The sequence below is a fragment of the Lynx canadensis genome, chromosome B2, assembly GCF_007474595.2.
Source record: "Lynx canadensis isolate LIC74 chromosome B2, mLynCan4.pri.v2, whole genome shotgun sequence".
Lineage (NCBI taxonomy): Eukaryota > Metazoa > Chordata > Mammalia > Carnivora > Felidae > Lynx > Lynx canadensis.
In genome coordinates, this window is record NC_044307.1 from 97,092,663 (window position 1) to 97,161,982 (window position 69,320).

Genomic DNA, 69,320 nt, shown 5'->3' on the forward strand with positions numbered 1-69,320 from the left:
GCTTTGGACATGTTAGGCTTCTGCACACCTCAGCACCTGCCAGTTGACATGACAGTGAGACCACGTCAGACCCTTTGGGATCACAGATATTTCTTTGCAAAATCATAAACTTCCTCAAGTTTCTTAGACATGCATTGATTTTCCATTTTGAATGTAATTTGAGGAGACGCTGAAAAGCAAACCATAATGGGGACTTCATTGTTTCAAAATGTGCCGCCCTACCAAAATTAGACAAAAAGCATTCTCTCTATCCTTATGGAAGGAATCCAAAAAGAATGAAGCTAACCCCAAATGAGGTTTTATGAGAAATGAAAAACACATACTTTTCAGCTACCTAAATGTTTGAGTCCTGTTTTAAGGACAGTGGTGGCACTGGCTGTGTGTGTTTAGAATGCTTAGTTCTTAGTGGCATGGAGCTTCAGCCATCTGCTCGTCTCTAAACTGTTTGCTTTTATCCACTAAGGCTATTAAAGCTAAACGTAGCTCAAGAGACACCTGATTTTTAAAATTTTATCTATTTTTGTATTTATTTATTTAAGTCATCTCTACACCCAAAGTGGGGCTCGAATTTACAACCCTGAGATCAAGAGTTGGGGCACCTGGGTGGCTCAGTCGGTTAAGTGTCCAACTTCAGCTCAGGTCATGATCTCACAGTTTGTGGGTTTGAGCCCCATGTTGGGCTTTGTGCTGATGGCTCAGAGCCTGGAGTCTGCTTCAGATTCTGTGTTTCCCTTGCTCTCTGCCCCTCCCCCACCTGCTCTCTCTCTCTCTCTCTCTCTCTCTCTCTCAAAAAGTATATAAACATTTAAAAAAAGGGGGGACGCGCCTGGGTGGCTCAGTCGGTTAAGTGTCCGACTTCACCTCAGGTCATGATCTCGCGGTCTGTGATTTCGAGCCCCGCGTCAGGCTCTGTGCTGACAGTTCAGAGCCTGGAGCCTGTTTCAGATTCCATGTCTCCCTCTATTTCTGACCCTCCCCGTTCATGCTCTGTCTCTCTCTGTCTCAAAAATAAATAAAGGTTAAAAAAAAAATTTTTTTTTAAAGTCACATGCTCTACCAACTGAGTCAGCCAGGCGCCCTCCCCACCCCAGTTCAAGAGACATCCATACATGAATATTCATTACACAACTTAACCATAAATTATATGACTAATATTTAAGTGTGAATATTTAAGCTATAATACCCAGGAGCCCTTGGGTGGCTCAGTTGCTGAAGCATCAGACTCTTGATTTTGGCTCAGGTCCTGATCTCACAGTGGTGAGATCAGGCTCCATGCGGAGCATCACACTGGGCTCCTCGCTGGGCTTGGAGCCTACTTAGGGTTCTCTCTCTCCCTCTCTCTGCCCCTCACTCCCTGAAAACATAAAATAAAATATGTTAAATTAAGGAATAACCTCCAAATACAATCTTTTAAATTTTTTAATGTTTATTTTATTTATTTTGAGAGAGAGAGAGAGAGAGAGCACATGAGCAGAGATGGGGCAGAGAGAGAGAGAGGGAGAGAGAGAAAGAATCCCAAGCAGGCTCTGTGCTACTAGCACAGAGCCCGACGTGGGGCTCAAACTGACGAACCGCGAGATCATGACCTGAGCCGAAGTCAGAGGCTTAACCGACTGAGCCACCCAGGCGCCCCTTGGGTTGCTTTTCTATAAACTTATATTTGATCAAGGGTTGGTGTGATGGTCACTTTTAGGATTTTAGAGCAAAGTCCTGCCATCCTCTGGAGACAGGAACTCTTCCTTAAGAAACAAGCTTTGACTTCCTACTGGGCTTTAGTAAAAACTAAATGCTGGGGCACTTGGGTGACTCGGTTAAGGGTCCAACTCTTGATTTCGGCTCAGGTCATGGTCTCGCATTTCGTGGGTTCAAGCCCCGCATCAGGTTCTGTGCTGACAGTGTAGAGCCTGCTTCAGATTCTCTCTCTCTCCCTCTCTCTGCTCCTCCCCCACTTGCTCTCTCTGTCTCTATTGAAATGAATAAATGAACTTAAAACAAAACAACAAAAAAAACCCTAAATGTTTAACTGCAGACTGCCACACACACTGAGCTGCCTGTTACGAACCGGGTATGATCTGACTCACCAAGCCATAAAGTTGGGTATACACAGCAGCACGTCATTGTCAAATGAAAGTGGTATATGTAACATTGGGCTTGAGCAGGCCCTAAAGACACAAATTACATGAGGAAGTGGTCCAAATGCCCATGGCCCCTATTCCTGTGACATCACCTTCTCTCTCCCGACCTGCACCTGTGGCTTCATGGGGAGTTCCCTCTGAGCAGTTGACTGGGGAAAACTTAACTCTGATTACAGGTTCTGCACAACATGTAGGCACCACGCCAAAGTAGACTGCTACAGCTCTACAACTCCCTCCTGGGGCATCCCTGAAGGACATCCCAGTGGGCAAAATTACAAGCACTGCCCCTATTTGTTCATTTTGCTTGGAAAGAGAAACGGCCTTTCAGAGCTATGAGTGTATACCAGTTTATGGGTTGTGGCCAACGGTTTGGCCAGATGCACTTGGAAACAATGTGGTTGGAAAATTGGTAAGAAGGAAGGCTGGGAAAGAGGCATACAAGGAGACATCTCTGAATGGGAAGAGAGTGTTCAATATTTGTGTCCCAGGGGTGCCAGGGTAGCTCAGTCAGGTAAGCATCCGACTCTTGGTTTCAGCTCAGGTCATGATCTCATGGTTTCGTAGGTTCAAGCCCCATGTCAGGCTCCTCCACGTTGATGGTGCAAAGCCCGCTTGGGATTCTCTGCCTCTTTCTCTCTCTGCCCCTCCCCCGCTCGCACTACCTCTGTCTCTCTCAAATTAAATAAATAAACTTAAAAAACAAAGAAGATATTTTTGTCCCAAGTGAATATTCACCAAAAGGCGACCTCAGCAGAGGAGGGTTTTTAAATATCAAGTGGGTGAGATGGCCCATTCTGTGTATACCATTCAGCTTCTTTCCCTGTCCATCCCTGTCATCACCCAATGGGTTCATGAACAAAGTGGCTGGGTGGCAAGGATGGAGGTTATGCATAGGCCCAGCAACATGGACTTGCCCTGAGGTTGACATGGCTACAGGCACTGCTGAGTACCCAAACTGCTGCAGCACTGACCAACACTGAGTTTCCTATATGGCACCATTCCTTGGTGTGATCAGCCAGGTGGAATGTTGATTACATTGGACCACTACCCTCATGGAAGAAGCACATTTTGTTCTTACTGAATAGACACTTATTCTGGATAAGGATTTGCCTTCCCTGCAGATGTTCTTGCCAAAATTACCATCTGTGGATTTACAGAATACCTTATCCACCCTCATGGTGATCCACATATTGTTTCTGATCAAGGAACTTGGCCAATGGTGTGTGGCAATGAGCCTATGTCCATGCAATTCACTGGTCTTACCATTTTCTCTGCCATCCTGAACCAATTGGATTTAGAATGATGGCCTTTTGAAAACTCCAGTTGCAGCTCCAGCTAAGTGGCAATATCTTCAGGGCTAGGACTTTGAATTCCAGGAGGCTTTATAGGCTGTAACTATGGTGCTATTTCTCCCATAGCCACGATTCACAGATCCAGGAATCAAGAAGTGAAGATAGGAGTGGCACTGCTCACTATCATCTCTAATATATGATCCACTAACAAAATATAGGCTTCCTATCCCTGAGCCCTTATGCCCTGCTGGCCTAGAGATCTTAGTTTCAAAGGGAGGCGTGCTTCCGCCAGAAGACAGAGCAAGAATTCCATTGAACCAGAAGTTGAGATTGCCACCCAACTACTTTGAGCTCCACAAGCCTCTGAATCAACAGAGTAGGGAGTTATTGTACTGGTTGGAGTGGTTGATTCTGACTACCAAGGGAAAATTCAGCTGCTACCACACCATGAAGGTTAAGAGGATGTCTAGAATACAGATCTGTTGGGACATCTCTTAGTACTATCAAGTCCTGTGATTGAACCAAATTCAAGCAAAGGTTTGGGTCACCTCTCCAGGTTGAAATACTTGCTGAGGGCAAAGGAAATATGGAATGGATGATGGAAGGCAGCTATAAATAACAGCTATAGCCATATGACAAGTTGCTGAAATGGGGACTGTTAAGTTATAGTTCCTTATGTTTGTATACACACACACACCTACACACACACATACACATTCACACAAATAGCAAATTTGTCTTCCCTCTTGTTCCATTATCATCTAACATATGTACTAACAGTTTACTTTATATCACAGAATTTATGTGAGTTATCGAGAGTGAGCATGACCAGTTTGCATCCTCTTATAAAGGGTTATTTTGGGTCGTAGGCAGGATAGGCTTATCACGTTAGACTTAGGACGTAGCTATTGCCCTATTTGGGGATTAAGTATAGTTCAGAGCGCAGTATGAGCGCAAGGTTGACCAGGTGGACTGTATAATGGTCAGTTCATGGGTCAAGTTGGGTAGTCCCATTACTCAACCAAACACCATTAACCTAGCTGCTATAAAGTATTTTGTAAATGTTTTTAATATCTTTTATCACTTGAGTTTAGACTATCCCACTTTGGTGGACCTGATTCCATCAGCCGAACTGCCTTGATTCCTTGAAGAAATTGCACCTGTGGACTAGCTCCCACTTATTCCCAAATCCCATCCTGTCTTTTCTGGTGGTTCCTGACAGCAATAAAGATGCTAGAGCTAGTAGTCCAAGAATACACTTGAAGGGTCAAAGAATCCTAGAGTATGAAATGAGCAGATAGAAGTGACAACTTGGGAAAACAAAGTGACCTGTGGACCTCAGCACACGTATGAAAACAGTGGCAGTAGTTAAACAGATTCAGGGACTTAGCACATATTCCCTCCATCAGAAATGGTCCTCCAGATCCTCCAGATCTCAAGTGCTCAAGACCATCCATAACCATTCAGCACATGGACCATGACTCACCACCCTGGCTGGTTTTCACAGCACTACGTGATCATATACTGCCTGTCTGTCATTACATACATACTCTTTCCCAACCGAAGTGAAATAACCTGCCCAGCAAGTTCAGTATTCAATCTTCAAGCAAGTTCAGCATTCAGTCTTCAGTACCCTCGAAGACAGCTGGCGCTCAATAGTTGTTGAATAACTAGGAGTGCTCCCTTCCTTAAAAGCTTTAAAGATGTCAACATTTAGATGAATTCTTTGGTCAAAACCTTCTACTAGTTAATAATGCCAAATAGTTTACCTATAATGTTCTGGTTAATAGGAAAATATTGACCTATCCTTAGTGGCTTACGTAGACTCCTACAACCATGATAACCCACAAAATATTCCCTGTATCAGAAAAACTTAAAATTCAACAGATTGCTTTTTCAGCCATTTCTTTTTATTTACAGTTTGTGTTCAATGCAAATCAATTCCATAACATGAGAAGTTACTATGAATCAAAGCATAAATACACAAACACAATATACAATCCAAAATAGATGTACAGCATTCAGGTATGAAACAAAACGGAATGTTCATTCACACACACAGTAGCTTGAGATCTGCTGGATACAGTTTTTCTGGTGTGGGTTCCTAAAGATGGGAAAAAAGGACCTTGGTTATCAAGACTACTGTGGCCATATTAGATAGCGGAACATCTAAGCATCGGTGTGTGACCATGCGAACAAAAGACCTTAGAGTGTCTATTTTTAAAAAGCTTTCTGTGCATCGAGGCAGTTGTGAAAAGATTTACTTTCCAGAATCAAGCCCACTTTAGGCTTAGGACCAGGTTCTACCTATCTAAAAATATTGACTAACAGAAAGCGTTCCAAATGTGGCTATTCTGATTCAGAGTTAAAAAAAAAAAAAAAAGTATTTACAGAAAGAGTATAAAAGTTTTTCCGAATTTAATGTAAGCAAGCTTCCAATCTTCACTTCCCAAATACTTGATTTACAATTTTGGCTCCGGCACATATTTTGCCTTTTTAATTTCAAGATTTGTCGATTTTACCTTCAAAACAGATCATTTTTTAAATCGTAAAAAGTATTCAGCATATGCAGAAATACAAAGCATTCTTAAATTAGTTGAGGTCAATGTACTTCTTCTACTCTTTGGAATCAGTTTAGCTAAATGAATCTGGCACTCTTGTTGAACAGGACTAAGTGATAGTATGTAAGCAAAATTTACTCATTATGCTTCAATCCGGGGTAGATTCCAATCCATCACTGCCCTGGCACATGTCAATTACTATATAAAAAAATCAAATGCAATGTCAAATCCAAAGCCTCAGAGGAAAGAGTTCAGTTCCCAAGAAACAGTGATAGCTTAACAATGTAAAACTTTATCTAGAGTACATAGGCATTAAATTAGTACTGCTGAGATAATGCATTGAGGATTTACAGTGACACCTGGAAGTTCCTTCTAATGTACATATAAATAGAATCATGGAAGCTTTTTGTATTACCTAACTGTTTTATGGCCATAAAGATTTAATGAGCCAAATGAAAACGGATTCTGTTTACATCCCATCCTTTGTATCTAGGTAAGATAAAATCTATTCTCATTTTCAAGGTGGAATTTTAGGTGTCCATACTTCTTAAGCCACATTTAAAGAAATCATCTCTTAACTAATCTTGGATGTTGTCTCTTCATCTTGTACGTGAAACTCCAGTAGATTTAACAGACATTCATCATCTAGTCAAACCCTTCACATGTTCTTCAAACCAATCAAATTTGGGATCCTCAACATTTTCTGTGTCAATAAAATAAGGTGTGGAATTAGCAGATTCACTGAAGACCTGTTTTTTTCCTTGTCACACCAGATGTCTAGACGCCATTTGGATTAGGTTTAGAAGATGGGGAAGTATAGATGTTTCTTGGCCTGAGTCTCTTAACAGTAGAGATGTAGAAGGGAGAGTGAGATCACGAAGAGACTGGCTGTTGACTGGAGAGCACCGCCAGTTGCCGTGGTGGTGGTGGCATTAGCTGTATTTGGGGCAGTCGAGGTATTCTGGGAGGGGTTACTTGAAAGCGTTACAACAGTTGTTTGATTTGAATAAATCTAAAATACATAAAAAGTTACATTGATAAATTTCCACACGTCACAGCTGCCTCCACGTACACGTAATATACAATTCAGATAGAGGATACATTCTTAGATTGCTCTTTCCCCATTATTTCCTTACTCCATCACTTAATTCTGAATTCTTGCTTAGTCTAAGATCATTCTTTCAGCTTCCAAGCACACTACCTACAGATGCCTAAATGACTGCAAATAGTAACGACCAAAAACAAACAAAAATGTTCCTCAGTAACTATAACTCCCAAGAGTGGGACTTTATTTTTAATTCTTTTTAAAGTAATAAAGGACCAAGTCTAGTTTTTGTGACTATACTGACTTACTGGCGTTGCAAAAAGATTTCCTCTATTTTCCTAGGAAGGGGAAGATTTTCGAGTTGCATGAATAACTTGGATTCTACAATATTGGAAAATGTGACTTAAAACATTAGAATTGAGTCACTGTATACCCTAGATTTGCTAGGTAACTTCCACATACCCATTTAACACAGCTTTGGATTTAACGTAAGGGGTCAAGGGACATCTTCTCAGCTCCCTTACAATCTCAAAAGGGCCCTTCTCAAAAACAGCCACAACATTTGTTTTAAATTGAAAAATAGGAGTCCTTTGTTTGAAGCAAAATTATTTCTCCCCCAAACACCATGAAGTCAGAATGACTTCACAAAAGATGCCGAGGGTTTGGTGTTAAATTTTCACCAGCAGCAGCCTCCCTGCCTGGTCATTAAGCCCATTGCTGTGGCCGACAACCAAGGTTCCTCCAGTGTCCCAGGGCCTGAGTGGCATCATTCGCCACGCTGATTTTTTCAAGTCACCAAATGCACAGTCCATCGGAGCACGTGATAATCTCTCCTTTGTCACAGAACAAAGGCAGATGGGAGATTTCAGCTCTCACTGCGAGGGAGGGTTTACAAGGGCTTCTGATTACAGGCAGGACGGAGGATGTGGCACCAAGCAGGTCTGGGCCACATGTACATTTAGTTGCCTGTGATCCAAAGATAAATCCACTCGATATCAGCATCAGCGCCCTTTGTTGTCAAACCCGTCGCTAAGCAAATGTAGACTTTAAAATGCATAAATCCTATACAAAATAAACTAAAGAAAAATCTCGATCAAGTCCAACACATTTATTGGGCACCTACTGTGTGCAAGAATCTGCTTGTCCTACCAGGAAACAGCACTCTTACCAAAAGAAAGGCATTAATGTGGTAAATTATTTAAAGCAGGCTGCTGTTTGGGGACAAGACCTGGTTTCGGATGCCTGACGGGTTATCTGCTCTCATTCATACAAAGAGCTTTAGTGTAGCAGGTGACCTTTGTCAGAGCCTAGTGCAGCAATGGAGAATCTAAGGGTCCTCTACACCAACAAAAGAAACTAATGTTACTATATTAAATTGACGTTAAACAAAGATTTTCCCTACCAAATTAAATCTGCGTAACTAAACCCCCCTCTTGAAATTTCTGGGGGATAAAGCTGGTTAGAAAGGGGTGTGGGTAGGGGGGATCGTTTCGTTTCCTGCGGCCGCGCCCCTCCCCCACCGACGAATTGTAAAAACCTCCGGAGCGCAGCCGACCCGCAAGACAATAGAGTACAGTTACGCGGCCCGCGGAGGGGAAGCCGAGGAGCGCTCCTCTCTCCGGCTGCGCTCCCAGGTGAGCACGGCGGCTGGGTGTCTGGGGACCAAAGACCCGTCACACCCAACTTCTCGGAGGAAAAACTCAGGAGACACTCCTCAAAAAGCTCCAGCTGAAAGCGGTGGGGAGACCCCCGTTCCCACCCGTGCCCTCCGAGCTCGAGCTGCTGGAGAGAAATGGCCCTTCTCGCCCCCCAGCGCCCTCCCGCTCGGGTCTCCCAGGCTCAGCCCCTAGCCTCCCTCGAGGCCGCCGCGCACCCACCTGCGGGGCAGCGCAGTCCTCGTAACCGCGCTGACACGAGGCGGTTCCCTGGATAGAGGCTCTGGGGAGGGGGCGGCGGAGACAGAGACAAAGCCTGGCGCGGACTTGGGACGCAAACGTCCCACCCGTCGCCTGCCCAGAGGTAGCCGATGGGAGCTACTATGGGATAACGAGGTGACAAGAGGTGGACGTGTCATGTAAGGTCATACCCGGGAGAGCGCAGGGTCCGGAGCCGGTCCCCGCCCAGGCTTCAGCCAGACCCACGCGGGACTGGGGTGGGTTAACAGGGCCAGAAAGCCGGGGCTTCCTCGGCATCCCCGAACCAGGGGAGTGGAGGATGGGAGTGAGAGCGGCGTCCCCGAAAGGGATCGTCCCCCCTTTGTGTGTGCGCAAGGGGCGCGAAGACACTCCTAGAGGGACGCGGGACGCCCTCCCGGAACGGCCTGGGGTCTGCGGGCGCTCCAGAGGTGGGAAGGGTTCATTCTCTCCGCTAGTGCCTCGGACCTCTGGGCAAAAGCGGGTGGCAGGCGCCAGTCGGCCTCGGAAGGCGCTGCCTGGGACTTAGGGCAGGGCAGGGTAGGGGCCTCCCGGCCCACGCGCGGAGGTGCATTGTTCCCCGGGCCGTGAGAGGGTGGGGGCAGCCCGCCAGGGAGCGGAAAGCGGGCTCCACGCTGTCCTCCCCCAGGCCAGATTATGCGGGATTCTCTCTCTGCGCCCCAGTCCGCGGCCCGCGGTGGGGGCGCAGCCGGTCCCCTGGGGGCGGCTCCCCCCCCCCGTCAGGCGCGGCCCCCGAGCCCCGCGGGCGCCAGCGCCTCACCTGCGTGGGTAGGAGCAGCGCCAGAAGCAGCAGCCCCAGTCCGAGCCTGGCCACCATCGCTCTGCCCATGTCCGCTCCGTCGGCGTCGGTGCGCGGCGCGTCTCACTGGATGCGGGGTGAGTGGAGAACCGCTGGCTTGGGGCGGGCGCAGGCAAGGTGGGGAGGGCGGCCGACCGGCGGGACCTTATATACCGGGACAGCCACAATAGCCGTGACGTGGCGCCGCCCACCCACCCGCGCTCCCCTCCTCCGCCGCCACCGCCCCCCGCGCGCGTCGGCCGCCTCCCCGCCCCCTCCCCCGTCGCGCTCCCTGTCGCCCCCTCCCTCCGCCGCCGCCAGGGCCCTCGGCGGCCGGGAGACCCCAGGGCTGCCGGGCCACGGCAGGTGGGCGGCCGGGAGCCCCCGGCTGCTGGCGTGCTGCTTTGTGTTTCCCCGCGCCGACTGCGTGCAGGCTGGCACAGGCGCCCGGCGACTCCCACACAGGACCCGGGGCGAACTCGCGAACCACACACGCCGCGCCGGGGCCGGGTCCAAGTTTCCTTTGTTTCCCGGACCTGCCATCTTCCCCCCCCCCCCCCCCCCCCCCCCCCGCCCAGAAGGAAAAGTCTGAGGCTCCTGCGCGGCGGGCAGCCTTTACTCCCGGCTCGGACCGCGGTGGGGGGGGGGGGCCGGGGGCTTCTCTCCCCTTAGGGTTTCTCAAATCCCCACCCCAGAGGAAAGGGGGCTGCGGGGGCTTTGTGGGTACCCGGGCTGGCTGGCGGCGCCTGGGCTCGGAGCGACGCGTGCGCTCGGCCCCGCGCCCACCGCGCCGGCCCCTTCCCCCAGCCACTCGCTTTGTGGTTTGTTTTTTTTTTTTTTGAGCTCCTGCATAGGCCAGGCTGTGTGCGCTCTGGGGCGCATCTGGGACGTATCCGGGGTCCGCATCCTCCAGAGGGTGGAGGAGCCGCCCGCGGGCTCGCTGCCCAGACGCTGCGAACGACTGGGTTTCGATCCCGGGGCTCCCCTCGGCCGCGGCCGGCGGACCGGAGCGGGGAGGCGACAGCCCCACTCTGAGGGGCGACCCATCCCCTCCATCCCCAAAAGCCCCGCTGGCCTTTCCCCACCCGCCTTTGCTCCCGAGCCCTACACCGGGAACAGGAACCCATTAGAAAGGGGTCCCATTAGAATTCGTTGCCCCTCTGCAATTCCTGGCGACAGGCTTCCTTGGTCTCTGTTGGAAAGCACTTGCTTGTCGTTCGTTTAAAGCAAAAGCTTTGGGGACAAGGTATTTACTTTTCCGTAGTTGCCATTAGCAATTTAATGAACAGGCGCAAATAGATTAGTCATCATTCTGCAGATTTTAGTGGAAAATATTTTCCAGCTATTCCACTGCGAAAACTTTAAAGCATACAGCAAAAGTAGAAATAATTTTACTAGTGGAATATTTTCAGCTTCACTTTTTATTGCAGGACTTAATACTTTTATTTAAAGTTTGCTTGAGTGTTTTTGCGGTCTTTAAAGCAAACAACAGAGACCAAAACCCAGTAGGGTTGTGAATTTGTTTAAATTTCACTTTTCCAGAACAGTCTTGTAAAAACAAGATTAGTTTTATAGAAGCAGAGTGACAATGGACTCCACAATAGTTGGTCTTTGACTGAATCAGTCTGTGCCTTAATGGTCAGCCACTTTAACTCAGTAACTTTCCACGTTTGGTATGTGCTTGGGAACACAGGAATCTCTGTCGCGCACCAGTGGACTTTCCTGTTCAACAGTGTTACCACATTGTATAGAAAAAAACCTGTTCAGCTTCTCCACACCTCTTGCAGAGTGTGAAGGGGCTGTGGCTCAGGAGTGCCTAGTTCCAAGGCAGGGCTCCTGTCAGGTTCTTCAGAAGCTGCTTATTGAACTAAGTGGTGGTATTCATAGGGTCCATTTATTGTCTGTCCTTTTTTTTTTTTTTTCTCCTATTCCTCCTCCCGCTGTGCCTGTTCCTTATTAATTTAAGAAGATGGAATAATGGAATGTTAAGAATACAGTCTCTAGAACCAGACTGCCTGGGTTCAAATCCTGGTTGTGCCATTTCTACTTGAGACAAAAAGCTTCAATTTCTTCATCTGTAAAATGGATATAATAGAACCATTATTCATTAGTTATTAAAGGGGCGCCTGGGGGGGCTCAGTCAGTTGGGCGCCCAACTTTGGCTCAGGTCATGATCTCACAGCTTGTGGGTTTGAGCCCCGTGTCGGGCTCTGTGCTGACAGCTCGGAGCCTGGAGCCTGTTTCAGATTCTGTGTCTCCCTCTCTCTGACCCTCCCCCGTTCATGCTCTGTCTCTCTCTGTCTCAAAAATAAATAAACGTTAAGAAAATCAAAAATAGGGGCGCCTGGGTGGCTCAGTCGGTTAAGTGTCCGACTTCAGCCAGGTCACGATCTCACGGTCCGTGAGTTCGAGCCCCGCGTCGGAGCCTGCTTGGGATTCTCTCTCTTTCTCTCTGTCTGTCTCTCTCTGCTCCTTCCCCATTCCTGCGTGCACGCTTTCTCTCTCTTAAACATTTTTTTAGGGGCACCTGGGTGGCGCAGTCGGTTAAGCGTCCGACTTCAGCCAGGTCACAATCTCGCGGTCCGTGAGTTCGAGCCCCCGCGTCAGGCTCTGGGCTGATGGCTCGGAGCCTGGAGCCTGTTTCCAATTCTGTGTCTCCCTCTCTCTCTGCCCCTCCCCCGTTCATGCTCTGTCTCTCTCTGTCCCAAAAATAAATAAACGTTGAAAAAAAATTTTTTTTTAAAAAAACAAAAACATTTTTTTAATTAGTTATTAAAGGGCTATTGTATATGAAGTATTAGAACAGTGCCTGTCTAATACTGGGAGCTGCCAGATGATAGATAATTGCTCTTGCACTGAAGGTCCCAGGAACCGAAAAGCACTTACCTTCTTTGTGGCTGTGTGACTTGTGAAAAAAATAACAAGCACCAAATAGTACCAAACTTGGAAAGGCACTTGGGATCTATGCTTTGTGAGCCACTTCATCACCAGCTAATGAGACTGCATAATTCACAAAGCAAGACCCTTCACATCTGCTAGCAGTTCCCCTGGGCATCCTGTACGGGGTGTGGCCCAGGGCTTTGGCAGTTCTATGCCCAGGAGGCTTAGCCTTCCTGGGAAGTCCTCTTTATAAATCCCCACCACACCCGATTTCCTATAGGGCAGGAAACTCAAGAAACCTGCCTGGACCTTTCCTCTAGGATTCTTTTTGTTGATTCCTTCTTTGTGCTTTTTCTCCTCCTGGTTTCCTGTAGTTATTTCTCTGCTTTTCCCTTAGCCAATAAGAGCTCCTGCTACTAAATTGTGACTCTCATCAGTTATCCTACAATTTTTCCTAAGACACAAGTCCAATTTCCATTTTTCTTTTTTTTTCAGTAGGCTCCACACCCAGTGTGGGACTTGAACTCCCAAACCGCAAGATCAAGAATGGCATACTGTACTGACTGAGCTAGCCAGGTGCCCCATTTTCACAGAGAAATTATTTCATGGAATAGTCTTGAAACCAACTGATTCCGTAAATTGAGGTGTGGAAAATCATAACTTTACATTTTAGTATTTTTTCATGAGATGGCACGTGACCTAACTGCTGGTTCTCTTATGAGTAAATTTAAGGGAGCAAGACCTACAATGTCTAAGTGCAGAACTGTGAGGAATGATAAAGAACCAGACTGGCACACCTCATTGTGGACTCTGGAGGCCGACCTGGATTTGAATCCTGCTCCACCACAGTCTGACTTTGAGGGAGCTTCCCAACGTCCCCACGCCTTGAATTCCTCACCTGGAAAATGATCCCCACCTCACAAGGGCATGATCTCAACTGAGATCACGTGTCTGTGGAGCACGGTGCCCAACACATAGTCAGGACTCACTACATTGCCACTTCTGTTGCCACAGGGCATATTCATTATCGTGTGGGTTTTAAAATACTTTGTTTGTAGAGCACTGGCTCTTTTTTTCAGGCATCTTTGCATGTGGCATTTCCTATGTGTACCTATGAGGTCAATGAGGTAGGTGGCATTAGTTTCACTTACATTTCTGGGACAAAGAGAAGTTAAGTAACTTGCCTAAGGCCACAACCCCAGTTATGGTGCCTCACCTAAAGCTGGAACCTCAGCTTCCTGACCCGGGTCCCAAGTGTTTTCTGCTTTGCCAGCAAGAGCAGAGGCCCATGTCTTCTCTACCCCATACCCTCTGCACCTGGCTTTCAATCAGTATTTGCTGGTTGAATAGCCTCATATTAAGGGAGCAGATTAATTTGCTTTTTAAGGTGAAATAACTCCTGCATCTAGGGGATAGAAGATATTATTTGACTTTTTTTCGGTCTTCTCAGAAAGTACCAAATTTCATTGATGTCTGAAATGTATTAATCCAATAAAGGATATTCTTTCTGTGCTTTATACCAGAAATGGTGGCTGGAATAATCAAATATTTAAATTCTATTCTGCCAATATGGTGCTATTCTTATTTATGCTCACAATATTCTTCCCCCTTATTCCATGCCACCCTGGATTTGGCTGGCATTTAACATTGTAATTTATCCTGGTTTTTTCGCGAAGCCTTGTTCTGTACTCAGGAACTCCAGTCTGTTTCCAACCATGGGATGACAGTGAAGGTAACAAAGTGAATTAGAGCTTAAGACTGAACAGGTTCTAAGTCCCGGGCCTGGAGCTGTTCAGTTGGCTAATGGAGGCTCAGCCTTGACTCTCTATGGGGACATGCTGCCCCCTGCTGGCCATAAGGACCCCCGTCAGCTAAAACTGTCAGACAATAAAAACTCCTTTGTGCTGATTTTAAAAGCCCTGAAATTTTGAAGCCTTATAAAGCTAATAAACCACAATGAACTTCTTTAACTTTTAGTTTCTTTTTTCCCCTCTAGAGTCTCTCAAAGAAACTCTCTCAGATCTTAAATTTCATCCAAATAAGAAAACAAATGTAAAGTGAAAGAATTGTGTGCACAGAATTGCATCCCTGCATTTTCAGATGTAAATTGGGAGTAGAAAGCCTACCTCTTAGCATCCGGGGATTTTTTTTCTTAAGGAAATGGTGGGGGGGGGGGGTGGAGAAAAAAGCAACTCTTAATCTCCAGGGCCAGAATTTAAATTCAGTGTCTCCATTGTGTTGGCAAGGATGTGAGAAATCAGGCCCTCTCATCAATGATGGGATTATGGAAAATAATTTTACATCTGTTAGTATTAAAAATAAACGTCCCCTTAGACCTAGCAATTCTAATTTTAGGAATTTACCCTACACATACACTTGCAGAGATGCAAAAGAATACATGTTCAAGGATTTGTTGCAGCACTGTTTATAACCACAAAGGATTGGAAATCAACTGATTAATCCAAAGACTGAGGCCCAGCTATAGAAATGATAGCATATCCATATCATGAAATATTATAAATCATTTAAAAGAGAAAAAGATCGGGCGCCTGGGTGGCTCAGTTGATTAAGCGTCCAACTCTTGATCTCTGCTCGTGACATCGCAGAGCCTGCTTGGGATTATCTCTCCCTTTCTCTGCCCCTCCCCTAATTGTACACTCTCTCTTTCAAAATAAATAAACTTTAAAAATGTTTAAAAAGAGAGAGAAAGATCATTATATGTACTACAAAGAAAACTCTTCAAGATAAATTCTCAAGTGAATAAAAGGTACAGAACAGTATGTACACTATGATATCTGTGTTAAAAAAAAAAAAACTGGACAGGAAAAGAATATTTCCAAAGGGATACATAAGAAATCGGTGGCAAGCAAGCAGGGAACGGGCTGGACAGGGCAGAAAAGTAAGACCCATTTTTCATTGCATATTGGTTTTTTACTTTTTCAATTTTGCATCACTATTCATTCACAAATAGATAAAATCACTTAAATAAATTAAATAAATAATTTTAAATAAATTAATATTACATTAAATAATTATAAATAATAATTATAGATAATAATTATAAATAATAAAGAAATTAAATAAATAAATTTAAATAAATTAAACACCCAGTACATTCCATGGCCTTCCCTCCCTGACTCTCACAAAGCAAGTGAGTGGAAAGCCAACCTTCTCTGGGTCCAGGGGCCTCAGAATTACCTCCCCCCTCCTCAGGAGCCCCCCTTTCATCATCCACAGGCTAACAGAAATTACAGTATAGCTTCAGTTCATCCACCCTATGACAACTGTGAGACCGGTTCTCTTGGGTCCAGATGGCATACGCGAAAAAAGCTCCCAGGAAAGATGAAGAAAAATGAAGAACTGAGCTGTAGAAAAAACGAGAAATCCCCTGGCAAAGCTTCGATTTCCTCATTTTGTTCTCCCTGCTAAGCATCCAGTTAGGGAGTCAGAAGGGGAAGAAAAGCATGGGGTTAGGCCTCACTTGTCACAGAGACAGGCCTGTGCTGTGTGGGCTCATTCCCTTTAAGGGATCTTTTTAAGATTCCCCTTCCACTCCTGGGCAGGAGGCGGGGTCAAGGCCTAATAAGGTCATTAAATTCTAGCGTAAATAATTGAAATCCCACTGCCTCTTCACAGAAAAGAATCTCCAGGCCACAAAAGTGCTACATCGTTTGCCATTTACTTGTGGACCCTAAATGATCCTTTGCTTGGAAATAATGCAGTTGGAAGAATGGGAAAGTATGTGTATGTTTCATACCCCTATGACTTCCAGTCTTATTTCCGTGTCTCTTGGTTTTTCCAGGTCTTTCACTTTATGTCAGGTTTAAAGCAAGAGGGTCCCTTATGCTGCAAGAGATCACTAAAATTTTAAATGGCCAAGAAAATTGGATTAAATATTTTTATTAACCAAAAGAATGTTGTAACATTTAATAAAATGGTACATTTATAAAATGTTACACTAAGCTTGAAACAGGGACCATATTTTCAGACCTTGTGAAATCCTTTCCAAAAATGTGAACGCGGTTGTTCAAGATTCCACTCGACAGTATCTAAAGCAGATGCTGCTTACATCTTTATATCCAATAGAGTTTTAAGATGTTATGCTAAGGAAGAAGCATTCTGTAATAGTCAGCCATTAAAATAAGGCCGGATAAATTTAATTACCTAAATTGAAAATCGATTTCTCTATGAAGAGCCATATATTTACAAACAGATCTTTGGGTTAGAAAAAAAAAAGTTTCCCTCAGTAAGATTTTATTTTTAAGTAACCTCTACACTCAGCATGGGGCTCCAACTTATAACCCCGAGATCAAATTCACATGCTCTATACCAACTGAGCCAGCCAGGCACCTCTCCTCTCAATATATAGATAGAGAGAGAGAGAGAGGATATATATATATATATATATATATATATATATACATGTACATATATATGTATATATATATATATGTAATACATGTCCAATATAGAAAAATTCGGAAAATACAGGGCGCCTGGGTAACTCAGTCGACTGAGAGTCCGACTCTTGATTTTGGCTCAGGTCAGCATCTCACAGTTTCCGATTCCTCAGTTTGAGCCCCGTGTTGTGTGGGCTTTGCACTGACAGTGTGGGAGCCTGCTTGGGATCCTCCCTCTCTCTTTGCCCCTCTCCTGCTTGTGCACTCAGTCGCTCTCAAAATAAACTTCAAAAAAATTTTGGAAAATATAGGAAAGTATAATATAGAGTACCATTATATTGTACACCTGAAACTAATATAACACTATATGTTAATGATACTTGAATTTAAAAAAAAAAGGGTATTAAAATGACCCATAGCTCACTAATCAGAAGTAACCACTAATAATTTTTTTAATATTTTATTTTTGTGTATATCTGTATATTTAGAGTTTACTTATTTGTTTTGCTGAATTAGGAGCAAAGGTGCATAAAGTTTTCTATGTTGCTTTTTCCACTCAATGGAAAACAGTAAAGAATTTAGCCACAAAATCTGAGGTCACATTACTATAAGGTTAATGAAATAATTGGGATGACCTGTGCAGGTGGCCAGTCAAATCTAAACCCACCCAAGTCCTGGCTTCAGTTTGGTGCACCTGGTGGCATTTATCTGCTCCAAATATCGATGGGGAGGATTCTGGGTTCAGGGGTTGACAGGACTTCCAGGACAGTGATGGTAATTTCTGGAGTCTTTTGGAGGTACAAGAACACCGGAGCAAAACTCTCCACTTCCCTGCTTTCCAAGAAGGGATGCCTGTTGTTTCCCTACCCAGCCTTATCCCCCCTCTACATCCCCCACACCCCAGAAGATAAGGACTTTAGTGTATCCCAGTAGAGAAGGGGAGCTGATGGGGGGAGGTGCAGTTACTTTGAATCTGTGTTATCTCAGAACATATTTTTGGCAGGTTTTACTAAACTTTTGTCATTACATATTCTTCAAAACATTATTCATGACTGTACAATAGTCTTCCTAATTGGACATTTGTTTCTGTTATAGATAACCTTACAAACATCCTTATACATGTGTTTTATTTTCATTTCTGGTTATTTTCTTATGATATATTCCTAAAAGTAGTTTAGGTCTTGAAATAGACTGCCAAATTGTCCTCTGGAAAATTACACTTACAGCAGTAGTGTGTGACATTGCCTAATTCACAAACCTAAGCTAAATGTGAGAATTATAATGTAAAATACATTTTTTCATTTCATCAGAGAAAAGGATGTCTTTTTAAGTTTATTTATGTATTTAGACTTTTTTTTTTTTTTTAATTTAAATCCAAGTTGGTTAACATGTAATGTAGTATTGGTTTCAGGAGTAGAATTTAGTGATTCATCACTCACATATAATACCCAGTGCTCACCCCAAGAAGTGCCCTCCTTAATGCCCATCACCCCCTTAGCCCATCCCCTTACCTAGGTCTCCTCCCATAGCCCTCAGTTTGTTCTCTGTATTTGAGTCTCTTAGGTTTTGCCTCCCTCTTTGTTTTTATCTTATTTTTCCCTCCCTTCCCCGTGTTCATGTTTTGTTTCTTAAATTCCACATCTAAGTGAAATCATATGATATTTGTCTTTCTCTGATTTATTTCATTTAGCATAATCACTCTAGTTCCATCCATGTTGTTGCAAATGGCATGATTTCATTCCTTTTGATCGCCAAGTAATATTCCATTGTGTATATATACCACATCTTCTTTAATTCATTCATTGGTCGATGGACATTTGGGCTCCTTCCATAATTTGACTATTGTTAAATTTTTTCTTAAGTTTTACTTATTTAATTTTTAAGAAAGAGAGAGAGCATGAGCAAGGGAGGGGCACAGAGAGGGAGAGAGAGAATCTCAAGCAGGCTCCATACTGTCAGCACAGAGCCCGACTCAGGGCTTGAACTCAGGAACAGTGAGATCATGACCTGAGCTGACACCAAGAATTGGATGCTTAACTGACGGAGCCACTCAGGTGCCCCTGGCTATTGTTGATAGTGTTGCTATAAACAGGGATGTCATTTTTATTTGCATTTTTATTGTCCCTGAGATTAAACTTTTTCTTTTAGCCATTTATTAACCATTTGGAATTCTCCTTTTATGAATTGTTCTTTATACATTCTTCCTGTCCACAGAAGTGACATGTCAAGAGTGTGCTCAGGGTGAGGAGACACTAAACTAAGATGTCACTCGGTTAGATCAAATAGAGGCCATTATTGAAAGGATACAGAAGCATGTCAGTGCAGTCAGGCTTCAAAGCAGAGAATTACAGTATTTTCCGGGATAGTCAGAACATGTTTCTAGATCCTGAAATCCTCCTTGGGGGTGCACAATTACAGATGAAAAAACCTGGGTGAATGTGGGTGAAATCACACCTTCAAGAAGCTTAATGGTCTCTCTGAACACCCAGTCATATACATAAGGCTAAAACAGTTTGGCACATTAACTCCTCTGAACATGTACTAGAGGCCACCTCCACTGATCCTGGAGTACTTCTTCAATCTTGGAGTTATACTACACACAGTATTATTACAAGATATGATGCCCTGAGGTGTGAACTTGGTCCCCTAGTCACCTTCAGCCTCAACAGGGCAACACATCCTGGTTCAAGTACATTTTTGAAATTAGAATATTTATGATAGGTGTTAGTTTTCCACATATCTTTGGGTATCAAGCTAATAAGTCCTTGAATCAGCTGAGAGGCTCATCCTGTTTTGTTCTCACTTTATTGTTAGCACTTTTCATATATTAAAAAAGCATCTGCTCACTAGAGATTCATTTGAGTGAGGTTCATTCATATATGCTTATGACTGACCAGAGTCAAATTAAGGGTGAGGACTGCCAAACAGTGCCATGTGCACCAATCTATGAGGGACTCTACTGCATCACCAATAGAATAATGAGAAAGAAAATATTTTATTTAAAACCCTCCTCTCCAGAGAATTCTGTATGTGGTTTGAAGAAGTATTTGATAGATACTTGGGGAACTACTTGAATGAATTAATATCAAAACTGTTAACCTGTTTTGATGTTTGTTTTGTTTTGCTGGTTAATTTGCTTAAGATAACTGAGGACATGTTGAATGGTGCTGCTACAGGAAGCTCCTCACTCTTCCCTGAATTTCTCAAACTCTCCTCTAAAAGATACAAATATCTTAATATATTTATATAATTACATACAATTATATTATATATATTATATTAATATAATATATTAAGTTTAAAGTTACAACAATTAGTTACTCTACGCAATGTCTTGGTTACCTCCTAGCTATTCTCAGCAACCTACATATTTTATCTTCCAACACACTGGAGGGTTATAAAAACCTACATTCACATCAATAGCTCTGGACAGCAGCAATTTCCTGGGGAGTGGGCACATAGGCCTGGAGGAAATCAGACCCTCCAGAGGGGGTATATCAGACTCACTAGTCATAGCATTTTAGCTGCTTTTTCTTTTTTTTTTTTTTTAATGTTTATTTTTGAGTGAGAGAGAAACACTGAATGTGAGCTGGGGAGGGGCAGAGAAAGAGGGAGACACAGAATCCAAAGCAGGCTCTAGGCTCTGAGCTGTCAGCACATCATGACCTAAGCCAAAGTCGGAAGCCTAACCGACTGAGCCACCGAGGCGCCCCTGTTGTTTGTTTGTTTGTTTGTTTAAAGTAGGCTCCATGTCCAAGGTAGGGCTTGAACTCATGATCCTGAGATCAAGAGTCACATGATCTACTGACTGAGCCAGCTAGGGACCCCACATTTTAGCTTTATTAATTAGCAATAAAGGATGTGGCATAAGTAGTAAAGCATTAATCAGTAAATGGCACACATATGACACAATGAGTAAACAAATAATTCAAAATAATTAGCATTTATTCCCTGAATGTGTTGCTGCCATTGCAAATAAGTTTTAAAAATCGTGCTTAATTTGCAATTGTTTTCTTCCCTTTAATTGCATCTGCCACCTGCTCTTAATTTGAAACAAATTAAACCCTGAAGGCAGCATCCAAAAGTAAGAAGACTAAGCAGATTTCACCTCTGGGCAAAAATTATACAACAGCTTCCCCCATCTTCAAAAAGGGTGAATCAATCTTTTCCAGAAGTGACAGACTATTTTCTGTTTCAGTAGCATGCCCCAGGAAGTGACAGGGTGATGCTAAGGATGTAACAACCAACTCCCTCCAGGATGCTGGGCTGCATAAACTACAGGAAGTTCTTGTCTCCTTGGAGTTCTATGCCAGTGCTGTCCAATGTAAATATAATGCAAGCCACGTATTTAGATTTTCTAGTACCCACATTAAAAAAGTAAAAAAGAAAAAAAAAAGGTAAAATTTTGGTAAAATATTCTATTTGGCCCAATATATTCCAAAACGCTCTCATTTCAACCTGTAATCAATATTAAACAATTAACAATGAGATAGTTGATATTCTTCTTTTTGGTTCTGTATTAGTTATCTACTATAGTACAATAAATTACTACAAATTTAGCAGTTTACCAGAACACATTATCTCATAATTTCTGTAGGTCAGAAAATCTGTGCCCAACTTAGTGGGTCCTCTGCTTTAAGATCTCTTTGACACTGCAATCCAGATGTCAGCCAGGACTGGGGTCTCATGTGAGGCTTGAATGGGGATGTATCCACTTCCGGGCTCACACAATTATTGGCAGGATTTAGTTCCTTGTGGGCTACCAGACTCAGGGGCTCATCTTGCTGCTGGCTGCCAGCTGGAGGTTTTCCTGAGTTCCTCGCCAGACAGGTCTCTCCAAAGGGGGGGTTACTTCACCAGAGCCAGCAAAGGAGAGTTAACAGAAATAGTCTGCTAGCAAGATGGAAATTACAATCTATGTAACATAACTGTGGAAGTGACATCCCATCACTTTTGCCATATTCTGTTAAAAGGAAGATACAGGCCCTTCCCACATTCAAAGAAGAGGGGATTCCATACAGGTGCGAAGCAAAGGTTATTGAGAGCTATCTTAGAATCTACCACACGTACTACATTTTTGAGATGCACTGTGTATTTTACACTTAGAATAATACATCTCAAGTCAGATCAGTCACATTTCAAGTTCTCAGTAGCCACTTACTAGTGGCCACCATATTGGACATCGCTTTTCTTTCTTTTTTGGGGGGGGAGGGGTGTGGGGGTGGACATCACTTTTCTGTAACAACTACACCCAGAGATATAAGAATTACAGGGTACTCAGACACTGGTGTAAGCAATCATGAGTTTGTATAGAGAATTCAAACTCAAAAGGATTGGAAGCACAAAGATAGAGAAGGTTAAAAATATTTTGTTATTGTTTTCAATAGGTAAGGAATTTATTACTATCATTTAAATCTGGATCGTCTGGGGCAAAGCTACCATCTGTGGGACTGTGATTCCATGCCTCTAAGTCAGAATCCGGCCCAAGCAGAATTGATAACCCGCAGCACTGGGGGACTTGTGTTGGCCAGGGATAGCGGGTGCCCAGCCGTCCCTCCCGGCTGTGCCCCATCGCGATCAATGCAGAGAGCCCCTCCACCCAGGAAAGGGGAGCAGCTGGAAGGGGGCCACCCCCTCACCTGCCAGGCAACAGGGGGTTTGTGGGGAGCCTGGTGCTAAACCATGCATAGAAGACCTGCTTCTGGGCAGAAGGGGTTTCCTACATAGCAGAGCAGCTCCCTCGCTGTGATCTATTGAAAGTCAGCCCTGGACACAGGGTTTGTAAGAAAGAATAATAAGGAAAATTAAAAACAAAAGAAAAAAATAAAAGAAAAAGTAAATCTGGATCCTCAAAGCAAGTAGAGGCTAGAAAATAGGTTTTGCATTTGTTTTTACAACTTTATCCTTCATACTTGCCCTGGCTTATTGGGAAAGTCCTATTGGCAGAGAGAATTAAAGGCAATTTACAGAAGGGTTAGGTGATCATAATACCAGAGGGCTCCCAGGAAGATATCTTGGTAAGTAATCTTATATTCTTGCCCTCAGCTCCTAGCAGGAGACCACTTTAGCCAGTCAAAACAAAGACCCTGTCCTTTCCTTGCATGACATTTTACCAGAGCAGGAGGCTCAAAGGAAGGTGGAAGATGGGAGTATTTTCCAAGAAACTCTCCAGTTTCTCACTTGACCGCTGCATGAAGAGGATCCGTTCCCTGTTAAATTAATTAAAGGAGTCCATTAAACTGAGGTGGCTTTAATGCCTTGGCAGCCTACCACAAGCAAACCAAAACCTAAGCCTATTAAATGCCTCAAGGTTATGAAATTGAAATCTAAAGGCAACCAATCACAAACAGCCAACTAATCTTTCCCAAATGAGGCAACTGCTTAAGCTATAATAGCCAATCAAATAATTTCCTTGCTTCTGCACCTGTTCTGTAAGTCCTGCCCCTAGCTCCTATCAGTGGAGCTCTCATCACTTCCGGTTTAGTGTTGCTCATTTGGAATGGATGTTTGCTCAACTAAATGCTTCATAATTTTAATGTGCCTTCGTTTATTTTGTAACACCCCTGAGTGTGAGCTGCAGTCCAAAGAGTAGTCTGCAGATGGACAGTTTCTTCACTAAAGCCCGGGCTTTCCACATTCAGGCCAATGGGCTCACTCAGCTCCTCCCCACTCTCTCTGTCCTACATAGCACTCAGTTCAAACATAAATTATATATGCAAACATGCATGTGCTTCAGTCGTTCACATGATATGTTCATGCATCTGTTCTCGTGCCTTCCCCTTTGTCACCTAAGGGCAGCCCCAAACCTGTCCCGGCGTTTTGCTAAAATTTCCAGTCCCATCTGCCTCCTCGAAGTTTCTCTCTGAATAATACCCTTTCATTTTCAACTCAACCTATCAAATAGCAAATGTTAAATGTTAGGTGCTGGGTCATGGGCTAGTCAGCCCCACCAGGGACTGGAGGCACTCTGCAGAACAGAAGCCCAGGACATCAAAGGCAAGCAATACATGGACCCTGTGAATTTCAAACATGTGGTTTAATCTTCTCAATGTACATAATCATATATATAGGCATGAATTAATCGGCTATTTTCCCCTTTCAGATCCAAAAAAAAAATACCTTGACTCTGGGATGGGAGGTACTTTTCTGTCAGTGTGCCTCAGGCAGTCCAAGGTACCCCCTCAAACCGCCCCCCCCCCATCTCACAGCAAGACTATAGAGACATCCCCACTCCTGCTGAAATGGAACCAAGAAGCTTCCAAGTCATGGTTCCCCCGGTGACCATAACTGGTAGTACAAAAATCATGCCCTAAATCTGTATTAGTGACTCATGCTCAGATGAAATATAAGATTCATAAAATATATATTGGAACCAGGGTGGAGAAATGATAGTGCCTAATTTGATTTTATGTGTCAGGTAGGTAGTGGGAAGGGCAGTGTACTTACAAAAACGTCCTCGTTCATTAAATTCTTGTAGTAGAAAGAGTAACATCATTTTAAAATATGTGTAATACAGAGTATCATGATGTTGTGACACCATCATTCTCCCCTACACACTCATCCATTACAAACAATTCTAAGAGGCCAAGGTCTCATTTATCACCTAAATCTGAGGTAATAGGTTTGTAATAAATAAAATTCCAGACCCAGAGGGTTATAGGCTGTGTCTCCTCCAAAATTCCTATTGTAGAAGAGGGAAAATATCTTTTTCCTCTATTGTTGTAAATTCTTGGCTAGGGCCCTTGGAACAAAATACAGATTAACAAGAGAAAAACAAAAAAAAGTTTTTTTAAACATGTATACTTCATGTACACATGGGAGACACCCAGAGAAAAATCAGTAACACTCAAGGAGGTGGCTTAGAATTCAGGTTTAAATGGTATCTTCGACTAAGGATTTAAAAAAAAAAAAAAAGGGTGTCAGGGAGACCAATTATGGGTAGGCACCTTCTCCACTGGCAAGAGTCTTGTGATTTAGAGACAACCTTCTCTTCCTCGTACAGAGAGGGAGACACCCTTACAACTGGGATTTCCTGTATAAATGTCCATTTCCCTTACAAAAGCCTAATTTCTACTCCATTTTCAGAGCTTCTCCTGTATCTGCTGTTTCTTAAAATAATCACCTCAAAATAATCTTTATGCCCAAGAGGCCTATGTTGGAGTGGAATATTCTGTCATTCTTCCATAGACTGAAACGTAATCTCTAATTTGATGGTATTTGGAGATAGGGCCTTTGGGAGGTGATCAGATGGGGGATTAGTTTCCTCATGAAAGAGACTCCACAGAGCTCCCTCACCCCTTCTACCACGTGAGGACGCAGCAGGAGGGCTATCTATATATTAGGAAGCGTCCTCATTAGACACTACATGTCTAGTGTCTGCAGTTGCTTTGACTCTGAACTTCCCAGCCTCCAAAACTACGAAAAACAAATTTGTTTATAAACCGCAGTCTATGATATTGTCGTAACAACCCAAATGGACCAAGACACAGAGTGTAGACATATCCAGGCCTGCCCTTAGACCCAGGTCAGCGGGGTTCCTGGCCTGGGCGTTACTTAGCACCTGCGTACCTACTCTGATCAGGCCCCAGGGAAATGCTTCTCCAACCTCTCTTGTCCTTTGCTCTTGAGACAAAGGCACCTGCGTACAAATGCCAGGATGGCTAGTGGGTTGTGCCACTGCCAAAGTCAAAGACAGACGTTGCTTTGGGTTGTGGGAAGGCCATGAATGGCGCAAACAGGTGGGAGAGAAACAAAACGAATTAACTTGTCAATCTTTCCTGAGATACTGTGAGTGCACTAGGTTCTTGCATGGCAGATCGTAATCTCCCAGGAGGCTGAAGGTCCATTTTCTTGTTTCATCTTCATGTTCTACTTTGTGGTTCTGGAGGTTCTCATGACTTAGGGTGGTATTCAACACAATTGCCCATAACTGCTAAGGAACATCTTGCGATATTAAATATAAATTTGCATACTCGTGAATTTGCTCTAACAGGCATGGAGCATTTCCTTACACTGGACACCAAACACAAGAGTTTAAAGTGCTTTGTTTTTACTAAACTATTCAATAGCATTTAAATTTTCAAAAAAATAAATTTAAAATATCATCTTTATTTAAAGATTTTTCATTAAAATGTTGGTATTTGTTAATAATTTGCTGTTTACTTTTTAGTAGATAAAAGTCACTTAATTTTTCTATTGTTTATATCTATTTTAATAAACACTTGAATGTAAGCATATTCAAATGGTATTTGAACACAATTATTGGGGCGCCTGGGTGGCGCAGTCGGTTAAGCGTCCGACTTCAGCCAGGTCACGATCTTGCGGTCCGTGAGTTCGAGCCCCGCGTCGGGCTCTGGGCTGATGGCTCAGAGCCTGGAGCCTGTTTCCCATTCTGTGTCTCCCTCTCTCTCTGCCCCTCCCCCGTTCATGCTCTGTCTCCTCTGTCCCAAAAATAAATAAATGTTGAAAAAAAAAATTTTTGAACACAATTATATTTCCTTTTTTTAAACATTTATTTACTAATTTTGAGTGAGAGGCAGGGGCACCTGGGTGGCTCAGTTGGTTAGGTGTCCGACTTCAGCTCATGTCATGATCTCACAGTTCGTGAGTTTGAGCCCCGTGTCAGGCTCTGTGCTGACAGATTAGAGCTTGGAGCCTGCTTGGGATTCTGTGTCTACCTCTCTCTCTGCCCCTCCCCTGCTCACACTGTCTCTCTCTCCCTGTCTTAAAAATAAATAAACATTAAAAAAATTATTTTTAATTATTTTGAAAGAGAGAGAGCATGAGCAGGGGAGGGGCAGAGGGAGAGGGACAGAGAGAATCCCCAGCAGGCTCCACTCTGTCAGCGCAGAGCCCCATGTGGGGCTTGAACTCACGAACTGTGCTGTTCGTGACCTGAGCTGAAATCAAGAGTGGGATGTTTAAACAACTGAGCCACCCAGGCACCCCTCATTTTCTTAATCCCTTAGATCATTGCCAAAAATCTTGATAACATAGTGATTTTGCTGAAGTAAAAGAAAAAGATCTACAGAAACATTTATGAATTATGTATGTCTCTTTTGGTCTTACCACAAAAATCAGTAGCTCATCAAAAGGACATTCAGATATGTGCAATCATCATTAGATTTAATTGTATTTCACCAACTTTCTGTCACATAAAAGCTATTGCTTGAAACATGTTTTATTTTTTTTTTTGTCATTATGAGGGTTTATTTATCAATGTGGAAAGATAAAGCAAATTTTACTTACCAGTTGTTAGCTTGATTTATAGTTTTTAAATACTTAGACGCTTGGAATGTGCCTCCATTTGTATGCTTGCCCTGCATGCCAGTGACCTAGGATGAATTAGGTGCCTGTTATTAATACATCAAAATTAAGAGCAGTATCTGCCTGGCACATTTACTCGCAATGAAACCCCTGCAGTCATTCAAATATAAGAGACGCCCTTTTAAAAATGAAGCTCTTCCTGAAAGTTCTCCATTTATAACACTGTCTTATGATAGGATGTCAGGGGCAGTAATAGATAGACCAAAGACATTTTTTGTAAAGTTATATGCAGAAAGGTCATATATCACAATGGAAAGAGAAAAATTTAGCAGGAGAAAGAAAGCAGATAAATTGAAGCAGACATTTTAACTGTTGTTGAAAGGACCATATCAATGAGCCCATAATAGATAGGAGGATGAGATTTTGTTAGACTTAACATCCAGGGAAATGAGAAATCATTCACTTCCAGGGACTTAGAAGCACTGTGGAAGGGCAGGTAAGAAGCAGCTGCTTGTTAAGAGAAAACAGGTGCAAACGTGCATGGGAAGGGGCAGGAGTGAAGACGTGTTGAGTACTCACCATGTGCTAAGCCCAGTGTGAAGCACATAATGTACCTTGATACCTTCAACTACATGAGCTGTCAGCCCTTTTCAAAAAATGTTTATTTATTTAGAGAGAGAGGGAGAAAGACAGAATGAGTAGGGAGTTGGCAGAGAGAGAAAGAGAGAATCCCAAGCAGGCTCCACACTCAGTGCAGAGCCTGACACAGGGCTCGATCTCATGACCACAAAATCATGACCTGAGCCGAAATCAAGAGTCAGTGGCTTAACTGACTGAGCCACCCAGGCACCTAGGCTTTTTTTTTTTTTTAAGTAAACTCTACATCCAATGTGGGGCTCAAGCTCACAACCCTGAGATCAAGAATCTTCATGCTCTACTGGCTGAGCCAGCCAGGTGCCCCCACCCACCAGCCTCTTTATTAGGATTTACTACATTAAAGCTGGACGAAGGGGGCTACTTAAAATAAGTGCTCATGCCTAGAGGACAAAGTTCCATCTTGTTAGAAAGGCAGGTACCACCTGTGCCCACCTGGCCCTAATTACCCCCCCCCCCCACCACCCACCCCACCCCAGCATATTGCATTTCTCACTGTCCCCAGCACAGCAGCCATTTCATGCCTCTGTGCCTTTGCATATGCTTTCCTGTAGCTGGGCGCCTCAGTCCACTGGCAAACTCCTACCCATGCTTCAAGCCTCAGCTCAAATATCACCCACTCTGAGAAGTCTTATCTAATTCTGCCAGGCCCAACGAGTTTATTTCCTCTTTTTGCTTCTTTAAAGCGCTTCATATCATTATACATATTAAAACATACCATGTTGTATTACAATGATCTGTTCTTTCGTCTGTCTCTTCTGGACAGCAGCTTCTTACGGGCAAGGCAATATGCTAGTACCTATGCTATGTCCAAAATATGGTAGTGATGTAATAAAGGCACACCAACTGAAAGAATAACTGAGTGGACAAATATACACAGGTATATATATACCAAACAATGACATGTAAACGACAGACAGGTAAGCAACTAACTGAAATACCTCAGTGTATCTTACTTTTGTGTTAGTTCAGTCTGCTGGAGGTCGGAGCGTTACCCTCTTTTTCTTGGCAATATCTTTTGAGACAAAGGAAACAAGCGAATGATTCAAACGACTTATGTAGGACATATATCAATTTACAACAACAATCACTTTAGACCAGTGCGTCCAATGGAACATTCTGCAGTCAGGGAAATATTCTGTATGGCACTTTCTGATAGGGTAGCTACTAGCCACATGCAGCTACTGAGCCCTTAAAAAGTGGCTAAGTGCAAATAAAAAACTGAATTTTGTTTTATTTATCTTGTGAGAGAGCACAAGCAAGGGAAGGGCAGAGAGAGCGGGGGACAGAGGATCCAAAGAGGGCTCTGCTCGGACTGTGTGACAGCAGTGAGCCCGACATGGGGCTCAAACTCACAAACCTCGAGATCATGACCTGAGCTGAAGTCAACCAGGTGAGCCCCCCCATCTCCAAACTGAATTTTTAAATTTTAATTAATTTAAGATAACTACATGTGGCTGGTAGCTACTATGTTGGACATCATTAACCCACAAGATAGTAGGAAAGTTCTACCTTATTATAATTTTCCTGTATAAAAAACAAAAACTCAGCCACTGGCAAACTGGGTAATCAAGAACCTTCCTTAACCATTCTGTATCTCATTTCATTCATCTATCAACTCATCGGGAGAACTAGAGAAGACTGACAGCTCAAAGCTCCAGGAATGCACACTTCTGGGCATAGCCCTTTTTTTGCCACAGCAAGCCCTCTGGAGGGGCAGCTGAAGGGAACACCCCTTTACCCTTCCCAAAGTGGGAGGCCAGACGGATGCTTGGGTGCCCGTGCCCGTGGGTTCTGCGGGTTTCCTCCACAGAATTATAGATGATAGGTTCACGTCAAACTATGTGTCAAAGGATCACACCTAAGGTCTCTGGGGGAAATCCTAGGTGCTAAATCTTATAGAAGAATGGAAAAAGGTCTCACTGGTTCAAAGCAATGCATCTTCAAGCCCTTTCAGTTCTTTAGTTGGGGCAATCTGGGCTAGCTTCCTTCATCAGGGATAAACCACTCACCTTCTTTCCCTTAGGCTTTTTTGTGCCTGGAGAGAATGAGGTTTATAAAGCCTGCTGGGCTTCTAAATGAAGCCTGATTATCTAATTTTCACCTGCAGAAAGAAAGCGGTTTTGCAACCTCTCATCTCCAAGGAGAGAAAACGCCAAATCCCCTCTCCTGGTTCTCTGAGGGCTCACGTAGGCATAATAGCTTGGAAAGATCTAATCAGTCCCTTTTTTCTTAAAAGGGATGTTGGGTGTGTGGTAAGGGGGACAGTGACCAAGACACTGACACCATGAGGATGGAGAGAAATAGAGACGGAGAGCGGGGGGAGGGGCACAGCTACTGTAGCTCTAGGCCTGGGCTTCTCAAACTTGAGTTGAGTATCACAATCACCAGGAAGGCTTGTTAAAACAGATTCCCTAGTGATGCCAGTGCAGATAATGATCCCGCTATCACACTTTGAAAAACCACTGCTCCAAGTCACTGCTTCAGCCCTTAGCTATTTTTCTTGTAGTTCCTTACAGAGTTCCAGTCCACTCCTCAAAATGAAAAGCTGTTCAAGTGTGTGTGCTTACAGACAGGGGGCTCAGTTGTATGTTTCCCCATCGTCCTCCCACCAGCCTCCACTTCCGCCCAGACCAATGTGCAGCGATGCAGACTGGATGCACGGTGGCTGCTGCTGGTAGCATGGTCCAGTGGGAACGTCTGGAAGATCTTTCAGGTGATTCCAGTCACGTGGCCAGCACCCTTGGCTGCAGAGCATGCTGGCCAAGAGCACACTTGGCACAGAGGGACTGCTTTCTCCTCAGAGGATCAGAGCCCTCCCGCAGAACACTTGTTTTCCCACCATCTCTTGTCAAAAAAAGAAGAAAATTCATAAATGTGTAAGGGATTTTGACAAAGGTCTGCTGTGGCCTCGTGCAGGACGGAAGGCTTAGGGAAGGATGGCTAAACTGTCCAGTTTACTGAAGGGTGTCAGAGAGATACCCTGTCCGTGAGCAAAAATCCAGAGCTCATATTTTCTTTTTCTTTCTTCTCTTTCTTTTTCTTTTTTTGTTAACATTTACATATTACTTACCACATGTCATGCACTGTCCTAAATATTTTACATATATTAATTCATTTAATCCTCAACATCCTTTAAGGTAGATATACTTTTTAAAAACTTTTTTTTAACATTTATTTATTTTTGAAAGACAGAGCATGAATGAGGGAAAGGCAGAGAGAGAAGGAGACACAGAATCCGAAGCAGGCTCCAGGGTCTGAGCTGCCAGCACAGAGCCCAATGTGGCGTTCGAACCCACGAACCGTGAGATCATGACCTGAGCCAAAGTCAGATGTTCAACCGACTGAGCCACCCAGGAGACCCATTAGATAGATATACTGTTATTCCCATTTTACAGCTATGGAAACTGAGGCATGGGGTTAAATTACATGGCCAAAGTCACCCTGCTAATAAGTCGTAGAGCCAAGATTTGAATCCAAGGCCGTGTCATTTCTGATTTGTTTCCACCAATGGCCAATCTTGTGCATGTTACATTGGTAATTACCATCACCTGTTTCACTGGATCCCATTTTCTGACTTTGTTCTCACATTATCAGAGTATACCCCATTCACTGACCAACATGCAAAGCTCTGGATCCTGCTTTTCAGAGTTAAAAAAAAAAAAAAAGAGAGAGAGACTCAAGCATTAAGTAAAGGGAAGATAGGGATAGCATTTCCTCACTGTGAAAAACTCAGATCCATAATTTCTAAGAAGGTGTGTTTTAGTGAGATACCCAAAGGGAAGGCAGAGCAGATGCTGGGACCACGTGATGCCAGAGGACAAGACTGCAGCAACTCAAAAACAAAACTGTTCTAGGGGACACATGGCATTAACAGCATGCACTCTGGAACATCTGACTTTGAGATTCTTCAAACAGCAATAGCCTTATTTCTTTGTATGACAGTGAAAACTGCCTGACAGTGAATTAGTGAATTTATCTTGGCTCTTTGTAATAATTATTCTTTCAGCTTTGCTTCTGACTCCCCTTTTCAGTCATTTTCCCTCAGCTGTTAAAAAAAGGAAACAAAGCAGAGCGCCTGGATGGCTCAGTCGATTAAGCCTCCAGCTTTGGCTCAGGTCACGATCTTGCGGTTTAGGAGTTCAAGACTTGCACTGGGCTCTTCGCTGACAGCACAGAGCCTGCTTTAGATCCTCTGTCTCCCTCTCTTTCTGCTCTTCCCCTGCTCGCTCACTCTCAAAAATAAGTAAGCATTAAAAAATTTTTTTTTAAATTTTAAAAAGGAAACAAAGCCCATTTACTAGTGTGCCAAAGCATTGGAAACACCACTGATCTTCCCCTTTAGACTGAAAGCAAAGAAAAGGCTTTTTTCACAGTCAGACTTGAATGGCTTCTCAAAAGTTCAACATTAAGTTAGTAGCATTCAATGTTACGGTTACTAACATATGACACAATTACTTATGGTGGCTCTTTAATTTTCTCCAATTTTTTTTTTTTGTCCCTTAGTAGAAAAAGGAACTTTTATGACCATGCCATAATATCTGCTTCTATTCAAGCTCTAATTATACAGGATTGAGCCATATGAAATTGCTATCTTTGCAGGTTAAGGGGCATCTGGGTGGCTCAGTCAGTTAACTGTCTGACTTTGGTTCAGGTCATGATCTCGTGGTCCGTGGTTTCGAGCCCCATGTCACACTCTGTGCTGACAGCTTGGAGCCTGGAGCTTGCTTTGGATTCTGTGTCTCCCTCTCTCTCTGACCCTTCTCAGCTTATGTCTCTCTCAAAAAAAAAAAAAAAAAAAAAAAAAAATTAAAAAAAAAGAAATTGCTATCTTTGTAGGTTAAAAATGATCAAATATCAGCAATCTCATATGGTTTAACCTAATATAAATACACATGATAATATCTGCCATGTGCAACATTATACTAAATGACATAAGCCAAACAGAGAAGGAAAAGTGTACAATCTCACTTATATAGGAATATAAAAAAGTCAAACACATAGCATAGAAGCAGAGAGTGTAACAGTGGTTACCAGGAGCAAGAAGGTGGGGAAATGGGGAGATATTCAGAACAAAGTTGCAGTTATGTATAACGAATAAGTCTAGAGAGCTAATGTACAACATGATGACCATAATTAATAATACTGTATTGAATAATGGGAATTTACTGCAAAAGGTGCTGTCCTCACACACACAGAAATAGTAACCATGTGAGGAGATGATGTGTGAATTAGCTTGACTATAGTCATCATTTCATTAGGTATATTGCATCTCCATGCTGTGCGCTTTATTTTTGTGTGTTGTACACTTTAGATACAATTTTTATTTAAAATAAAATTCTTGGGGCGCCTGGGTGGCTCAGTCGGTTAAGCGTCCGACTTCAGCTCAGGTCACGATCTCGCGGTCCGTGAGTTCGAGCCCCGCATCGGGCTCTGGGCTGATGGCTCAGAGCCTGGAGCCTGCTTCCGATTCTGTGTCTCCCCCTCTCTCTGCCCCTCCCCCGTTCATGCTCTGTCTCTCTCTGTCTCAAAAATAAATAAAACGTTAAAAAAAAATTTTTTTTTAATAAAAAAAAATAAAATAAAATTCTTGAAAATACGTGATTTTTTTTAAGATTAAATAAATACATATGATCTATAAGTCAATACAATCCTCTTTCATTTTTCCTTGTCATTGTAACAATAACAGAAAATTCTCTAAAGGTTTGTAGTTACCCGTATAATATGCATCTAATACAGATCTTAGGAATTGTGGGATAGCAGAGAATAAATGGTGGCAAGGGAGGGGCACCTGGGTGACTCAGTCAGTTGAGCATCTGACTCTTGATTTTGGCTCAGGTCATGATCTCATGGTTCGTGGGACCAAGGCCCGCGTTGGGCTCTGTGCTGACAGTGTGGAACCTGCTTGGAATTCTCTCTCTCTCTCACTCTCTGCCCCTCTCCTCCCCCCACTCATGCTCTCTCTCTTTCTTCCTCTCAAATAAACTTTTTAAAAAAATGGTGGCAAGGGAGTGTTCATAGAAAATTAGAACAAATTATAGATTCAGAGCTTGAACATAATTACACAAAACATGAATAGCTGCCCCTGTTATTCCAAAACACATGTTCAAAGAACTGAGGGTACTCTTGGCCAAAGAACTTGTCCTTTTCATTTTACTTACTAGTAAGCTATAATTTTTGGTTTGTCCTTCAGGCTAGAGTAGAGAACAAATACGAAACACGTTTATTTAAAAAACTGCCATGTCCCCCAATATAATCTTGGTACTTAAGTGTATTTGTGGTGGGCTGAGAGTATTTCTCTCCAGTTTCATGTTCTCTATGACTTGCTTCCTTGCATGTTATTGGCACTTTCATCCCTATTGGCTCTAAGATCCTTTCAAAGGGGAAAATTATTAGGTTTGTGCAACTTTGAGGGAATAAGTCATAACTAAAATATGCAATACATGTACTTGATGTTATAGGCAGAAGGAAAGAAGCCAGCAGTATTCTTACCATAGGGGTCTATATTTAGATATTTAGTAAGGGTTCAACACATTGAATTTATCCTCCATAAATCAATCTAGACCGGTAATCCCAACTGTGGTCCAAAGAATGCTAAAATTGAAAATACTTGTGGGATACAGTTAAGCCAGTCCTTAGAGGAAAATGTATACCTTTAAATGCTTGTATGAGAAAACAAGAGAAGCTAAAAGTTGTTGACCTAAGCATCTAGCTAAAGAAATTAGAAAAAATACAACTACTACAACAACAACAACAACAAAGTAAGAAAAGAAAAGAAAAAAAAATACAACAAAGTAAACACAAAGAAAGTAGAAGGAAGTGATAAAGAAAAAATAAATCAATTAACTAGAAAACACAAATATAATCAAAGGAACTTCTTAAAAGCCAAAAGTTGGGTATTTAAAAACACTATTAGAATTGACAACCTCTGAAAAGATGGATTAAGGAAAAGAAAAAAATAAAGAAGATAGATGTAAATAAATAACATTTTACAAGATAAAATATTATAAGCAATTGTATGCCATTAATTAGGAAACATATAATGAAATAATTCATGGAAAATTTAACTTAAAACTAATTTAAGAAGAAATAAAATGTTTGGGCAGTCCTATTTTTAAAAAATAATTTAATCAGTAGATTAAAATATCTTCACACACACAAGCCAAGATATACAGATATAATCTTCCAGACTTTAAAGAACCAAAGTTATTCCAATCTTATACAAATTCTTCCAGTTATAAAAAGAGAGGCAACATTCTCTTACCCACTTAATGCAGCTGATATATTTGAGACTCTAAAGCTATACAAGGACAGTATAAGAAAGGAAAAATAAGAGACTAATCTTGCCCATAAACATAGACACAAAAATACTAAGCAAAATATTAGCAAACAAAATTCATAAGAGTGTCAAGAGTGGACCAAAATATACAACTCAATTATGTTGTTTGCAAGAACCCCAGTTTATTTATTTATTTTTATTATTTTTTAAAAAGATTTTTAAGTAATCTCCACACCCAATGTGGGATGTGAACTGACAACCCTGAGGTCAAGAGTCACTTGCTCCATTGACTGAGCACCCCAGGCACCCCAAGAAACTTTAAAAATAAATAAATAAATAAATAAATAAATAAATAAATAAATATTTCATAAGGGAATTTTTTTTAATGACCAAGTTGGGTTTATACAAGAATGGTTTATTATTAGGTTTAATATTAGAAAATCCAGGGGCTCCTGGGTGGCTCAGTTGGTTGAGCGTCCAACTTTGGGTCAGGTCACGATCTCACAATTCATGAGTTAAAGCCCCACATCGGGCTCTGTGCTAGCAGCTTGGAGCCTGGAGCCCACTTCAGATTCTGTGTCTCCCTCTCTCTCTGCCCCTACCCCACTTGTGCGCTCTCTCTCTCTCTCTCAAAAATGACTAAACATTAAAAAGAAAGAAAGAAAGAAAGAAAGAGAGAAAGAAAGAAAGAAAATCCATGCACACAGTTTATCACATAAACATATTAAAAGAGAAAAACCGTGTGATCTTCCCAATACATGCAGAAATGGTATCTGAGGGGCATCTGGCTGGCTCAGTTGGTAGAGTATGTGACTCTTGATCTCTGGGTTGTAAACTCAAGTTCCACGTTGGGTGCAGAGATTACTTAAAAATAAAGTCTTAAGAAAAAAAAAAAGATAAATTATTGAAAAACATTAAAGAAGCTCTAAACAAAAGGGAACATATGTCATATTCATTTTAGTTTAGTTTAGTTTAGTTATTTTTATTTTAGAGAGAGAAAGTACGTGTGAGCAGGGGAGAGGCAGAGGGAAAGAGAGAAAGAGTCTCAAGCAGGAGCAGCACCTGGGTGACAGTTAAGGGTCCAACTTTGGCTAAGGTCATGGACTGCAAGTTTTTTTTTTTTTTTTTTTTCAAAAAAAAAGATGAAATTGAATTCTTCCCTCACACCACACATAAAAAAATTTGAGTCCCACATCAGGCAGCCGGCACTGCAGAGACTGCTTTGGGTCCTCTGTATCCCTCTCTCTCTGCCCCTTCCCCCACTCACTCTCTCTCAAAAATAAACAAACATTTAAAAAAAAAAATCTCAAGCAGATTCTACTCCCAGTGCAGAGCCCAATGCAGAGCCCAATGCAGGGCTTAATCCTGTGACCGAGATTATGACCTGAGCTGAAATCGAGTCAGATGCTCAACTGACTGAGATACCCAAGCACCTCTGTCATGTTCATTTTAATGGAAAACTCAAGATTATAAAAATACTGACTAGTTATAAACTAACTCAAATTGAAGAAGTCAGATAAGGTAGTGTTCAAAGATAAAGTGAGGCATATTAAAAATTTGTACAGTTTATTTGAGCAAAAATTGATGTGAATCAGACAACACCAAAATGCAAGTGGTTATGAACACTCCATTGACAGTAGCTCAGGGAAAGACTTGTAGAGGAAATGGAGATGCAAAGTAAGGAAATAATTGATTGGGTATAGCTTAAAGCCTAGTTGGCTGTTTGTGACTGGTTGTCCTTAGTGTTTTGATTTCATAACCATGAGGGATTTACAGACTTAGATTTTGTTTTGCTCATGTAAGCTGCAATGGCATTAGACCCAAATGGCCTCTTCATTTAATTAATCTAACAGTAAGTGATGCAGTACAGGGCAGGGGGGAAGGGAGGAATTATCCTACCAAATATCAAAACTTATCACACAGCTATTATATTCAGATTGTAGAAAAAGGAAAAAAAAAAAAAAAGATCGTGTAGTATTGGTAGAGAGACCAATGGAATGTAACAGAGAACTTACCAACACACACATACACACACAAATACTTGACATATGACAGAGGTGTCATTCAGGTCACTGATGAAAGACTATCTAGATAACTGGTAATCTTTATGGGGGGAAAAAAGATGAAATTGAATTCTTCCCTGACACCACACATAAAAAAATTCCAAATGGAATAGGCTTAAATATGGAAGATAAAACTCTAGAACATTGGAAGAAATTTTAAGAGGACACTTTCATGACTTTCAACATTTGGAAAGACTTCTTTTTCTTTTTTTTTTTTTTTTGAAAAATATTTTTATTATTTTTTTTGGGGGGGGGGAAGCTCTGTGCCCAATGTGGGGCTTTAACTCACAACCCCGAGATCAAGAGTTGTACATGCCACAAACTGAGCCAGCCAGGTGGCCCGAGAAAGATGTCTTAAACAAAAACTACAGTGTGTTAACCATTAATAATAAGACTGATAGATTCATCAGAGTATGCCACCTCAAAATGTGCCACTTTGACATAAGCGTTATTTTGGTCAGAAGGCAACTGAGAAATAGCAGACACAGGCAAAGCTTTCCACCCTCCTGCTTTCTGCCTAAAAACAGGGTATAAATTTTCCTTTATTAATGCACTCCCCTTCTCTTCTCCCATACCAGGAAAAAGAGAACTGTCAGAGACACTCTTATCACCCCAAGACTGCCTGAGACTAAGTCTGTATAACGGACATTACCAAAATAACCCTTCTCTTCCATTAGTTTCCCCTATGTGTTTCCCTTCCTACAATTTACCACCCCTAGAAGCCCAATGCCATTTTCCTTCACTACAACTTACTGCCCTTTGTTAAGATGGTGTATGATCCCTTGATTTCTAACCTTTGAGCTGCTCATCACTGAGTTCTACTGTGTGCATGCACTTTGCACACATAAACTCTAGGTTTTTTTCTCCTATTAATCTGTCTTTTGTCACTTTAATTTGCAAGATCCCAGTTACTGAACATAAGAGGATAAAGGAAAGAAGTTTTTTTCCTCCCCTATAATTAAATTAAGAATAAGAAGTTCTTGGGGCGCCTGGGTGGCGCAGTCGGTTAAGCGTCCGACTTCAGTCAGGTCACGATCTTGCGGTCTGTGAGTTCGAGCCCCGCGTCAGGCTCTGGGCTGATGGCTCAGAGCCTGGAGCCTGTTTCCGATGCTGTGTCTCCCTCTCTCTCTGCCCCTCCCCCGTTCATGCTCTGTATCTCTCTGTCCCAAAAATAAATAAACGTTGAAAAAAAAAAATTAAAAAAAAAAAAAAAAAGAGAAGAATAAGAAGTTCTTGGGGGCGCCCGTCTGGCTTAGTTGGGGGAGCATACAACTCTTGATCTCAGGGTTGTAAATTTGAGCCTCAAGTTGGGTGTAGAGATCACTTAAAAATCACAACCTTTAAAAAAAAAAAACTAGACAAAACAGATGAAGAGGAAACAAAAATTGCTAACAAGCAAGTGAAAAAATGCTCAACTTCATGAGTAATCTGAGAAATGCAGATTCACAGCACAACAAGATACCCTTCCACACCACTAGATTAGTAAAAATTAAGCAGCATGACAGTGTAAAGATGTACTTGCTGGCAAGAATATGAGCCAAATGGAAAGTCTCACATACTGCTTGGTCAAATAATCATTTTGGAAAACAGTTTGGCTTATCTTATAAGGCTGGGCACATGCATACTCAAAATTACAGTAATTTTACTCCTTAATTGATACCCTCCGAGAAATTTTGGCTTAAATATATTTGAAAGATAGTTCCAATATAGTAAAAGACATTGATGTATATATATAGTATGTATATATATATATATATATATAATAGTATATAATATAACATATACCATATACCATATAATTATTATATATACTCTATATAAAATATAATTATTATATTGATATAATATATACTATATATATTACTATATTATATATGCATATATACATATAGTAAAAACAAAAACAAGGGCGCCTGGGTGGCTCAGTCAGTTAAGCATCCAGCTCTTGATTTCAGCTCAGTTCATGATCTCATAGTTCATGAGATTGAACCCCACATCCAGCTCTGCACTGACAGCATGGAGCCTGCTTGGGATTCTCTCTCTCCCTCTCTCTGCCCCTCCCCTGCTTGTACACACTTGCTCTCTCACTCTCTCAAAAATAAATAACCTAAAAAAATTAAACACACACATACATATATATGTTAAGCTATATATATATGTATGTATATAATGTATACAATATATATGTTATATATGTATATATAATGTATATAATATATATGTTATATATATGTTAAATTAAATACACACACACACACACACACACAAACATACATACACATAGGCAGGTCAGCTGCAAGTTTTAAAGATGCCACCCAAAGGAAAAAGTGGTTCCGGGAAAGGTGGGGAGGGGAAGCAGCCTCTGGGAGTGGCCATTCTGACAAGAAGGCTCAGGGTCCCAAAGGTGGTGGCAGTGCAGTAAAAGTCAGACACGTTCTATATGAAAAACATGCAAAATCGTGGAAGCCGAGGAAAAATTAAAGTCTGGAAAGAGATTCAGTGAAGTGGCTGCACAGTATCATTGAGATAAAGCCAAGCAGGGGGGTGACACGGGTTGGATGACCAGAGGTTCCATGGTGGAACCATTTCAAGAAGCAGTATTTGCCTTGCCTGAAAGTGGGCTGGATAAGCCTGTGTTTACGGACCCTCCGATTAAAACAAAATTTGGATATCATATTATGATTGAAGGGAGAAAATAAAATTGTACAAAAGACTGAAAAAGTATACATATTGGCAAAAAAATAAAATCGTTAAAAAAAATAAAATCATTTTTCTTCTGAAAGAAAAAAACAATAAATTATGGTATGCCTACACTATGGAATATTATGAGCAGTAAAAGAAATAGATTAACTATAACTCACCAGCTACAGATAAGTGAATCTTAGAACTCTATCTTTGAGTGAAAGCATGAGTTATCAACAGAAACTGTACTGATGATTTACAGTCATCATCGATATGACCTATAACATGACATAATTTATACACATTTCAAGAACAAAATAAGTCAATATATTATTTAGGGAAACGTGCATGTGATTTTTTTTAAACTATGTTATAAGAATGCAAGGGCATCCATCATAAACGCAAATTGGGAGCATGATTAAACTGGCAAATTAAAGAAGAGAAAAATCTGGGGTGCCTGGGTGGCTCAGTAGGTTGAGCGTCCGACTTCAGCTCAGGTCATGATCTCGCGGTTTGTGGGTTCCAGCTCTGCTTCAGGCTCCGGCTGATGGCTTAGAGCCTGGACTGCTTTGGATTCTATATCTCCTTCTCTCTCTGCCCCTCCCCCACTTGTGCAGGAGTGTATGTGTGCTCTCTCTCTCTCTCAAAAATAGATAAATGTAAAAAATAAAAAAATAAAGAAGAGAAAAATCTGAATAGTCAACAAATATATAAAAAGATACTCAATCTCACTACCATCAGGGAAAGTTTAAAATTAAAACAAGGTGTATTTTCCATCCATACAACTGACAATATTTAAAAATCTGATAATATGAACTATTAAGAAGAATGAGGGGAAATACGGCTTTCATGAGCTTGTGCAAATGTAAATTAGTAATGTGAATGTAAACTAGGCCATTTTTAGTAAGACTGAAGAAAAACACACTTACACTAGGTCCCAGAGATTCCTATTCTAAGTAAACACCCCAGAGAAACTTTCACACAGTGATATACTCCCTACCCCCAGAAGTGCCCATGGCTGCAGTATTTGACAGAACCTAATTGTTCTTTAGGAAGGAAACAAATAAACTGTGAATAATTTATATATGAATGGTATGAAGAAGCCCAAAAGTATGTATAAACATGGGATGAATCTTGAAAATAAAATGAAGTGAAAAAAAGTATCACATTGTATCTATTAATTTTTAAAATAAAAAAATGTCATATATCTCATGTATGTGAGATAAGAACTTGTGACTTGTGTGTATTGTTTGCATGTAGACAGGAATGGTCTGGAAGAGTGAGAAAGGTTGATGATTCAGGAAAGAGCAGAGCCTAAAGAATGAGCTCCTCGAGAAGGTGCAGAGTGAAGGGGCGGGGCTTTGTAATGGATTGTTCCCTTTTTTTGTTTTTAGAAAGTTTTTTTTTTTTTTAAGTTTTATTTATTTATTTGAGGGTAGGGGAGAAGAAGAGAGAGTGGGAGAGAGAGCACTGTCAGCGCAGAGCCCAACCCAACCCGGGGCTCCATCTTACCATGAGATCACAACCTGAACCAAACTCAAGAGTTGGACACTTAACTGACTGAGCCACCCAGGCGCCCCACGTAATGGATTGTTCTTAAAATATATTTGGTGATTAACCTTGAGGTTTGGGATATGCAAGGTGAGGCAGTGGAAAGGTGACTTTCTGCTCCAGCTCATTTGTGTCAACTTAAACAAATAAGCAGTAAATAAATTGGAAGAGAAGTTATAAGAAAATCCAGCCCATAATAACAATGTTTAGAGTGAGGCTGCTCCTCCTGCATTAAAAAAATAACTTTAAAAAATAACTTTAAATTCATCTACGGGCCCCAACCAAAGGCGCCATCTGATTTACTCATCTCTTTATGTAAGATTAAGTATTGGAGCTAAATTAAAATTCTCCTTTGTGATTTGAAGTAGTGTATCACTGTTGACTGATGGGAACCTAATCCACCCCATGGTCTAACCTCGTGAAAACTGCAATCCCTGTAAAGCACTACAGAGGGAGCTCCTGCCCAGGGGGGAAAAGAATAGGGTGTTTCTTTTCTTCTTTTTTCTTTTCTCTTCTTTTCTTTTTTTTTTCTTTCTTTGTTTAAGTAGGCTCCACACCCAAAGCTGGGCTTGAACTCACCACCTTGAGATCTCAAGAGTCACATGCCCTACCGACTGAGCCAGCCAGGTGCCCCAAGAATTGGGTGTTTCTGTGAAAAAAATTACAAATCACAAATATGTGTACCTCCCAACCCCCACATACTACTTACTTGTTAATCTCACAGCAGTTTTTTTATATTAATTAGCATTTTAAGCTAAATACTAACTTGATTCATCTAATGAAATGTTTCTTTTTTAAAGGCCAGTGGCCAAGTTGATTCTATGTAACCCATTATCACTGTATTCTTTTATCTCCTCCTATAATCATACAGTAATTTTGTCAGTTTATAATAATTTTGATTAACCCCTATTACTGGCAGATTTAACAATTTATCTGTAATCTTCTACAAATGACTTAAACTAGAAAATGCAACTATATATCACCCAAAATGTCAACATTATAAACTGAATTGATAGATGTAAGAAGTTGTATCATTTCAACATTTGACACAATGGTAACTGCTTTTTCTTATTGCTCAAATGCAACCAAATAGCCACTGTGAATCAGTGAGGAAGCAGTAGAATTTATAGTGTAAGAAACCTAGAGCTGGTGAGGAAGCGAAAGAGAAGGGAGGATGATCCGAAAACAAGGGGGAAAAACTTACTATTTTTAATTTAACAGAGCATGTATCCCCATAACATTAATGTGTCCACATATAAAACAGGCTGTCCCTTGGAAGTTCTTTAGCTTCTGGTTCATCTTTTTACATCGCAAAAGAGCTGTTTCTACAAGGCCCACGGCTAAGCAGTATTTTCAGACTGTTTTTTTTTTTCCATCTAATCACCTACTGCATGACAGGTAAGCCTGACAGTTATGACCAGTTACCTTTTAATCACTTTAGTCTTGAAAAGATATTCTGAACTTACCTTACTTTATCAGTAAATTCTGGCGGGTACTTACATTTTTCTGGAGACAACGTTATAGCTCTCAAAGATGTTCAAAGGAGTTTGTGACCGCAGAAAATCCAAAGACACTACATTAAGATAAGCTCTCTTTTCGGGCCACGTGAAAATAAACACGCGGCGCTGCCTCCTCGGCTCCACTCTGCCCGGCCTGTTCTCCGCGCAGTCCGCCGAAGAGCGACCTCCAGCAGGGGTCGCTGCGCCGCCGCCTCCGCTCCCGTGCGCCCCGCCCGGCCCGCTCTCGCCGCGGCGGCGCTGACGGAAGGGGCGGGGCAAGGCAGGGCGGGGCCTGGAGGCCCCGTCCCCAAGGCCGCGGGGAGGGATCGACGTGGGGGAGGAGCTGCCTTGACTTGCAGGTAACTGCGCCCCTGTCGGGCGTGCTGTGCCCCCGCCTGGTGCCCACTCTGTTGCTTCCTGGCGCGCACTCGTGAAGTAGGGGCGCGGCGAACGCCTCTGCCCAGCCTGCGCTCCTGCCAGGACTCCGCGTGAGTCTGCCGCGTCCTGCCTGCCCCGGCCCGGCCAGCCTCAGGACGCCCCGTGGACCCGGGGGTTGCGGGGTCGTGGGCACTTGGCGCGCAGAGGCACGCCGCCTTTGGGCCCGGCCGCTACTGCTGGCTTCAAACGCAGACCCGGAGCTCGAGGACGCAGGTGTCCAGTTTCCTTTGACCTTGAGGACCCGGGAAGGTGCGCAGCCCGCGGGGGTGGGGAGTATGCGGGGGAACCCGACCCCGTTTCGGTGTTCAGTCTGAGGTCTCCAGGAGAAGGGAGGATTTGCAGTTGCAGTAGACCGCAAAGCAGTTAGTACAGGTTCTTAATGGAGTAGTGAACAGGCTCAGAACGTGGAGCGATTCCCAGTGTCCCGCAGGTCAAGGGTAACGTTGCCTCTCTCCCAGACGTTGATTTCTTACTGCCTTCGTCTAATTCACGTATCTTATATCGCTCCTGAAGATCTCACCACAAACCTCCGGGATACCTGCCGTTTTCATCCTCGCAACTCACGTCCACGTGATTAGCAAAATAATAATAATAATAATCTTTTGAAATGTACTTCTATCGGGTCACTTCCCTGCTTAAGATCTTTCTATGGTTCACATGCTCTCTGGGTCAATTCCAAACTTCTATGGGCAGGGTCTTTCGAAATCTAGCCTTTTGCACTTCAATCGAGCCCCAACTTTGTGGGATATTTTCTGGGTTCATTCTGATGCTCCAGTTCTCCTGATCTACTTTCGTTCCACGGTGGCTAATTAAGCACACCCACCATGTGCCAGGCACTCTTCTGAGGCCCTTAGGATTCAGCAGAGGCAAACAAATTCAGGTGAAGATTTCTACCCTGGTAGAGTTTATATTCTTTTTTTTTTTTTTTTTTAATTTTTTTTTCAATGTTTATTCATTTTTGGGACAGAGAGAGACAGAGCATGAACGGGGGAGGGGCAGAGAGAGAGGGAGACACAGAATCGGAAACAGGCTCCAGGCTCTGAGCCATCAGCCCAGAGCCCGACGCGGGGCTCGAACTCGCGCACCGTGAGATCGTGACCTGGCTGAAATCGGACGCTTAACCGACTGCGCCACCCAGGCGCCCCTAGAGTTTATATTCTATTAGGGGAAACAGTCCAAAAAAAGGAAAAAAGAGAAAGAAACACCCAGTAAATTATGTATGATATGATAGGTGATAAGTGCTATAGAGGAGAAAAGTAGAGCAGAGTAAGGGATGATTGGGAGGGCAAAAAGCTTATTAAATAGAATTGGAATGAGTAGACAGCATTGAGGTGACATCGGAGTTAAGAGTTGAAGAGAGGTGCCTGGGTGGCTCAATCAGTTAAGCATCCTGTTTCAGCTCAGGTCATGAACTCACCGTCCATGGGTTCGAGCCCCACATCAGGCTCTGTGCCAGAGCTTGGAGCCTACTTCGGATTCTTGTCTGCCTCTCTCTGCCCCTCCCGCATTCATGTTCTGTCTGTCTTCCTTTCTCAAAAATGAATAAACATTAAAAAAAAAAAAAGTTTAAGAAAATAAGTTATCTATGCAGGTGTGTGGGGTAAGAGTTCTGGGTGCAGCTGGGACAGAGACCTTAACCAGAAATGTCCCTGTTGTATGTGAGAAGCATCAGGAAAGTCCGTGTGGCTGGAGCTGAGAGAGCAAAGGTAAGAGTGGCAAGAGATGAGGTCAGAGAAGGAACGGAGGAACGAGATCACATGGAGCCTGTTAGCTACAGTAGGGACCTTCCTTTTCTCCGTGCTTTTGTAGGAGTGATAAAGTATAAATTATTTTTGGAAGAATGACTGGTCTGTGGAATATAGACTCTACTGGAGCCTTTGTAGTATCCCTGGTGATGAAGCAGTGGAAGTGGTGAGAGGTGATGGGATACTGGACCGTGTTTTGAAGATAAAGCCAACATAATAACCTCTTGGCATATTGGATATGGGTATGAGGGAGAATCAAGAATTACCAGAAGCTTTTGTTCTCAGCACCTACAAGGGTGGAGTTATCATTTACTGACATGGGGAAGGCTACAGGTGAAACAGATTTGGGGTTGGTGACGTGTCAGGAGTTTGTTTTGGGACCAGTATAGCTTGAGATACCTGTTACACGCCCAAAGTAACAGGGATGTCAAATAAGCGTTTGGCTATTGTGTCAATATCCCAAGACCACCCCTAGTTCACTAATTCACTAGGAAGATTCAATAGGACTTGGCTCTGGGTCAGGGCTAGGGTTTATCACAGCAGAAAGATACAAAGCACTGTAGCAAAGGGAGAAGACACACGGGACAAAATCTGGAGGAAACCAAGTGCAGTCCTTTAAGAGTCCTCTCCCAGTGGACTCAATAGGACAGGCTTAAATCCCCAGCAACAAACTGTGACATGTGAAATACTATCAGGGACACTCATTAGGGACTTTGCCCAGGGTGTTTATTGGCTTTTGTCATATAGGCACTCTCTGCCTAGCATGTACCAAAATTCAAGACTCCCAGAAGGAAAGCAGGTGTTCATCATAAGAAATTGTACAAACAGGGGCGCCTGGGTGGCTTGGTCGGTTAAGCGTCCAACTTTGGCTCAGGTCACCATCTCACGGTCCGTGAGTTCGAGCCCCTCGTCGGGCTCTGTGCTGACAGCTCGGAGCCTGGAGCCTGTTTCAGATTCTGTGTCTCCCTCTCTCTCTGCCCCTCCCCTCTTCATGCTCTCTCTTTGTCTCAAAAATAAACGTTAAAAAAAAAAAAAAGAAATTGTACAAACAGTTTACAGTGGTGAGCTACTCCTGCCAGTTCTGAGAGTGGTGAGAGTCCTGAAATCCCAAGTTTCCAGATGCCAGCCGGGGGCCCACCTTGTAAGCAGGCCTTTCTAAGGATAGTGGTCTCAGGCCTGCTATATTAAATCTTTTCTGCACAGATATACATGTCTGGAGTTTTGGAGAAAGATCTGGAATGGGGATGTAGACTGGGGAGTAGTTGGCATATAGGCGGTATTTAAAACCATGGAAATGTTTGGTGTCTTGATACGCATTTGTCAAAACTGATGAATCACATAGAAGAGATGCAGGCCAAAGATTGAGCCCAGGGGCCCACCAACGTTAAGATGTCTGGGAGAAGGGAGGACAGCAGGGAGGGTACACCAGGAGGAGTACCAAGAGCAAGGTGTCCCGGAAGCTAAGTGAAGAAGAAGGGAGTGATCACTGGTTTCAGATGTGCTGAGAGGTCAGACAAGAGGCGAACTCATAAATGACCTTTTGGATTTAGAAAATGAGAGGCATTGAGGAGAGCATAGACAACCGTTTTGAGTTTTGTTATAAAGATGAACAAAAGTTGTAGCTGGGAGTTAGTGGCATTAAGAGAAGGTTGGTTGGCTTTTTAGTGAGAGAAGTAACAGCATGCTGATGAGAATGGTCCATTAGAAAGCGAAAAATTATGGTTGTAACTTGCTGTTCCCCCCAAGTTCTGTTTCAGGCGACCTTTGCAGTTAGAACTCTTCACAGGCATCCCTGCTCCAGGCATTAGCCTGTATAGGGTCCCGCCTCATTTGGACCTTAGCTTTCACTTAAGTTCTCTGACAGCCAATTTGCCCACATTCCCCTTGAATAGCAGTTCCTTGAGGGCAAGGGCTGTGTTTTATCCCCTATCCCCAAGCCTAGCCTAGCTGGCTACCTAGCATATACAGGCAAATGAGTGAATGTAGGGTGGATGTGATAATGGGCAGGATGCTCCTTTCATTTCTAGAAAATGAGTCTGCAAGTATTCACTGGTGTTTGTGTGTGCCAAGCTAATGGGGATGGGAGTGAGGAATGAGACACAATTCTTGCCCTGTCACTACCCATAGAGCTTAGAAGATAATAACAGCACAAAGACCCATAGCATTGGTGCAACATGAATTTGGAAAAGGGAAGGGGAGGGTGGAGAGGGAGAGTGGCTCTTGTGTGGAGCCTGGAAGAGGGGGAAGCCATGCTAAAAGGACATTTTTTTTTCCCCATTAGTAGAATCCTTTCTCCAAGTGAAATACAAGGAACCTCAGTATTTTCCAGCACTGCTGCTCTGGTCGAAGAGGGGTTAGCACTCTGCTCCATTACTCCTCCTCTGACCAGTGATCAGCTCTGTGATAGAACTTGGGTTCTCAGGCTCTACCCCGTGGCCCTGGTGTGTCTTAAAATTTTAAAGACGAAGGGAAAGATTCATCTTGAAGTCACTTAGGCTGCAAAAGAACAGGTAGTTTGTGTGAAGTTGGCTGGTGAGTCTCACTAGCCTGATCAGGCCACAGGGAATCACAGAGAGGGTAACACAGACACACACAGGAGACGCTGAAACCCCAAGTAAGAGCCTGAGGGGAAACTAGGGAGGCACTGAGTACTGGCAGAGCAACAGACAAAAATATCTGGCTGTCATAATATCTCACCGTTCTGCTTTTCTTCCATAATTTTTCCCCATTCAGCCTGAGTTCGCCTTTGTAGAACGCATCTTCCACTTTGCTTTAAAAAAAACACACACAAAAAACAAAAAAAACCAAATGCTTTGAAATAGAATATATTCAAAACAATTATAGAGGTCTGAGAAAAACATCTGCCATTAATGTTTTATTCTGATAGTCACCAGCCTCTTCACAAAAGTCTCCGTTCGGGTGCTGGGAAAATGAAAGTCAACTGCCCCCGTATGTACACACGACAGCGAGATCAAGGGGATCTCCTGAATAGATGCCCACGTATGCTCGCACATCAGCACAGATATGCTCGCATCATCGGCAGGTAATCAGAACTCTGACGGGGCTCTGCGAGGGCCGGGCACTACCTCACCGGACTTCTGCAAAGCAGGAGCACCTGTGATTCACGACCACCAAAGGCTCTGCGAGACAAACCAGGCACGACACGAATGTTGGGGCTATTAAAAAATCCTCTGCTAGTCCGAGCTGAGGTTGGGGAAATTCCAATCCAGCAGCTGCGGTCTGTCTTAATCACCAGGGCAACCGGACCAGGAGCCGGTGCCGACAAAAATCAGTGCCATTTTCTGTTGCTGCTCTGACTCCAGGGAGTTGTATCTGGGTGGGTTTCTGCTTCATGATAACAGCACCAACTACTACTCTGGGGAAGAGAGAGAGGATCCCTTACAAGTTTGCCAGATTTTAGAGAATATTCAGTAAATCCCGACAAGAGTCCCTATGGGATCGGTCACCCTTGTAAATCCTTAAACTTCATGGATTAAAAAATTAAACCATGCCATTAAATTAGGTCATACAGGTATAAATTACACTTGGAGACCTTTCTGAATATATTATCCATACCGTGATTCTTACCTTGTATGCAGTATGCACACAATGAGTGCTAAAGGAATGAATGAACAATGAGGGTCACTATTCTTATAGAATTAGTCTAGCAGAGAGAAAAGAATACTAGAGAAATCGTGAAAGTTACACTTAATATCTCTGGGCACTATATGTGAACACACACAGTACTTCTTTCATAGCTGACATATATTGAGTCCCTACCATGTGTTAGGCACTGTTAAAATGCTTTAGATGGAGGAGAGAGATACTCATTTAATCCTAGCAACCAACTTCTAAGGTGTTACTTTACATTATACAGATGAGAAAACTGACACTTAGAGAATTTAAGTAACTTGCCCAAGGTCACACAGCAAACCAGGATTGAAACCCCAGTAGTCTAGCTGCGGAGCCTGCATTCTTAACCACCACATTCTCCTGCTTCTGTTGCTTCTAAAAGGGACCTTCTCACACTGTGGCATTTGTGAAACCCATGTACGGCTTCTTCTTACTACACACCTAACATGGTCATTACTTCCCTCCTCAAGAAGTAATCAGTGGTTCACCTTAGAGTCAACTGTGTCTTAGTTCAGGGAGAGGTGGCACCTGGGATGTGCAGGCAGTCACTTGACTCCTCTGGAAATCAGTTTTCTCACCTGTAGAATGAAGTAACCGAACAGGTTCCTGGGAGGTCCTTTCCTAACTGTGGTTCCTCCTCACCATAAGGGCTGAGTGGCTGGAAACGGTGCATTAACATAACAAAAAGACAAAGGAGTTTGTAATAAACGCGAGTGGTACTTACTTTCTTCCAAATCTAGGCCTGTCTTTAGGATAACATCGTACCGAAAGACTGCACTACTTTCTCCAGGTCTTTATAGTCTCTGACCACACTAGGGTCGTCCTCCACGCCTCCTCCCGCTCACTCATCTCGCCGTGGCTCTCCTCATCAGGTCCTCTTCAGCTGCGGCTTTCTGCAGAGTCTTTTCAGTGGATTTTTTAGAGCCTATATTACTTTTGAGTCTTATGGAAATGGGAAAATATATTCTGGGGATATGAAAAGCCTGGGAGTCTCCGTGAGAAAATGTTATGGAAAAATGTTTTACAATTTGATGTGTTTAACTTGGTACTAGAAAAATATAAGTATCGATTCCAGGAAGCACAGAGTTTGTACGAAGGTGTCCCTTGTAGTGCCCCAGGTCCAATCCAGGCATCTGGCTTTCTCAAAACGCTGGCAGGCAATCTGACACTAGTCATAGCCATGGCGCATAGAACCTGAAACAGACGATAATTCAGTTTTATTTCACGAGTGCAGCGTCCTGGCATTCTTACACACAAACCATACATACCATGAACACTTAATACCCAGCCTATACTTAGGCTCCCCTACAAAAGACCATATTGGTCTGCACGTACTGAGGGCCACGCACTGCACCATGGTGAGTCTTCTAGCTGTGCTTACCTCACAGGGTGCTCGTGAGGGTGGAACTGGATACTGTGTGTGAAAACATGCTTCTCTTCTCCATCCCCCAATTAACTTGGATACTTATGCTACTGAAAATATTAACAATAGTTCTTAATGATATTAAAAAAAGAAAAGATCTCATGGTGCCTGGGTGGCTCGGTCAGTTAAGCCTCCGACTTTGGCTCAGGAAGTTCATGAGCTCAAGTCCCACATCAGGCTCTGAGCTGACAGCACAGAGCCTGGAGGCCTATTTTGAGTTCTGTGTCTCCCTCTCTCTGTCCCTCCCCTGCTCACACTCTGTCTCTCTCTCTCTAAATAAAAATAAAACATTAAAAAACTTGTACCCACCAAGTTAATATTAAAAAAAGAAAAGGTCTCACGGAGAGAAAAAGTATTTATTGGCATACGTTACATCTCTACAATAATGACTTTGCTAAGAAAGACACCAGGTCAGAGTTCACAAAACCCAGAGTGAATCTCAGCTTTGTTTCAACCTCCAACCCTACCAAATCAGCGGTAGGAATGAGCAAATTGGACAGATCTGCATTTTACCTCCTTTACATCTCCTCCTACCGTTTAACGGAGGCATTAGCTAGCAGAGAAGGAAGGGGCCTAGAGACCCCAAAGTAGGTAATTGTTTCCTGAGGCACCGAGGTGGACATGCCAGAGAGTAGTCAATTCCTGTATTACCCCATCTCATTATGATGGTAACAAACCTTCCCAGTACATCAAGATGGTTTTAGAGACCATGACTTAGTAATTTGAGAAGGGTTGCCATATGGTCAATATTCCCATACCTTAAGTCTGAGAATGACTTTCCATGGTGCCAACGCTATACTTTCAGACAGATTTCTTTGATGATGGTTTGAAGGATTTTTCCTTCCTACTTTCCATTCATCACAAAACTGACAACAGCAATTACCTGTAAACCCACTCAAACCACTAGCTAGGTACTTCCAAGTTGTATTTGTTAACATTTTGGGCCTTATTTTTGTTGGCATGAATGAGGCAGACAACACAAGCTCAAGTCTGTATCTCACTGTTCTTGGACCCCAATCTGAGTCTTAACTGAGAAGTAAAGCAGGCATAAATTAAGGTTGTTTTTCAACACAACTAGAATTTGAAATAATTTTTTAAGCTTTTTTTTTTTTTAAGAGAGCACATCTGCACATGTAAAGGAGGGGGCAGATGAGAGAGAGAGAGAGAGAGAGAGAGAGAGAGAGAGAGAATCCCAACCGCCTCAGCATTATCAACTCAGAGCCCGATGTGGGGCTCAAACTCATGAACCGTGAGATCATGACCTGACCAGAAATCAAGAGTCGGAACTTAGCTGACCGAGCCACCCCCAGGTGCCCCTGAAATATTTTTTAAATGCTATAAAAATCCAGAGTACTCTAAAATACTGACTGGAAACTATTTGAAGCACCTTAAAGAGAAACATTGAGAAAAATCATTTTTATACACATTTTATCTAATTTAGTAGAGAATCAATAATAACGATGCATAGAAAAAGCCTTAAGTTTTCTAGAAGCAGGGATAAAGAAAGAAAATAGTATATTTCAGTAGTTCCTAAACTTTGTATTTCATGGATTGCTACAATAAAAAATTAAGGGGTGCCTGGCTAGCTCAGTCGGTGGAGCATTTGACTCTTGATCTCCAGTTGTGTGTTTGAGCCCCACGTTGGGTATAGAGATTATTTAAAAATAAAATCTTTAAAAAAAAAAATTTTTTTTTTTAGTGTTTATTTTTAAATAATCTCTATACCCAACGTGGGGCTCAAACACACAACTGGAGATCAAGAGTCAAATGCTCCACCGACTGAGCTAGCCAGGCACCCCTTAATTTTTTATTGTAGCAATCCATGAAATACAAAGTTTAGGAACTACTGAAATATACTATTTTCTTTCTTTATCCCTGCTTCTAGAAAACTTAAGGCTTTTTCTATGCATCGTTATTATTGATTCTCTACTAAATTAGATAAAATGTGTATAAAAATGATTTTTCTCAATGTTTCTCTTTAAGGTGCTTCAAATAGTTTCCAGTCAGTATTTTAGAGTACTCTGGATTTTTATAGCATTTAAAAAATATTTCAGGGGCACCTGGGGGTGGCTCGGTCAGCTAAGTTTCCGACTCTTGATTTCTGGTCAGGTCATGATCTCACGGTTCATGAGTTTGAGCCCCACATCGGGCTCTGAGTTGATAATGCTGAGGCTGGTTGGGATTCTCTCTCTCTCTCTCTCTCTCTCTCTCTCTCTCTCTCTCTGCCCCTCCCCTTTACATGTGCAGATGTGCTCTCTTAAAAAAAAAAAAAGCTTAAAAAAAATTATTTCAAATTCTAGTTGTGTTGAAAAACAACCCTTAATTTATGCCTGCTTTACTTCTCAGTTAAGACTCAGATTGGGGTCCCAAGAACAGTGAGATACAGACTTGAGCTTGTGTTGTCTGCCTCATTCATGCCAACAAAAATAAGGCCCAAAATGTTAACAAATACAACTTGGAAGTACCTAGCTATGTGGTTTTGAGTGGGTTTACAGGTAATTGCTGTTGTCAGTTTTGTGATGAATGGAAAGTAGGAAGGAAAAATCCTTCAAACCATCATCAAAGAAATCTGTCTGAAAGTATAGCGTTGGCACCATGGAAAGTCATTCTCAGACTTAAGGTATGGGAATATTGACCATATGGCAACCCTTCTCAAATTACTAAGTCATGGTCTCTAAAACCATCTTGATGTACTTGGGAAGGTTTGTTACCATCATAATGAGATGGGGTAATACAGGAATTGACTACTCTCTGGCATGTCAGCACCTCGGTGCCTCAGGAAACAATTACCTACTTTGTGGGTCTCTAGGCCCCTTCCTTCTCTGCTAGCTAATGCCTCCGTTAAACGGTAGGAGGAAGATGTAAAAGGAGGTAAAATGCAGATCTGTCCAATTTGCTCATTCCTACCGCTGATTTGGTAGGGTTGGAGGTTGAAACAAAGCTGAGATTCACTCTGGGTTTTGTGAACTCATGACCTGGTGTCTTTCTTAGCAAAGTCATTATTGTAGAGATGTAACGTATGCCAATAAATACTTTTTCTCTCCGTGAGACCTTTTCTTTTTTTTAATATTAACTTGGTGGGTACAAGTTTTTTAATGTTTTATTTTTATTTTAGAGAGAGAGAGACAGAGTGTGAGCAGGGGAGGGACAGAGAGAGAGGGAGACACAGAACTCAAAATAGGCTCCAGGCTCTGTGCTGTCAGCTCAGAGCCTGATGTGGGACTTGAGCTCATGAACTTCCTGAGCCAAAGTCGGAGGCTTAACTGACCGAGCCACCCAGGCACCATGAGATCTTTTCTTTTTTTAATATCATTAAGAACTATTGTTAATATTTTTCAGTAGCAATAAGTATCCAAGTTAATTTGGGGGATGGAGAAGAGAAGCAATGTTTTCACACACAGTATCCAGTTCCACCCTCACGAGCACCCTGTGAGGTAAGCACAGCTAGAAGACTCACCATGGTGCAGTGCGTGGCCCTCAGTACGTGCAGACCAATATGGTCTTTTGTAGGGGAGCCTAAGTATAGTGCTGGGTATTAAGTGTTCATGGTATGTATGGTTTGTGTTGTAAGAATGCCAGGACGCTGCACTCGTGAAATAAAACTGAATTATCGTCTGTTTCAGGTTCTATGCGCCATGGCTATGACTAGTGTCAGATTGCCTGCCAGCGTTTTGAGAAAGCCAGATGCCTGGATTGGACTCTGGGGAGCACTACAAGGGACACCTTCGTACAAACTCTGTGCTTCCTGGAATCGATACTTATATTTTTCTAGTACCAAGTTAAACACATCAAATTGTAAAACATTTTTCCATAACATTTTCTCACGGAGACTCCCCAGGCTTTTCATATCCCCAGAATATATTTTCCCATTTTCCATAAGACTCAAAAGTAATATAGGCTCTAAAAAATCCACTGAAAAGACTCTGCAGAAAGCCGCAGCTGAAGAGGACTCTGATGAGGAGAGCCACGGCGAGATGAGTGAGCGGGAGGAGGAGCTGGAGGACGACCCTAGTGTGGTCAGAGACTATAAAGACCTGGAGAAAGTAGTGCAGTCTTTTCGGTACGATGTTATCCTAAAGACAGGCCTAGATGTTGGAAGAAAGTAAGTACCACTCGCGTTTTATTACAAACTCCTTTGTCTTTTTGTTATGTTAATGCACCGTTTCCAGCCACTCAGCCCTTATGGTGAGGAGGAACCACAGTTAGGAAAGGACCTCCCAGGAACCTGTTCGGTTACTTCATTCTACAGGTGAGAAAACTGATTTCCAGAGGAGTCAAGTGACTGCCTGCACATCCCAGGTGCCACCTCTCCCTGAACTAAGACACAGTTGACTCTAAGGTGAACCACTGATTACTTCTTGAGGAGGGAAGTAATGACCATGTTAGGTGTGTATAGTAAGAAGAAGCCGTACATGGGTTTCACAAATGCCACAGTGTGAGAAGGTCCCTTTTAGAAGCAACAGAAGCAGGAGAATGTGGTGGTTAAGAATGCAGGCTCCGCAGCTAGACTACTGGGGTTTCAATCCTGGTTTGCTGTGTGACCTTGGGCAAGTTACTTAAATTCTCTAAGTGTCAGTTTTCTCATCTGTATAATGTAAAGTAACACCTTAGAAGTTGGTTGCTAGGATTAAATGAGTATCTCTCTCCTCCATCTAAAGCATTTTAACAGTGCCTAACACATGGTAGGGACTCAATATATGTCAGCTATGATGAAGAAAGTACTGTGTGTGTTCACATATAGTGCCCAGAGATATTAAGTGTAACTTTCACGATTTCTCTAGTATTCTTGTTCTCTCTGCTAGACTAATTCTATAAGAATAGTGACCCTCATTGTTCATTCATTCCTTTAGCACTCATTGTGTGCATACTGCATACAAGGTAAGAATCACGGTATGGATAATATATTCAGAAAGGTCTCCAAGTGTAATTTATACCTGTATGACCTAATTTAATGGCATGGTTTAATTTTTTAATCCATGAAGTTTAAGGATTTACAAGGGTGACCGATCCCATAGGGACTCTTGTCGGGATTTACTGAATATTCTCTAAAATCTGGCAAACTTGTAAGGGATCCTCTCTCTCTTCCCCAGAGTAGTAGTTGGTGCTGTTATCATGAAGCAGAAACCCACCCAGATACAACTCCCCTGGAGTCAGAGCAGCAACAGAAAATGGCACTGATTTTTGTCGGCACCGGCTCCTGGTCCGGTTGCCCTGGTGATTAAGACAGACCGCAGCTGCTGGATTGGAATTTCCCCAACCTCAGCTCGGACTAGCAGAGGATTTTTTAATAGCCCCAACATTCGTGTCGTGCCTGGTTTGTCTCGCAGAGCCCTTTGGTGGTCGTGAATCACAGGTGCTCCTGCTTTGCAGAAGTCCGGTGAGGTAGTGCCCGGCCCTCGCAGAGCCCCGTCAGAGTTCTGATTACCTGCCGATGATGCGAGCATATCTGTGCTGATGTGCGAGCATACGTGGGCATCTATTCAGGAGAACCCCTTGATCTCGCTGTCGTGTGTACATACGGGGGCAGTTGACTTTCATTTTCCCAGCACCCAGAACGGAGACTTTTGTGAAGAGGCTGGTGACTATCAGAATAAAACATTAATGGCAGATGTTTTTCTCAGACCTCTATAATTGTTTTGAATATATTTCTATTTCAAAGCATTTGGTTTTTTTTGTTGTTTTTGTGTGTGTGTTTTTTTTAAAGCAAAGTGGAAGATGCGTTCTACAAAGGCGAACTCAGGCTGAATGGGGAAAAATTATGGAAGAAAAGCAGAACGGTGAGATATTATGACAGCCAGATATTTTTGTCTGTTGCTCTGCCAGTACTCAGTGCCTCCCTAGTTTCCCCTCAGGCTCCTTACTTGGGGTTTCAGCGTCTCCTGTGTGTGTCTGTGTTACCCTCTCTGTGATTCCCTGTGGGCCTGATCAGGCTAGTGAGACTCACCAGCCAACTTCACACAAACTACCTGTTCTTTTGCAGCCTAAGTGACTTCAAGATGAATCTTTCCCTTCGTCTTTAAAATTTTAAGACACACCACTACCAGAATTGGCAAGAATCCATTAGTTAAACTTCCAAGTCATTAGTCCCATAAAATCGTTATAGGCTAAAAAGAACAGTCGGTCCATGTAGAGGTAACTCTGGACTACGGGACTTCTGCAGATGTGGAATTTTGTTCATTTTGGCAGTTACCCGCCAGCACTTGCTGGGTGCCCTGCTCTGTGTGCACAGCGGCTGTCAAAACTGAGACTCCCAGTTTTCTGACAGCCCCACATCAATACTCTTGTTCAGAGTCTAGAGTGCTAACCATTATACTGTGGAACTTCAATACTATTGTTACGTGAAAGAAGTCAGTTACAAGAAAATGTATTTCCAGTATCCAGTGTTGTTACAATATACTGTGAAAGTTACATATTTTTGTAAAAAGTTACATTTTACATATATCTGGAATTAAAATATCAATATTACTAGTATTTATCTCTGGGGCATTATGGGTTATATTTTCTTCATTCTTTTTATTTTCTGAATTTTTTACAAGTATATATCACTTTCCTAATTGGGAAAATAATACGATAGTTAAAGTCAACAAAACACAATCAAAAAGTGTATGACAGAGACCCTTAAAAAGTTTGGAAGACACTGACATATGAGGCATTGGCAGACATAATCTAACTCTTAGTATCTAGGGAACTAATGTTGCAGGGAAGGTACACACACTTTTGTAGGTTACTGTTAGGCTTGTTTCATGTTTCAGAACCCCCTGGGGCTGGGGGACCTGAGCTACATCCTTTTGCCCTGCGACAAGGGAGGGTGTGAGCTGTTGGCCATGGACCTGGGTGAGCACCGAGGCTTTCTTCAGAGACCTTGTTCTCTGGGATCATACAGGTTCTTACGGCTGAATGGACAGTGCCTGTCTCAGCTGCCAGGTCACGAGGTCCGAGATCTCTGATGGCACCTGACCCGGCAGGTTCGGCATGTCAGTCATTGCTCTGTGAGCTTCAGGAAATCAGGCACTCCAGACATGCATCTGGAGATTAGGCTCTTGTCCCATAATTGCTTTTTCCTGGTTGTAGCCCTGCCCCCTCCCCTCAGACCTGGTCTTGGTTCTCCACGCCTCTGTACCAGGGCCTCATTTACAAATGCCCCAAGTCTATTTTTCTCCCCCTGCTTTGAGATAGTATTAACTACAGTCTAATTGCTGCTTCTTCATTCTGCCTTGGGTGTTCTGTTTTCTCGGCTGCCTTCCAGATTTCTCCTGAGGGTCAGCAGAGGGAAGGGGCCAGTGTTAGCACTCGGGCTGCCTTGTTACTAGGAGGCCTGTAGCCATAGTAACTGCAGCTAAGGGGAGATTTGAAATGTAGATATTTGGAACAGCCCGTAATCCCATCCGCTTTTGCTTTATGTCTGCTGTGCTGTCTCCCACATTAGAAAGGACTGGCCGTTGCAGAGAATAAAGGACACCTCCCTTACCATGACCTGCTGCATGGGGCTGTGCCTGGCTGCTGGCCTTGAAGGGTCAGGCAGTTTTCTGATGCTGCATCTATAAAGCTGGCTGCCTGTAGCTGAGCAAACCTTTTCTGTTAGCTGCAAACCAGGTGGGGCCCAGAGTACTGGAGGTGCTGCTGGGTCCCTGTTGACTTAAACAAAGGGTGTTTAGAGCCGGACTATGGTGATTGAAGCCTTCCTAAACTCATTCTCTCCCTGAGAAATATTCCTTCCCTTTTCTCTGCCTTAGAAGTAAGCTACCAAAGGGATCTGCTGCTCAGCCACACACGAGCCTGCTCTTTTAAGGGGCAGACATTACGCACAGTTATCTGTGAAGGGGTACACAATAAGGGTTGTCTTTTTCTCTGTGTATCCCTTTATACTTTGTATATTTTGTGTCACGTGCATGTTACTAAAAAGTGAATTTTAATGAAATAAAGTTATGCTGAAAAATGTAAAGCAGAGTTCTCAAGCCTTGTATTTCTGGACGTTGGTTTTAAATGTCCATACAGTTGGGCCAAATGGTCTTTTTTTTTTTAATTTTTTAATTTTTTTTTTTTTATTTTGAGAGCACATGCGAGCAGGGGAGGGGCAGAGAGAGGGAGAGACAGAATCCAGAGCAGGCTCCACACTGCCAGCACAGAGGCTGACGTGGGGTTTGATCCCACAAACTGCAAGATCCTGACCTGAGTGGAAATCAAGAGTCGGACGCCCAACCGACTGAGCCACCCAAGGGCCCCAATGGTTATTTATTTTTAAGTTTTTTAGATTTATTTTGAGATAGAGCACAAGCAGATAAGAGGCACAGAGAAAGACAGAATCCCAAGCAGGCTCCATGCCGTCAGCACAGAGTCCAATGCAGGGCTCGAACCCACAAACTGTGAGATCATGACCTGAGCAGAGATCAAGAATCTGATGCTTAACTGACTGAGCCACCCAGGCGCCCCAATGGTCATTTATTTTCAATTAAACGCATAAGAACTACAGGAGGACAGATCCCTTAGATGATGCCTGTGTCAGCCCAACCTTCAAGCCCAGGGGAGAAGCAGTCTTCATGCCTACTTGTGGTGTGAGCCCTTCTGCTTCCCAGCCCAGAGAGGAGAATGTTAAGGTTTATCATCAGCTCCTGTGTGAGTTCCCATCTAGCTGCTCTAAGCTGTCTGGGTTGACCAGTACGGCATTGTGGCTAACAGGTGTGTGTTCCCATGTTTTGGACTGAATATTGGGCCCTTGAATGGGTGGGAGAACAAACATGAGCTTGCCCTGGTGAGGTACACATGTTTGACAGCCTGATGTTATGACTGCTGCCTCAGAGAGCATTAACTGAAAATAAAGTAAAAGTGGCACCATACTTCTTAAATAGAAAACCTCCAGTCAGCTTTTAAACAGCCATGTGTTCTCCAGCTCACCTGGCTCTAAATAAATACATGGCCGTGCGTACCCACTTAGAGTCCGTGGCCCACACATGGGGTTGCTTCCTGCCTCCTTGGAAGCAGTGGTGAGAGGTCGGAGATGGCCCCAGTCATCCCTGGCTTATGTTACAGTAGAAGCAGCATCTGGCACCTGGGTCACTTTAGCTCCTTCCTGAGTCACTGGGCAGATCCCCTGGAATCCTGGGCTGCCAGGACCAGGTATCCACCATAGGCTGTCCCCAGCAACACTGATAGGACTGCCCTAGGACGTGGCCCTGAAGTACTCAACCCAAGGTTCCCATCTGGGCAAGAATGGGTTTGACCTCAGCCTTTTTAACCTACTGAGTCTGCATCCAACCCTACCCTCTTTTCTGTGGCATTCTGTCTTGGTGAATTGAGTCCTATCTTCTTGATGATGTGGCTTCACTAGGGCTAATCAGTGTTAGGCCTTTTCTTTACCATTTCTCTAAGGGAAACGCTGACTGTTCCACAGTGACTAATTTTCAACAAACTGCCCCGTCCCCAATTATGTAGCTCATCTGGGTTGAAATCAGTGAAAAGTTACACTGGAAATGGTTGTCTCAGTGCTGGTAGTAATTACTATGCACATATTCTCTAAGATTGTGCCCCACTCTCTTTGTTTCTTGTCATTGTTACCAAAACAAATGCCTCCATGTGTTTCCTTCAGTCGTCTAGTAGAGGTATTTGAGCCACACCACCCGGGCTGCCCATAGGAAGCCATCCAAGTCTGAAGGAAGGACGTGGACAGGATCGGGCACGTGTGTCTGGGGCATCCTGTGAGTGAGGCCCTTTCACCCGGAGGCACTATGGATGAGGGACAGCCTCAGAGGAATCACTGCCTTTCCTCACCTGCCCCTCTAGGGAGTGGTCACCTGGTGAAACTCAAACCAAGGATGTTTGTGGGGTGCCTGGTTGGGGGAGCTTTCGACTCTTGATCCCAGGGTCATGGGTTCAAGCCACACATTGGGTGTAGAGACTACTAAAAAAATAAAAAATAAAAGGACATTTGCATTGGCCTGTGTTTCCCAAAATGCAGTAAAGGCTGAGTTTTCTTTTAATTTTCAGGTGAAAGTGGGAGATACATTGGATCTTCTAATTGGAGAGGATAAAGAAGCAGAAACAGAGACAGTGATGAGGGTTCTCCTGAAAAAAGTGTTGGGAGAGAAAACTGAAAGCGAGAAGTACAGAGTGGTGTTACGCCGGTGGAAAAAGTTAAAGTTGCCTAAAAAGAGTATGTCTAAATAAATGAATTGCTTTCTATCAATAAAGCTACTTTCGAGTGATGGGGGAAAGGGCCAGCTTAAAAAGAGGGCATTTTTATTAAAGTTCTCTTGCCCTTAGTGGAAACTGCTGAGCTGTTTTGTGGAAATTGGGATCCATAGCTTGGAGACACTTCCCATGGCCTGGATTCCTCTCCAGGGCTTGATTTGTGCTCATTTTGACCTCGTTTTAGCCTCATGAGCATGAATGAGATGTGTGCTGAATGAATTAAGCCCAGAGAGGGTTTTAATGACTAGCCTGCTGTTCCCACATTAAATACGTCGGGAGTCCATGTAAAATAAACGGGCCTTGTTGTTTGTGCTTTCATTTCCATTTTATCCCTTTTGGCCAGCTTCCCTGGGTGCAGGCTTCTTAAGGCAAAATCAAGTAATGTCAAGGTCACCCTTCATATCCTCGAGGGAGAACACTGGGGGACCCCCTTTCACCACCAGCCCTTCTGAATTACCAACGTGTGAGCTTTAATTCCCTTCAGAGGTTTGCCTTCAGAAGTATGGATAAGTTGTTCTAACTCATTCTAAAGGGGCTAGTTAGGGCCCATCTAAAATTAATTGTTTAGGTCAGGGGCAGCCAGAGGCCTTTTTATGGCACTCAGGAATGGTTTTTACATTTTTAAAGCACTGTTAAAAGAAAAGAAGGAAGGAATATATCACAGAGACCTTATGTAGCCCACGAAACTTAAAGTATTTACTATCTGACCTTTGACAGAAGAATATGTGATGACCCTTCCCCCCTGCCCCAGTAAGCTGAGGGTTTGATTTTCAGATGAAAGTTGTTTTCAGTAGTAGGTTTCAGCTGAAACAGATTTTACCAATGAAGAGAACAAAGAATCAGAGAATCTAGTTCTCAAGAAGGTGTCATAAAAGGGGCCAAGCCTTAAAAAAAAATACATTATTAGAAGGGACACAGGGGCCCCTTGGTGGCTCAGTTGGTTGAGTGTCCGACTCTTGATTTCAGCTCAGGTCGTGATCCCAGGGTCATGAGTGGAGCCTGCCCCACTCCCTCTCTCCCTCTGCCCCCCTCTCTAAAATAAACATTTTTAAAATGTTTAAAAACTACAAGGGACACATACGTAATACACATGATCTAAGAAAAGGGCATCTGCAGAAATACTAGTTTGTAGTCTTCCAGGAACAGTTTCCTGGCACCAGAAGGTCAGCTCACTTAGAGACTTTATTAGCCTGTGTCATGTAAAAGAGACTGGCTGTGTCTGGGTCTTTTTATTTGCCCTCCAGGAATTCTTAGGAATTCAGGTTAACTGACAGTGAAGAGACACCTCTGTGGCCCAAAACAGTGGGATGTTTGGGCCCATGAGTCTGGAAGTCTTTACCACCTTGGATTTCTGAAGACTCAGGAAAATCGATTTTTATTTGAAAGCTCAAGTAAGCTCTCAGGGAGAAATATTACATACTGTCCAGTGTAATAGGGAATTTTTCTATCTTACCACTTGTTAACTGGACTTTGCTGACTTATTAGTAAAAACATGTTCGATTTCAACATGAGTTAGTTATGAATTGTAATCTAAGAGATAAATGTCCATAGTTTTTCCCATTTCCTTTACCTCTCTCTGTCCCTGTCTCCCTCTCCCTCTCTTCTCCAGACTTCTCTTGGGAAAGTTCTAGATATAGAAAGCCTAATTAGTATGGTGCAAGGCGGCATGATCTTGTGATGTGTCAGGGGTCCTGGTTTTTAGGCTCAGCCTTATCATCAGCAAGTTGGGTTACCTTGGTCATAGGTTGACCTTAGTCTCTCAGAGCTTCAGCTTCCTCATTGGTCAAATAAGGATCAGGATACTAACTGCCTTACCTTGTCCTGTGTTCGAATGAGGGAGAAAGTCAAGATGCGTTGTATGAGGTAAGAGGAGTTGTTGCAAGCTACACAGTGGGAAGAGCCACTCACTAGCGAGGCTTTTAGAAGCCCTGTGGGTAATTACCATCTCACCCAGCTGCTTGCAGTGTTTGGTTCTCTCCAGACGGTCTCTGTTTTAAAAAATCAAACTAAGAAAAGAAAAAAAAAACCCTGATGGGAGAATGTTGGTTTGGTGACAACATGTGGCAAAAACTGATCTCTCGCCGCTGTCTGCGGTACAAGGGACTTCAAACATATCTATGAAATCGCAGAAACAAAAGCAGTTCGTAAAGATTTGTAGAACTCTTGCAAGTTCACTCCATACTTGACCCCAAATGATGGTTGCTTTATAGTGCTACCCTGGCAAGGCCTCCTCAGTGAAAATTAAAGAAAATTTTAAAAGACTATGATGAAAGGATTAAAGATGTATATGTTTCCACTGCAATGGTTCTCGACCAGGGTATCCCCCCCACCCCCACCCCCGGGGACATTTGGCAATGTCTAGAGACGTTGGGGAGGGGGCGATAAGGGCATCGAGTGGATAGAGACCAGTGATGCCTCTAAACCCCCACAGTGTGTAGGACACCCTCACAACAGAGTTGTCTGACCCCAACTGTCGGGAGAGATGAGCTCAAGACACCTGCTCTCATGGGATGACAAGGAAGAATTTTTTTTTTTTAAGTTATGACTATTTTGGTGGAGGCTGATCTAGCGCTTATACCAGTAGTGATGGTTAATTCTTTCAAAGAAATGGCACTCCTCTAGGAAATATGATGCTAATTGCAGTTCTCTGCCAGACAGCATTCACGGTCTTTCCCGGAAAATTACATAGATGGCCAGGCAATCGTTTCATTATCTTTTTAGCATTTTGGAGAGAAAAGTAGACATTTGGGGGATACTCCTTCCTTAAGTCACAGTTTATTTGGTCAATGATAATTGAGGAGATGGGAACATAACTAGCGTTTTCTAAGAAGCTAAAAAGGGAGCAGATGTCAGTTGGGTGGTGGTGATGTTCCGTGAACCATCTAAAGGATGCAGGGTACAGGCAAGTAGATTCACACTCTACTGAAGTTCTGCCTTATCTTTCTCCTATGTATTTGGGCTTTCAAAAAGCTACTGTCGGGTTCTCAGCTTACCGACACTCTCAAGGGAATAGTGAAGGAAATTGCACACTGCACGGAGCAGCCGCAGTGAGCGCAGTATGCATCTCCAAAACCTCGGCAGGTCCCACAGCAATGTACTCACGCAACCACGGCAGTGTACTCACCTTGGAGATCAGCAGTCACCCCGAAACAGAATTGATGTTTCCCTTGGAGAGTCATTTGTTAAACATTTACCAGCACCTCAGGGGGTGGGCGGGGGCACACGCCCGGAAGTTTTTCCATTGGGAAATGCCCTGGCACCGGTACCCACCCCCCAAGCTATTCTTTCACATTTCTTTTTGCTGCTGTCTCGTTCTAGTTTATTTCCCTGTCCTCCTCTCATACGTTAGCCAAACAAGCTGATGTGTTTAATGTGTATCATTTTGTTTGCATGCTTTCTTGTAAAATGTGCTGTTCTTTTCATTTTGTATCTTATTTTTTCTACTCCGTGGTTTTGAAGCTCCATCCATGGCGCATCAATCTGTGGCTTCTCACTGCCACGTGATACCAAAGCGCATCCACCACATTTTGCCTGCCCCTTCTCCCAGACTCTCCCCAGCTCCCCTCACCGCAAATAACAGTGCTGCTTACTCGCCAGAACAGCTGAGCAAGGCTGCCTCCCACCAGCAACACGTGAAAGTGCCTGCAGACGTAGCCTCATCCAGCCCCGGCATGATCCAGCTTTCTAACTTTTGCCCGACTAATGTAGGAGTAAAGAGTTATTTTTAACACACATTCCTCATAAGTTCTCTTTTCCTGCACAGGAAAGCACCCCCCCCCCCCAGCCTGCTGCTTCTGCCTTTGGTAGCCGCTGCTGCCTCATCTGAGGGCTCTGAAATTGGATACAGCTTTCTGAGACTGCCGCTTTCCTGTTCCTCCCAAAGACCTGCTTGTTTGCCTAAGTCATTCATTATTTAACAGACCAGGTATATCAAAAGCAGACTGGTCAAAGTGTGATTTTTGCATGGTCTTGACATGGATCACTCACGATGCACTTCTTGATTCTTGATGTGTAGAGATGGCAATTCTTCCCAATGGGCTTTCTATCCTGGGACTTTATTCTCAAAGCTGGTGAGACCTTCCCCAAGGCAGATAAGTGAAGCCCCAAGAACTGCAGTCAGGGTAGAAGAGCAAGTGTCTAAAATGGGCAATTTCTGTTGAGAGGCCTGGACTGGTAACGCCCACTTCCAGAGCCCCACTCAGAGGGGTTACTACCAGATACTTCCTTCCCCATGCCATGTGTAGAATTTTCTTTAGGATTGTAGGGAAGATCCCTTAACCCTTGATTCTGAGACAGATACACAAAGGTGAGGCTAAAACGAAGTCAGCTCTGCGTTCAAGCAACACAAGCAGTATGAACCCGAAAAGAAGGCACCCATCACCAGGGGTCTTACATATACCGAAGTGTATGCCCCATATGCCTGAACTGTGTGCTGAGACTTCTGCTTGTCCAAACCCAGGAGGAGACTTCAGTTGAACACCTTGTGTCAGAAAATAACGGGGACTGAACACCAGGAAGACCAAGGCCGTCCGGTCCTGCAGCCAGCATTCACAGCATCTTAGCAATGTTTCAGTCTGTGAGAAGCAGGAGAGTCAGGAAACTGGGCCTGCAGGTGCCTCGGGCCAGACTCCAGCCTTGTTCCATCTGCATTGGCCTCAGCTGTCTACACCAAGCCAGGGAGCCAAGCTTCCCAGTCTGCTTATACCCACTGTGCATCTTGAAAGTCCGTTTCAGGCAAGAGATGTTAGGTTTTGTGTTTACTATCAGAGCCTTCTCTCTCCAAGGCCTCTTAGCTACCAACAAGTGAGTTTGGGACTTGTCAGAGTCATGGAACAGTGCCTAGGAGATAACAGACATTACAAATATTTTTGCAGAAGGAATGAACTTCCTTTAGAAGCAGACATGGTTCTTACCGCATCCCTTGTTCTGTTTCCTGCATTGACAGGTTTCCTGAGTCAAACACGCACTTAGGCAGATCCAGAAACTGTGGACAGTTAGCAAAACCCCTAATTCAATGGTAGGAGACCCCTAGGCAGAAAGATGGGGAAATTTACTGCACTCAGCCACACTAGCGGCAGTGCAGAAATTAGGAACACAGACTTTGGAGTCAGATACTGGAGTCAGACTGGTCATCACTGGCACCCCCCAGCTCTGCCAGCTTCATGACCTTGACCTCTGGAAGCATCCCCATCTGTAAAATGGGGTATGGAAACATCTACCCCACAGGGTTTCTGTGAGGACTGAATGACATGTCAAATCCCTAGCATGTTCCTCACCTATTACAGGGCTCAGAAAAATGGGAGCTCTTACAAAAACATCAACTCTGTGTAATTTAAAAGCCCACTGTCACTTTTGACTACACAGTCATCACACTGTAGGAGCTTCTGGAAGGACCGGGCTGTGGCACTAATGTCTCAACATCTGTCAAGGATACAGTCCACCATGAGGACTACAAACTGTATTTAGAACAAATCAATTCTTACTCCTTAAAATCAATGAACAGGCTTCCTCCTGCAAAAGCGCTCTGGCAAAAGCCATCACGTTTGGCCACTGCCCCTAAGTCTTGATGTATTCGTGAACCTGCTTCTTCCCACTGACCTAAAAGCTAAGATTTAGTTTATCGCTAGTTAAGAAGCAGTTTTATTGCAACAGGAAACCACTTACTTCAGCTCAGATCTATTTCTAATGATCAGGAAAGTGCTAAGCCTTCGGTTTCCTTGATATTCACAGCACGTTTTGTGAAGTCACAGCGCAGTTCTGGGTGTGCCGTGGACCAGCAGGACCAGCATCACCTGGGAACTTATTAGAAATGCAAATGCTTGGGCGCCATCCAGACCTGCTGCGGCAGAATCCCTGGGGATGGAGCCCACTGATCTGGTTTGACATGCCCTCTGGTGGTTCTGACCCTACCCGATGCTGATAGAATATTACCCAGATCCCTTACCAGTGCGTCCAACCCCTAGCGGCTGAGGGCCAGCTAACCGCTCACGGCAGCCCTTCTGGAGCGGGCCCTTGGCCATCCTACTGGGCGAGCTACCCTTTTCCCTGGGAGACACCTCTGACAATAACCAGCCAGCCCCTCTGCCTCAGCTGGGTCTGATTACGCCAAATAACCCATATTCTAGGTCTTCCCTGTATGGGGATGAAGCTGGACTGCAGTGGAGACTACACTCTTGCTCCTGGCCTTCCCTGCCCACCACCCCCCCACCCCTTCTCCTGAGGGCACACCCACAACCAATCTCTCAGGGATGCCCTCAGGCTCCGCCCCTAGAGAACCTGACCCTCGGCAATTACTTTCACAAATTCTCCCCAAATTTGCTCCCTATTACCAGAACAGGGGTCTCCACAATCGCCAGTGATTTCACACACGGCAATTCTAAAACCAGCACACCCATATCTAAGATCAAATTGGGGCTTAGAGGATGTGGGTGATGACACCACTGGCTTGCATTTGTTTTTGGATCTGAATCTTTGTGTGTTGTGACCCAGGGATGCTTTAGTACCCAGGATGGTGTGGTATCATAGGAATGGACATACGGGTTTAAACCCTGACACCGCCATCTGCCAGCTGTGTGAACTTGGGCAAGAAACATACTTCTTTCTGCTTCCTTACCACAAAACAGATAATAACAGTGCCCAAGACACTGAGTTTTTGTGAGAATCAAATGAGATAGTACGTACACCATTCAGGGCCATACCTTTCTTAACAGGCACAATTATGGGACTTCCCTTACAGGGTTTTCGAGAGGATCATAAGGTACGGTTCTTGGTGTGCCTGGCACGTGGCTTATACTCAGTGAACGTTAGGTGCCGTTACAGCCAGTAGGCAGTGAATGTTCATTCCTTTCCCACCACTGGCCGGGGGCGGGGGGGGGGGGGCGGTAACTCATTTAGAAGCTCCCTGAGCGTCGATTGCACCTCACCATCCCAGTGATCGTAATAATTTAGTGTGCAGTTCTTACCTCTGAGAACTAGATTTGGTAAGTAAGCTCCCATATATTGAAATTCTGTGACTTTTTCTTTTTGGTAGAAAACGAACATACCTACAGCCAGAATGAAAGAATTTAGTCTTCCTTCAAGTCCTGCTTAAACTTGCTACTCCAGCCCCTGACCCACCCTAGCCTGCTGAGGAGGCTTACACACACACACACACACACACACACACACACACACACACGTCAGGATTCACAACTGATCACACAGCGGCTGTAGGAAAAGTGTTCCAATCACAAGCCACAAATTCCTTTGTATCTTTGTGACCCCTGGGCCAAAAATGTTTCTCTGACAGCTTGAGATACTATTTTTACTACGAATATTAAAGTTAGTAATTTGTCATTAGCCAAACAGAAGAGGTGAGAGGAAACACGCATCCTTCCTTTTGTTATCAGGTAATCATATTAGTTTTGAGGAACTAAATCCCATTTGATCCAAAAAAAAAAAAAAAAAAAGTGCCGTGAAGCTCTGCTACCTTGGCAGCAGGGCTGGTCTGGCACCTGACCAGGAAAGGTATGAAAAGGTCAAATGTACCTCCCACTATGTGGCCAGGAAGTGGTTTGTGTAGAAAAGGGCTAGGACTTATTTGGCGACCTCTCATTCAGCGGTGGCCAACTGCAATCCTCTGTGGGCTGCAGCCCTACAGGCAGTGTGGCAGCCCCAGAGGCTGGGATCCCCCCTGAGCGGTCACGGCCTCCCCTGGGAGGGGGGAAGACAAACCAACAAACCGACAGACACAGGTTCTGGCAGACCTGTGCCCTAAGAAAACAAGATGTTGCAAACACCATATTTTTTTCTAGTTTTATAACATTTTATATAACTCATAAAACAGTGCTTGTATAAAAATTCACACACAGTTGCTAGAGAGCATACAATTTCCAAAAATGTCCTGGGTTTTTGTTACATTCAGTTTTCTAAGGATGCACTCAAATCAATGGTAAAATGCAGACATTATGTGGTATTTCATTATCTTTGGTAAAACTATTCCCATTATTTTGTCTCCTCACAGTATTAACTCTGATATCCACTTTGTGCAGGGTCTGCTATCACTAGGATGTCAGAAAAACATTAAGGCTGGATCTACACGAGGCAAGTATTTCCAAACGGCAGGAACAGCCCCTTGGCCCCCACGTCCACCGCACGCCGCTCTCCACACAGCCAGGCAGGGTGAGAGGTCGCAGTGACTTCTCACCGCGGGTCTCAGGACCCCATCCCAATCAGACAAGAAGCAAACATTGGGGGGGGGGGGAGGAAAGGGGTGGAAACTGAGGCCATCTCTGTAGGAACGCAAGTGGCCATGCTGCGGTGTGTGGTCAGGCCAGTGACTCTTACCATTGAAACAGCTAATCCTTTCACCACTAAGTAGATCCCATTGGTTGGTTGATGATTGCTGCTGATGTGGCACCCCCTCCACCCAAACTTAAGGAGAAAGGAAGATTTGGGGCCAACGCTGAAGGGGGAGGGGCACACTTTTGCCCATGACACTAGACAACTTTATTCCCTGTCAAACATTTGTTGTCATGTAGACACAGCCAAAGTGAACTGAAGCAGGATTAGAACACTTAGTACATTCATGACTACCTTCATACATTCTTTTAAAACTTACTAACAGAGAAAACGAGGGACACTACCACCTACTGTGACTGGCTATTTTACTTACCATCAGAATGTGTCTGTGCTAATTCTTTAGTTCTCCAGATACGAAGAAAAAAATAACCCCAAAACAAACAAGTAAAAACCCATGAATTTAGATGGGGAGGGGGACGGGGTTTACCAACACATTTTATGGAAAACATTAAATTTTGAAAAAAGTTAAGTATTTTGTACTTCTATTGCTTCGTGTAAAAAACTGCCCTGGAGCCTTGGAGCCCACCTGTATGGCTG

General features: G+C 43.3%; 1 protein-coding gene, 1 long non-coding RNA gene and 2 pseudogenes across 4 annotated transcripts; 2 read left to right on the forward strand and 2 right to left on the reverse strand.

The window, feature by feature from the left end:
• Positions 1-21,428: 21,428 nt before the first annotated feature.
• LOC115514244 lies at positions 21,429-43,213 on the reverse strand. Its single transcript, XR_003968910.1, has 4 exons — positions 43,021-43,213; positions 28,902-28,960; positions 27,274-27,359; positions 21,429-23,234 (listed from the first exon to the last, which is right to left on the reverse strand). It is a non-coding gene; the product is annotated as an uncharacterized LOC115514244 (long non-coding RNA).
• On the forward strand, positions 39,506-39,993 carry LOC115514243 (annotated as a pseudogene).
• A 96-nt stretch (positions 43,214-43,309) lies between the features above and the next one.
• LOC115514242 (mitochondrial transcription rescue factor 1-like) lies at positions 43,310-60,442 on the forward strand. Of its 3 annotated transcripts, none has more exons than XM_030316059.1 (4): positions 43,310-43,378; positions 53,882-54,360; positions 55,963-56,035; positions 60,240-60,442. In XM_030316059.1, the coding sequence occupies exons 2-4, from the start codon at positions 53,894-53,896 to the stop codon at positions 60,417-60,419; spliced, it is 720 nt and encodes a 239-aa protein (XP_030171919.1). In that variant the 5' UTR covers positions 43,310-43,378; positions 53,882-53,893; the 3' UTR covers positions 60,420-60,442. The 3 variants fall into 3 exon arrangements, with proteins under 3 accessions (XP_030171919.1, XP_030171917.1, XP_030171918.1); XM_030316057.1 differs by lacking the exon at positions 43,310-43,378 and adding an exon at positions 43,619-43,706; XM_030316058.1 differs by lacking the exons at positions 43,310-43,378; positions 60,240-60,442 and adding exons at positions 43,619-43,706; positions 57,685-58,323.
• On the reverse strand, positions 46,269-50,037 carry LOC115514975 (annotated as a pseudogene).
• Positions 60,443-69,320: the final 8,878 nt, after the last annotated feature.

Excerpts from the sequence above, each read along its gene's own strand:
- LOC115514242 (XM_030316059.1), top strand. The coding sequence starts at position 53,894 with ATGGCTATGACTAGTGTCAGATTGCCTGCCAGCGTTTTGAGAAAGCCA. Across the intron at positions 54,361-55,962 it reads GGCCTAGATGTTGGAAGAAA|CAAAGTGGAAGATGCGTTCT; the intron begins GTAAGTACCACT and ends TTTTTTTTAAAG. Across the intron at positions 56,036-60,239 it reads TATGGAAGAAAAGCAGAACG|GTGAAAGTGGGAGATACATT; the intron begins GTGAGATATTAT and ends TTTAATTTTCAG.